Raw genomic sequence first — 61,710 nt, 5'->3', positions numbered from 1 at the left:
ACCACAAATAACAGCTTTTTTCCCCCCCACCTCCTATCCAGTGACATATTCAGTGAAAAACAGGAACACTTTTTCAACAATTACAGCTGAGGACCAGAGAAGTGCTATTTATTCAGGCCAATTCTCTACTTAATTAGACCATGAGAGCTCAGCCATTGCCTGGTAATAAGAGGCACCGCTACACAAATAAAATGATATACAGGCGACTTTTTCAACAGGGTAGAAAGAGCCCTGTCTGGCTGATAACACTGCTTCATGCATTAAAGCAAGGCTGCTGTGATTCTTGCAAAAGTTAATTTAGCAGAATGGGCTTCACTGGGGCAGCTCACGTCTGCCAGCAGTGCACTTTGTGTTCTGATAAGTGGTGTGTCCATATGCCTTGGGGATGCTGAGAGTTCCCTCTGGTTTATGGCAGGAGGGAATTGTCCCTTTGTTTTAGCCATATGAAGAAGGAATAACGATGCCTTAAGATACAGGATAAAGCTGATATTAGATAATTATAGTGCATGCTTTAATCCTCTAGCCCATGTATGCTAAGAAAACTTGAAACAGCTCAGCCTAGTGTGCTAACGTGGAGAATTTATGACCTGAAAGGTTGAATCCCTGCCTGGTTCTACCATGGCACTATTTCACCACTATAGTTTCCTCCTTCAGAGGGTGAACCCAAGTTTCTTAGCCAAAATCATAGTAGCAGAAGTCATCCAGGGTGGGCTGGCATTGCCCGTCAGTTCCAGCTGATCTGGCTCCTAATTTACCATCCGGACTAAATAAGGTACTGCGGCACCATGTGAGCAGTTCTGTCACTTGAGATGGAGCTTTCCCCACATCTCTGTAGCTGTACCAGCCATGATGATCTGGGACAAGGTGCTGATGAGCAGGCTCCAAGTATTTTGCATTCTAATACTTGGGCTGATTTGATTTTGCTTAGGAATGGAACAAAAACATATAAAACTGTACAGTTTGTGGCACATTAGACTATTTCTATTTATAAAGTAGTTCATTAGGGTGGTCCAAAAGGTATTACAGCCCTCTGTGGTTACTGTTCAGCACACTTTGATTTGCAGAAAATGACGATCCTGTTCACAGAGGCTGAAATAACTAAGAGTGTTACTGGTATCGTGGCTTTACTTTCTCCTCTGTCTATTTTGTGTTTGAGAAAACTGCCAATGAATGATATATCTGTGTGTCTCTCTAAGAAAAAAAATACTAAGATTGGCAGAAAACATTTCTTGCTTTCCATGTTCAGTAACTTTTGTCTGCTTTTTCATTTATTTATATAAGTTCAGAAAGATGTCAAAGAAAAGGACAAGAAGCAGTATTAAAGTGTGTGCATGAAGCACTTATTTTTGTACGCTTAGTACAATATTTGTATAGTTTTAACACTATGAAGTGTAGAAAAATCACATCATCCATTTACTGGAGAACAATTGTGTACGTTTAAAGAGAATGAAGTGAAAATAGCATCTCAATCATCCATTATGAGGAAATGACAACCGGGATTAAATTCTGTGAAGCAAATCTGTAATTCTAAAGTAATCAAAAGGCATTAACTGGACTTTGAAATCTCATTAAAACTTTTAAAACCAATATGAATGCCTCACTTCTTTCATACCTTAAGTTGTATCTAAAAGAGTCATCCTGTACACCGTAAATAAGAGCACACTTTGCTCTGCAGGAATGGATCTGAGGTCATGGAAGACAGAGAGCTGTTGGAGAGGGTCCAGAGGAGAGCCACAAAGATGATCAGAGGGCTGCAGCACCTCCCCTACAAAGACAGGCTGAGGGAGCTGGGCTGGATTCAGCCTGCAGAAAAGAAGGCTGCAAGGTGACCTCATTGCAGCCTTTCAGGACCTAAAGGGAGCCTACAAACAGGAGGGGAATCAACTCTTTGAAAGGGTGGATGACAGCAGGACAAGGGGAAATGGTTTGAAGCTGAAGGAGAGAAGATTTAGGTTGGATGTCAGGGGGAAGTTCTTTACAGAGAGAGTGGTGAGGTGCTGGAACAGCTGCCCAGAGAGGCTGTGGATGCCCCGTCCACCCCTGGAGGTGTTCAAGGCCAGATTGGATGGGGCCCTGGGCAGTCTGGTCTGGTATTAAATAGGCTGGTTGGGGGCCCTGCATGTGGCAGGGAGTTGGAGTTTCATGATCCTTGAGGTCCCTTCCAACTCTGGCCATTCTGTGATTCTGTCATGCAGTCAAGGTCACAAACTGCTTGGCAACGCTGAGAGTTTTCAACATGCATTTTGGTGGCACTGGCATTTGTACGCAGCAGAAAATACTGTTGTACTTCTATACGTTTACATTAAAAAAATCAAGAGTTTGGGTGTTTTTTTTCCTCCATCTCTTTGGCCAATATTTATTTCCTTGTCAGTGCAGGAAGCACTTTTGCGGTAAATGTACGACCTTTGTTCCCTACATGTCTTAGGGTGAAAAGTAAGAGGACAGACAGGGTGATACAGCATTTAGGGCTGGTCCCACCATGAGAAGAGCCTGTCATCAGTTCTCCAAGGAGAAAACTGCTACCATCATGGCCATTTTAAGAGAATGAGGACTTGATTTTTAACAGCTGAATGACTGAGTGGTAGCAATTCCTGCTTCCACACCCAACATTCAGACAGTGCAAGCCCTAAGTTCTTGTTTTGCACATTTGGGACCCTTCTCTAGAGCGATCCTGACCCCAAGAAATATGGGAAAACCTATCGCTAATTCTCCTGCTAGCGTACAACATACAACAGAAGGCATCCCTGTCAAGCCAAATAGGATTTCTCCAAAGTAGTCTAACATTGTTTTTAGACACTTACAAAGAGGTCAGCTGTATTCTGGGCTCTAGCAAGAGCAACAGCTTTGCCAGCTCTGTTATTTTACCTTATTAAATGTTCCTGATGTCCTGCTTTCATTTGTTTAAAATCAGGGCGATGGCAGGACTCACTTTTGTGCTGTAACATTTCCCCTCCTTTAGAGAACAGAGATTCCCTCTTTGCTCTACAGTTGGCTGATGAATTTTGGAGAGCATAATGCTATAACAGGATGACAATAGCAGGGTGGCAAAGTCTTAGGTTACAGCAAATGAGAACAAGCCCAAACACAACAGCCACAGATACATAAACAAAGAAAAAGAGCTGCTTACCTTTAGAATACCTGAAAAAGACAACCTCACCTCCACCACCAGCCCTTCAAAGAGGACTTTGAAAGGGATCCTGGCTCTGCCCCTTGCTGTCATTCAGGTGCACTGCTTGCACCTGAGCTCCCCTGGGTTGGCCCTGCCTTCCCACCAGCTGCTCAGTGACTGCTTCAGGCTGTGACTCAGCATTTCCACTACAGAGAGAAAGGAGGATTTTCAGGAAAACTGGAAAGCTGAAACTCGCATCCTAACTTAAAAGAAAACATTATTTCTGATTTGCAAAGATACAGGTTCCTAGTGGATAGCAACACAGATCCAAAAACTATGTACATCCTCCAACAAATAAGTCCCAGATATATTTCAGCCATGAGCAATAAGAAGATAAATGGTGAAAAATCAGCAGACTCCACTGTAGCTGGATCAACCCTGAAACATCCCACTTGGAAAGTATCTTTCACATCCCACTGAAACCTTTCTAGAAACTTATGGGATAGAGTCTTCAGGGATTCTGAATGTGATCTGCTTTATATTTGAGTTTGTGTGTCTCCCATAGCTCCTGTAGACCATCTCTTCTCATCTTCCAATAACACATATACCTGGATCTCCCCTTTTTTGGGAAAAATGCTCTCAATTATGACATTCAAGCCAGAGACTAGCAGCCTCGGGTCACTCTTATGGGATGCTTCTTTCCTTTAAGGAGTGGAAATTACTGTCCCTGTCAATACTGAGACCTGCCATAGGCTGTGTGGACGGCCCCACCTATGGCCCTCTCTCTCCTTTGGGCGTATCTGGGGCAGGTTCGTCAGCACCTTGAGCATCTCTCCAGAGCCAGATCCTTGCCATAGCTGCTGGCTGGTTGACCTGCAAAGGTCTTCTGTGAAACATGCAAACTCTCAAAAGCCCACAGGAAAACCAAGAGACTGCAGTGAGATTCTCCTCTTTCTCTCCCATGCCTTGGGTCAGATCCTAATTTATCTTCTCTACTACAGAACCAAATACTGTTGGTAATTTGGGAGGGACAATAGCAGCATGATCAAGCTTTGCAAAGCAGGTCAGCAGAGCCAGGATTAGCACATAGATGTGTGCACCTCCTGGATGAGTTTCTGAAGTTCGTATTAGTTTATGTTCTGTGATAAAAAAAGGTGGAACTTCTGCTCTCCTTTTCAGCACGTACGCAAGGCACAAATGGCTATATATCAGAGGAGAGCAGCCCTGTTGAGCAACTGTGATGAGTAAAGCTAAATTTAACAACTGGCAAGTTGCCTAAATTCTTAAAAAAATTTATATGCTTTGGCTCTGTTCAGTGGAGAGCTTGTTCTCATGTAAAACTGCACTGGCACCTAGTGGCTTCTGAATTCATCACAGCACCTCGGTGTGGTGTGAAATACTCAAGAAGGATCATTTTTGTTGTATGTGAGTAGCAGATGACAGCCACAAAACTGTTTGAGAGCAAATAATAAATGGTGCTCAGCAGCATTCCTCACTGCAGCACTTGGAGTTGTTGAGCTGTATAGAAATAAAAATTATGAAGGTCTCTGAACACTCCTCCAAAACTTAAATAAAGCTGTGCCCACTGGTGACACAGCAATAAGTCAGCTTGCCACAGGGAACACTGCAGAACTTTGGGCACAGGTGAAACTACCTATGTCACAGGAGAGACAGACACCCTAATTCTGACTTTTGACACCTCCTGTAAGAAATACCAGCTTGTTGACCCAAACACTCTTTTGGGTCAAATGTTGAAGTTTTAGAGATAAATGTGCTATATTAGTACTGCCTAAAATTCCACTGTTACTATAATGCAATAGTGCAAACAAAAACAGCTGAAGCAATGAAATAAACCATCTTAGTGATGCCTGGGCTAGGAAATGAAGCACCATTTCATTTTTCCAAATGCATTTATTTTCAAAAGCACCTCCATGCAATGTCTTCTGGTTTATAAAATGTAAAAAATAAGTTGGCAGAAAGAGAATGATAATTATGTTGGGATCTATCCAAGGCAACACAGCTTTTGGACCAGAAAACTCTTCCTCATGAAGAGGATTGTCTTCATTGTCTCATGAAAATGATCCAACTGTGTTTGTAGGGGATGCTTGGTATTTTACAGTGCATGGTACTGCAAGAAAATGTGAGCAGAGCAAAGTAGGGAAAAAAACTGCAACAAACTTTCTGATATTCCTGTGCTGCCGAACTCATTTCAGGGACTCTGCCGCACTGGGGCAGACAGAAGTGTGGTGGATGGACTAGTGGGGCAAGCTGTTTGAAAAGGACATCGAGAGCACCTCTGAGGATTTAATTCCGTGCCTTGTTCCAAAAGTCTCTCTTTTCTGACTCAAAATTGCAATTGCTTTGAGCTCCTCCGGATAGGAGTCTCCGAGACTGCAGATGGTTTAAAATGAATAATTCAGTATCTCCTACTGATTTTAAAGAGAGGCAAAATTATCTGACTGATGATTCTCTGAAGAATTAAAGAGATCACATACAAAATTAATATACATTGTTGGAGCTTATTAAACATTTACAATTGTTTAGCCATGAGACACTACAAGAATCATTGAATCAGAGAGCGGCTTGGGCTGGAAAAGACCTCAGAGTTTATCCATTTCCAATCTGCCTGCTGTGCATAGGGTTGCCATCCATCAGAACAGGCTGCCCAGGGCCTTCTCAATCACCCTGAGGGTTAAAGGTTCGTGAGGTCTGAGTGGGCAAGACCAGCTCAACTGGCAGATCCCCAAGCACTGACTAGCCAGGAGGCTTTTGCTGAACGTGTTCCAGTGTTTGAATGTTCCAGCATCCACTGCTCTCAGCATAGCCTTCAAGAGTCCATTGCATAATTCAGTGACCCTGAAGCTGGTGCACGATAGGAGATGTGATATGCTCATTCAGTGCTGTGCTCTTTGGCCCATGTGGTTATGAGATTGTTTTGGAAATGAGTCCCATCACATGATTCCATTCTTTCTGGGGTAATGTTAGCACAAGACTTACTTTCAAGACCCAGGGTAGCATTTCAGGTGGTGGCATGGGATTTGTTTCAAGCCAGCCAGTGGTTGCTTCCACCACTGTAGCACACAGCATTTGCCATGGTGTGTTTGTGGGACTGTGATCCCTAACTGCCATGCATCTTCATACTTGTATTTCAGTTGTTGTCCTCCATACCAAAGAGGTTTTACTCCCTTGCAGCCCATGTTTCACATTCACAGATACAGTGTGCCACAGCATCCATAGTCATGTCCACCCCTCATTTCCAAGCCCATCTATACGTTGCAGCTCTTCCTTGATGGCCTGGTGTGACATGGGCCCACCAAGCTAGAAATAATTCACCCTTATTTTGCCTCTCCAGTTCTACCTGAGCTGTCTCAATCCTATTGCCCAATCCACCTGCTGGCTGTTTTGATGTCCTTCAGTTGCACGACTTGGGTACGTGAGCACCTACATGACGACTTTTACAACCAGAATGCCCAGATCTCTTTTTTTCTGGCAGTTTGTTATACAACGGAGACTCTTCAGCACATCACCTTCTCTTCTGGTGATATTCCAAAATCTTTGCCTTTGGGCCAGTCCTTAAGATTCTAAGATTCCTGGACAACTATGGGATTCCCTGTTTGAGCCCACTGTGTGAGGGGTGTGACCCATTTACTCCACTTAGCATCAGCAGCATGACATGCGGAGGGCACACTTCCTTCAAACATCCAGCCCAGCACAGCCAGTCAGGGTGTCAAGAGGAGTTGTGCTTCAGTACCAGACATTTCCAAGCTGCTTGGACACTTCATATGCTGCAAAAAATATCTGCTTTTCAATTGCAGTATAGTAGGCCTCACATCCTATGTATATCTGGCTCCAAAACCACAGGGGCTTACCTCAAGTCTCCCCTGGAGTGTTCTTTTTTGTTAGTTGGTGGGGACATAGCAGTTATTTTATTGATCACATCTTTGAGGGTTTGAAAACATCCATCTTGCCATTTTGTTCCTAAGAACTGGATCTCCTGTGCAGGTTCCTTGACCTTACTTTGCCTTATGGCAAAACTGGTTTTCAGAATGATTTGAATTATTTTCTTCTCCTTGAGGATGCTGAGCTCGGTAGGCATGGGCCAGGTCCCAGCATGCTGCAGTGATTTATGTCTCTTTAGGATTGCCAGGGTGATGGCAGTCCTTTTCCAAATATTCCACTAGTTTTTCATGATTCTGCAGCTGTTCAGAGTGAAGTTTCAAACCTCTGGCTGTGTTCATTGCTCTACGCACCTGCTCATACCACCCCAGCCACTCAGATCTATCCTGTGTCAGGGCAGAGATCTCTGGGTTATTTTTAAATAATTGTTTAAACTTAAACATAACCTGAAACACATTCACAACACATTGCAATAGGAGCATGCTAATTTGAACATCCCACAGATATTCAAAATTCTCAAGAGCTATTGTAACTAATCTAGGGAAAGGAGGAAAATGAAAGAGAAAGGGATGCTGAGGAACTGCTGGAAAATGTACTTCCTTATCTCCTTATAGCTGGGCTCCCCAAGGAGACAAAGCAAAGTGTCCAATAACTAATAGCCTCCACAAAGTGGTTTCTAAAACCCAAAGATGACTGCAGTGCTGAGTACACACACGTTATACCCTGCATAATCTATGTTGAAATGGTTTTGGACCTGCTCCAAAAGCTGGACACTCACAAGTCCAGATGGGGCCAGATGTTCTGCACCCTAGAGTGCTGGGGGAGTTGGTGGATGTGGTTGCCAAGCTCTGGTTGCCAAGACTCTCCATCATCCTTCAACAGTCCTGGCTAACTGGGGATGTTCCAGTGGACTGGAAACTGGCAAATGTGATGCCCATCTTCAGAAAGGGCCAGAAAGAAGATCATGGTAGCTACAGACCTATCAGTCTCACCTCGGTGCTGAAGAAGTTTATGGAACAGATAATCTTGGGAGCCATCATGGACCAGTTAAAGGTCAACCAGGGGATCAGGCCCAGTCAGCATGGGTTTATGAATGGTAGATCCTGTCTGACAAACCCGATTTCATTCTGTGACAAGGTGACCTGTGTAGTGGATGAAGGTAAGGCTGTCAATGTGGTCTACCTGAACTTCAGTAAAGCCTTTGACACTGTCCCCCACAGCATCCTCAATGGAGAAGCTGGCTGCCCATGGTTTGGATGGGCATATGCTCCACTGGGTGAAACACTGGCTGGATGGCTAGGCCCAAAGAGTTGCAGTCAATGGAGTTAAACCCAGTTGGTGGCCAGTCACGAGTGGTGGCCCCCAGGGCTCAATACTGGGGCTGCTTCTATTCAACATCTTTATTAATGATCTTGATGAGGGGATTGGGTGCATCCTCAGTAAGTTTGCAGACAACACCAAGCTGGGAAGGAGTGTTGATCTGCCTGAGGAGAGAAAGGCAGTACAGAGGGAACTGGATAGACTGGATCAGTGGGCCAAGGTTAACTGCATGAGTTTCAATAGGGCCAAGTGTTGGGTCCTGCATTTTGATCGTAACAACCCCATGCAACCCTACAAGCTTGGGGAGAAGCAGCTGGAAAGCTGCCTGATGGAAAGGGACCTTGGTGTTCTGATGGACAGTTTGCTGAATATGAGCCAGCAATGTGCCCAGGTGGCCAAGAAGGCCAATGGCATCCTGGCTTGGATCAGGAATGGAGTCGTGAGCAGGACCAGGGAAGTCATCCTGCCCCTGTGCTCAGCACTGGTGGGGCCTCACCTCCAGTATTGTGTTCAGTTTTGGGCACCTCAGTACAGAAAGGACATGGAGGTGCTGGAGCAGGTCCAAAGAAAGGCAACAAGGCTGGGGAAGGGCTTGCAGAACATGGCCTAGGAGGAGAGAGTAAAGGAACTGGGGCTGTTTAGTCTGAGGAAAAGGAGGCTGAGGGGAGACCTTACTGCTCTCTTCCAATATCTGAAAGGGGCTTACAGCGTGAGCTGGGTTGGTCTCTTCTCATTGGTAACAGGTGACAGGACAAGGGGAAATGCCCTTAAGTTTCACCAGAGTAAGTTCAGGTTGGGTATCGGGAAAAACTTCTTTACAGAAAGGGTTGTTAAGCACTGGAATGGGCTCCTGATCCCTGAATGTGTTTAAAAACTGTTTAGATGTGGTGCTCAGGGACATGATTTAGTGGTGGGTTGTTAGAGTTGGGTAGTCTGGTTAGGTTGCGGTTGGACTTGATGATCATTAAGGTCTTTTCCAACCTGAGCAATTCTGTGATTCTCTGATGAGTTTCTCAGCAGCTATTTTTATCATGATGTAAGCCAAGACCACAGAGTGTTCCTCAATCCCATCCCCAGAGCTGACAAACGATGCAGAAGGGAAAATAAACAGCAAGCAAGGTGCTACACAATATAGTTCCATGAGAAGATTCTCAAAAAGCTCCAAATTAACACTGTGACCAGCAATTATCAAACTACCACAGCACCCTGTGTTAACATGGTCAGGTCAGATCTGCTGTTATTTCAACCCTTCAAGCTCTGTGCTGTGTGCCAAAATGACTGCAGTGGCTCAACCAGACAGATGGCTCAGCACCACACAGCCACTCGCCCACTAACCCCTTCCCAGTGGGTTGTGGAGAGAATCGGAAAACAAAGCACAGCTTGTGAGTTGAGATAAAACTATCTACTAGGGAAAAGGATAATAGTTGTGACAAATGTATGTATGCGAATGCATATAACAAGTGATGCGCAAGCAATTGCTCACCACTTGACAAACAGTGCCCAACTGGGCTCTGAGAAGCGGGAGAGAGAGAGGTGAACTCCCACCCCCTTCAAATCTCTTCCTGTATGATGTTGTAATGGTGTGGAATACCATTTATATATCCCTTTGGCCAATTTAAGTCAGTTGTCCTAATCCTGTCCCAGCTGAAACTAAGACATCTTCTTTTCTGATGTCTTATGAATTCAGCAGTTCTTCCCAGCTATATGGACTGGGCTCAATTTTATGGACTATGTTATTGTCTGGACTAGGTCTCATCATTAGTTCTCTCCGAGAGCCTATTCACGATCAATAAGCATTTATTTAGTGAGTAAAGAAAAACAGTTCATTTTTTAGTAAAATAAGAATCAGTGAGATTCATCTGGGACAGGTGCTATTTGAATGAAAATATATCAAACTAATGAGGCTGAATTGCAGGTAAAAGTCAAAACTTTGCAAAAAGCTGAGTTTTGCACAGCAAAGGACAACGAGAAGCACATAAGCGACAACAACATTTTTCCTACAGAGGAAAAATGCCACAGAAAACCTCCCAGGTGTTCATTTGAACATCACGGGTATCAAATCTACTGTTCAGAGGCAACAATTCCTTTAATGAAAACAGTTGGCTACAGGTTTGTAATTTCAAATGCTGCAGATGTGCCTTCAAAGGGATAGAACTGCTTGAGCAGCCTCCTGTAGTGCCCGAAGTACTGGATCCTGTAGATGCCAGGCTCTGTGCTGCTAGGGATGTGCCATTCAATTGTCACATTGCTCTGGCCAGACGACCCTTTGGTCCAGTAAAACCTAGAGGGCAAGACCAAACTGGAGTCAGCAAGAAAATACATTTGTTTTAACATAAGATGAATGTGTTCCAGCTAAGTATATTTTAAGAGCTACTATTACCCTTTTGCTCATATATTTAGGCTATCAGAGCAGCAACCAGCAAGCCAATCCCAAGCTCTACAGGGTTGACAAGTTTTTAGAAAATGTTTGGCTGTGTGTAATGCCGTGACCACAAAACGCTGCTGTGATGGACCTGTGCTGATGGACCTGTGCCACCACCGTCTCTCTGTCCCACTCAGCAGACTCTGAACCAGGACCAACACCCCTGGGACCCAGGAACTAGAATTCAGCCTAGATCTCACCTGGGAAGAACTTTGGGCAGATGAGCTCGTGGCGATCTGGCCACCATTTATCTCCGTTGTCTGCCTTCAAAAAAAGGCAGGGCCAGGCAAATTGCTGCCCATCCTCCTGAGCAGTGCCAGGGCAGCGATAACAGCCCACACTGCAGATGTGGGGTCTGGTCTGATGCTCCACTGTTGTGAACACCAAGACAGAGCCCAGCAAGTCCAGAACACATTGAGCATTAGAACACTCTCTCTGATGCCTGATGTTATATGCGGTGGGACGTCGCAATGCCAGAAGATCTCAACATGGATGTTTTCCACTTTCTTATTGGTTGGTGTGTGTGTTCTTACAGGTGCAGGGGAAGATTGGCAAATGCCTCGGTTTATTGTAGCAGGAGAGTAACTTCAAAATGAAAAGTTTGACCAAAGACTCCCTTGATATTTCTACTTTGTATACTGGCTTCTAGGATAGCTTTGAAAGGTGACATCAACTTTGCTGCATAATGGCTGTTTTTCCTCATGATTGACATCTCCAACCTTGATTTTCTTTTCGTATAGACTTTTAAAATTGATATCTGTTTCTGCTCTATGATGTACAACAAACCAGACAGTCTTCTCCTATAAAAGCCTTACTGTTGTCTGGGCCTCTTATTTGGTATCCTATCCATTAGCACAATACTAAAGATGGATGGATGGATGTAGGCTGTGAACAAATTGAATACTGATCCTGCTCCAATTCTTACTCTTCAGTATACCACTCTCAAACTTATAAGCTTTCATTGCAGAACATATACCAAGGGGAAGGCTGAATGTTTTGTTCTGGACACATTAACCAAACGAATGTGGACTGATGTATTCCCAAAGAGCACTGTCTGAAGGAACAAGACCAACCTAAGGTTGGATTAAACTCAAAGCCCATGCAGAGACTGTGAAGCAGTGTTAGGGACACAGACCTGGTGTCCCAGGAGGCATCGTTCTGTACCACCTGCCAGCTCCCTGTAACATTCATGTATCTCTCCACGGTCAGAAAGTTGTGTTCAGTCTGGAATAAAAACAAGAGAATTGGCCAGAGGCTGTGTGAACAGGCAAGTCCCTACACTTCTGTGTCATTTCAAGTGGAGAAGGGACTATGCTTCTGAACTTAAACTTACAAATGAAGTAGGGAATATGTAAAGTACTTGACCATTGCACAGGCAAGTTATTTGCGACCAGTTTCTGTCTTAGATGACCGATGGAGTGAATTATTTACATTTCAGATTTTCTTCAGCTAATTAAATGGATGCACTGAGCAGATAAGATGGAGACTAGAGTCCACTCTTGCTCCAGCTGGAGGGCATTTTATACTGGACTGTTGCATGGCATAAGTACCTTCAACTTCAATAGTGTGAATAGATCATGGATGATTTGTATATGACCTTGAGTGTGGGTTTCATATCTAATATGTCAAATACAAGCCAACATGGTCTCTAACAGACAAAAGTCCAAAATAAGGACTTTAATCCAAAAATATTCTGTTGGAGTGAACTCTCAAAGGAAATCCCTATAGGAAAAACTGTCTTCTGAACTTGCAGTGAAACAAAAAGCACTGGAAGCACATGATCTTACTCCTTTCGAAACAAGAACATCAGTGAGTTAAATGCATAGGGCAGATGCACTAACTAAACATTAACTAATCCTTAGCATCTCCAGCTCCAACATTTCTGTGTTATATTTACCGTGTTCTCTGCAGAGTTCCTGGGGTTTGCACCTACAAAAGTTACTGCAGCAACTTCTCCCTGAGGGGGAAATTGAAATTTATGTTAAAGTCTGAGCAGCACATTAATAACATCCTTTGAAGATGTCTTAAGAGTGTTTTGTTTGTTGTCTTAAAATAATTTCACTTGTTGCAATAGCAGTGAACAGTTTATATCGTGAACTGGTATTCCGTGCCTTCCCGTTCCTGGTTGTTGGACAAACATCACAGCATGTACAGTTTCTTTGTAAAAGACAGTAGGAAATAGGTCAGATTTTAAGAATAACTCCCTGCCTTCTTCCTATCTTACTGCTGGACACTGCATTGAAATGAAAGCTCTTGCTCTGAACTCCTTATCTACATTTTAGGTATTGAGAACTCAACCCTTTCTAACGTTTTTATTTCATTTACATTCCACCCCAGAAATATCAAAGGCGCCCTGATTTCTGCTTGTAAAGAAATCACTGTACAGTATTTGACCACTTCATTATCAACAGTTACTTTACGTAGAAGCAGAAGGGAGAATGTTCTTCATGTTGATTATCATAAGGACTTACTTTTTCCTTAATTTTAACCATATTCAGTACAATTACATTGGTATGAAAACTCTGTCTCTCCTCTGCTACTCTGATCTGAAGAATACGACTGCTTTGGAAAATTGCTAGCGTGTTTAACCATTTTGCAGAAATAAAACTTCATGGTCAAGGGGTAAGTTTGGTTCGTTACCAGAAGTAAGGAAGAAAGGAGGCATTTTGAAGGAGCTTTTAGAATTCCAGAGGGCTCTCTGACCTTGTGCACATGTGGAAGATACAAAAATGAAGTGCATGACACGTGCATGGATGGGTACAGCTAAAATCTGCTTTTTCACCCGTGCCCAAAAAGAGCAATGATGTCTTTTAGGTTTGAGATCACCACACAGTTTAGAACATTCAAACACTTTAGCAAGATAATTAAGCATTTAAAGATTATTTTCTAAACGGGTTTTAGCAGATGCTTGAAGTTCTCACCACTCGATACTGTACGTTCACTTCTTGAAGCACATCCCCAAATGTCTTATTCACTGGTGCTCTATCGGGAGTGACAGCAGGCACCAAGGTCAGGCTGGTTACGTTGAAAAGTGGGGGCTCAGGGCCACTTGGCAAGTCCTGCACTGTGTTCTGTGGGAGGGAAGATGTGTTCATTATACGTCAGTCCATATAGCCATTATAGAATCATAGAATCCCAAGCTTGGAAAGGACCTACGATACCATCCAGTCCAACAGTCCTCCTATCACCCTTGCTACTGCAAGCCACTAAACCATATCTCATAGCTCCTCATTTGAGGATTATGAATCACATCAGTGCTCTGGTTCTTTATCCAAATACATATCCAAGCATATGGCATATAGAAAATATTGATTACCGTAGCAATAGCCCTTGCAATTCCTCTGTACAACTGGATGTAAGCAGAAAGGGTGTGTGGTCCATAAATAGTCGATGCTGCCTCGTATCGTTGAACCTAGGAAAGGACAAAGTTGGAAAAGGGGGGGCTGAAAGGACTCTTGAACAGTGTGTGTGTCTCATCCAGCTGCACCAAGACAAGAACAGTACTGTACCTGCAAGGGCTTATTTAATGATTAATATTTAATTTATAATCCTTATTTAAATAGATGGTTTCCTGCATCTCAATCACCTTATTGCTAGGGGACAGTCCCACTGCTAGCCCAAGTATTTCTGCTGTGACTTCACGTTATTCTTCTTTCTCCTTTCCATCACAAACAGGGAGAACCAGCTGTTACTCTTCTGTTTTTCATAGCTCTTTCACTCTCTCAAAGGCTTATAATTTTTTGCCTCTGACTCTTTGGTTTGGACAATCCCAGTTCTCCCAACATCTCCTCCCAGGTCAGTTTCCAGAATCTTGGAAATGGTCTACACTTTGGCACTTGCACCATCTTGACTAGTCCAAAATAAACAAGGTTGTGTTGGGATTGTGGCTGCAGAATCCTCAGTTTTTCATAGCAAAGGAAAAGTACTCTATGTGTGCATAATTTCACATGAATTATTATCCCATATAGGAAAATCTGAATCAGTTACCTGGTATTCTTCATAGGTGGTAATGTAATGCGTGTAGACATTACACAGACCCGCAATTACAACATCCATTCCTACTGTACCGTGAGAGCCAAATTCCTAAGAAGGGAAATAAATAAATCACTCATCTTTTATCAACTTCTTAATGCATGGTCATGTTATTATATTGTAATGTTATTATTTACCAGGGCAGATTACAAAGTTACAGTGGGTATGAGGCTGGATGTTCATGAAAGCCATACTGCAAGTGTATTAATGATTCTTTTTCACTTTCTACACAAAGAGAGGAAAAATGACCTCATGCTCCAGTGAATACAATTAGTTTAAGGGTGTTGTGAAGTCTGATATCTGTATTCTCCTAAATACCTTGGCAATGTAACAGTGTGAGATAGCCTCAATGTGTTGTGGGAGCAGTAGGCAAAATTAAGTATTCAGACCAAAACTGAGAATGAGATGTATCCACCACGAAAAGCTACCCTAATGGATTGAAATCTAATTAGTTTGCCTCTTGGGGAGGATGTTTGTTTCTCTTGTATATCAGTAAGTGCACACAATGTGAGTGTGAAGGAACCATGAGAAGGAGAGCTCTGTAAGGCATGAGCTGGGAGGGGACGAGGGAAAGATCAGAAGGATCCAGAAATGTGAAGTTCCAGGTGCAGTGCCCCATCAGGAAGTCTCATCTTTGACAACTCACGCTTTTAACAGCTTCCCGCAGCCTGCGTCCCGACATGGTCCTAGGGATGTTAAGGGAAAAATGTCAGCCTACCGAGGGACTTAAGCAGGAGTCACTTGTTCACCACACAGCACAGCAGGACAGAGGAGAGGCCACAAGAAGCTCATTGAGCACGTTCATTTCCATCTCATTCATTTATACAATGGAGAAGAGAATGGGAATCTCCAAGGAACCAGAGAAGACAGCATACAGGCAACTCAGTGCAGTGGATATACATATGTGGAGCCTGCAGAGCTATTGCGTATATGGGGGACAATTTTTAGCCTGCTCTCCTTTTCTACAATAGCAATGCTCTCAGCTGTGATAAGTGGAGCAAGAAATACGTACGTGAACTCTCCAGGAACAGCAACAATTGCCAATGACCCAATAGTAGCAATCTGAACATCTACAATGTCAGGGTGCCAGGGGTGAGGCCAAGTCATCTGAGACAGAAAAATAAGTTGATATGACTTTTATGGAAAAGTAGCAAAAAAAAAAAAAACAATCTAGCCCTGGCTTCAAGCCACCCCATAGCACAGACAACACCATTCTTGAACACCACTGAGCAGCATTTCAGCTTGAAAAAAAAACACTTTAAAAAAAAAATGAATGTCTGCTAAAAAGAAATTGAAAACAAGAACTTGAGAGTTATGTGGCTCTGGAAAACGAAATGCAGAATCCCACCCAATATGGCAGGCTCAGAGCACATATGCTGCTCTGTTCTTACCTCCCCAGTGCTAAAGAGGACCGGCTTTGGTTGGTGGCAAGCCTTTGTTTCATTGGATGGCTCTCCCAGGAGCTGGTCCCGGATGTTGTCCCAAAACGGGTCCCCTTCTACTGAGCCTGGAGGAAAAACATCTCTTCAACACTACTGCTGCACAGCCTCTGCAGGAGCTGGCAGACAGAAGCTTCATATATTGCCCACCCCTTCTTTGTGCCAGGCCAGCTGTTTCCAACCATTTCCTTTTCTGGGGTGGTTTGAAATGCTAGCTGTGCATCAGGGCAATGAGAAAAAATGGGAAGACTGCCCTGAAGCAGATCTTCTTCCTCCCCATTCCATGTTCAGAGCTCCCATTCCTGCAGGGCAGGGCCACATCCTTCTCCAGGATCTCTCTAATGAGCACAGACAAGCTTGCATGGGCTTTAAGGCCACACCTTCCTCAAAGCATCACTTAGTGGAATTGGCTCAATGTGCTGTTGATGTTTTCTAAAGAAATAGTAGGATTTGAATCCAAATGGGACATGCCCCACCTCCTCCTCTTTTATGTGCATAAAGCCACATTGAAACCCACTCCCCAGATCACCTTGTGTGAAGTTGAAAGCCCCCACTCCATCTATGGTCCCTGCAGCAAAACTATGTCCCAAGGCTGGTTTGCATGTTTTAACCTTAATCAGAAGAGAGGGGAAAACAAAACAAAACAAAACACAAGAGAAAGATTTTAATGCCACTTCCCTCCAGTCTGTCTCATAGCACTGTGAGAGCTCAAACCTTCTTACCATGTGCGTGGCATTGAGCTGCACCTGGACATCGCTCATGTTGACCCACTGGTGAGCAGAGAGCAGCGGCCCAGTGAGCTCCTGGGTAGCACTGGTGTACAGCTCCTAGAGGACACAACAAGTCAGCACTCCAAGCAGGACACAGTGGAGGGCCTGCTGAATAGGCAGAATTCCTTGAAGAAGGATAAATCGGGCATCCAGCCCTTCTGAGCTTCATCTAGAAGAGTCGTATCTCCACTCCCTGACATATTCCAGTGATGCCAGTAAGTGGCATGTGATGGTGTCCTGGAGCTCTTCAGGAGTCTCCAACATCTCTGGTTTTCCCACCTGATCTCTCTGAGCTGCATGCACTTGGAGGGACAACAGTAAGGGAGCAACACCCGCATTGTGCAGCAGCAAGGAAGAGATTAAGATCTCAGAAAAACATTTGCAAATTGCAAGGCCTATGATCAAACATCTAAATAGATGTGTGCACTTTTTGAATAATAGGGAAATTTTCTTTAAGTATACTAACACGGATTTTGTAGAAATCTAAAAGAAAGAGCAAGTGCAAGAAATTTGCCCAGACTAATGCACATTTGTTTTTGTAATAAGAGCACTCAGGCACATTTGTAAAGCAAAACATCACTCACCTTTGCTTTCAAGAAGATATTTTGTGCAATAATTCTTGTGCTGTCGAACATGTCAGTGCCAGGTCCCATGGCCATGCACATTGATGCCTGTTAAGAAATGTGCTTAAATGATAGTGGCCTGTTAATATGGAGGGCATTTTGCTGCCAAGCGGGTGAAGGCAAAAGTGATTTTCTTCACATGGGAATTAATAGCTTCTTGTTAGCCACCTAAAACGTAGGAAATTGGGTTACAGCACTACTGCAAATTCACAGCATGACACATTTGGATCTGGGCTGCCTGGCCAGAAAACAGGGAGGACAACACATGTTATGTTTATTGAAGGGGTGCCCAGAGCAGTCTCAAAGGGGTTCTTTACATGCAGAATTGTAGGAAAACACCACATAGTGCTGTATGTGCAGTTCCAGTTCAAGCTTTCTTTTTTGTCATAATTTATGTGGATCAAGCAATCCATACATACCCCCCCAACAGGACAGGTGCTCTGTGGGTTATCACACGATTCCCCTGTGTTTATGCAGAATGGACCTTTGGTGTTGGGAGACACATCCCCCAGGTTGGAGGATGCAAAGGCAGCAACAAAAGAGCCCTGTAAAACAGAGATATTGTCAGATGGGTTTTACTGACTTGCAGTGATTGCAGACATTGCCTGCATTCTTTCTTTTGGGGCTGCAAGCGTGCAATTTACCTCTTCCTTCCATGTGGCCCTGCATCCCCAGCTCTGTGTGTTACTGATCACGCTCATTGCAGTAATCTCATCCAGGTTTTCATTCTGCTAGGCTTTCACCATGACAGATTTATAGGGTGAGAGCCAGTGGGTACGGGTGCAGGAGGTAAAACGTCGAGAGCAGCAAGGCTGGGTGCACACCAAGTGTGGCTGAACTCAGCTCTCAGCTCATCTTCTTGTTTTCCCCCTTCTGGAGATGGCATGTGTCAACAGCATCTATTTTCTTAACTTATCAGCTCTTTAGTCATTTGTGAGACTGCTAGATGAAACTGTCCAGCCAACCATACAGCTGAATGGCAAGTCCTGCAAACATGTCCACACATACAGCCTTGTATGCATGTAAGCTTGCACCAACTTGCATCCATAACCATGCACTATGTCAAGGGAAATAATACTTTCTAAAGGAGCTGTGTTTGCATCTGGACATATGAAAACCAGGAGACAGAAGCAGCTGGAAGCCACAGGAAACAAGTAACCAGAGGTTTGATCCTACGCTACATATACAGTGTACGGGATCTACTATCCCACGCTTGCCTTTCTGGTGTTTTCCAGTGTTTCCAGTAGTAAATAGATCAAAGGATGCATCTTCAGCCTCCTTTTGCTGCATTTACCCCACTGTCCTATTTCACCATTCAAAGGAGCCTGCTGTGGACCATGGTAAGTATCACCCTTCCACCCCATTGCACTATTTTTCCCCATTATTTTCAATCATCTGAAAATGCTCCCACCTCTCCAGGAAGCACACCCTTGTTCTTCTCCTGCTCAAACAGGAGAGATGCATAGCCTATGTTGTCGCTGTTGACAAGATGGTTGGTGTTGTTCATGCTGACAGGGTGCACAGCAAACCAGCTGAAGAGAAGACATACATAAGGAAATCCTTTATTTAAATGCATCTACCTAAATATTTGCAATTGACTTATGGGAATTTTCTACGGGGAAATAAAAAGCCAGACCACCAGTGCCCAGGGCTGGATTAACAAGGGCAGAGCTATTTACATCTTCTCCCATCATGAACAGGACTCACGAAGAGCCAGATCATGAGTGTGCAGATGGCAGAGTAATCACCAGGGCCACTGAGAGTTAATTGAACCCCAAATGAGCTCCAAGGTTCACCGCAGCTCGAAAGGACCCTCCCTCCATGGATAAAACTGCGTTTTCAGCAGATTGCTCAACTCTCACTGGGCAGAGGCTGTCAAACAGCACATGTTTAATGATTATGCATGACAGCCAGTGGGACAAGACCGTATCATAAAACTGCTGAGGCTTGTTTTTTTCTCACCACACTGACTGTGACACGAGTATGGGGAAAATCACAGAGGAAAATGCTCCTAATGCAGTCAGACTCCTTTCTGGTTTCTGAGTGGAGAATTCACACCATTGGCTTCAGGACTGCCTTTGACTTCATTGGCCCAGCCTTGAGCTCTGAACTTCGAGCAGCCAAGAACATGTGCTGATAGGATGGCTGTCATAAAAAGGGCACCAGGCACCCAGCACCAGGAACAGCATGCTTTGAGTGAAATATAGGGTGCTGAATGAGCCTCAAGGGCTGGCAGCTTCATCCCCTGTTCTACACTGTTGAGATGGACGAGCCTTAAATATCCAACACCCAGCAGGTAGGAGGTTTTTGCACCCCTATCAGGGCAGGCCAACTCTGGTCATCTTTTCCAGGCTCCTCTGCAAGCCACAGTGTAGGAGCCATAACCAGAGAAGTGCCCATTACAGTTCCAGAGCAGATGAGAGACACTGACCTGGTTTACGCCCTCAAGGAGTCTCACCACAACTTGTTCTTCCCTCAGAGACTCTCTACTGACCATCTGGGAAGAATGGTATATAGGAAAGTCATGTAGATCTTCCTGAAAAGCAGGAAGGCTTGTGCAAGCAGGGAACTACAGAACTACCCCTGAACCACACTCCTGATATTCTCTGGTTTATGTGAATTTGAAGAGAAGAGTGTTTCTTCAGTAGCCAGTACCTGATGAGTCCTAGGTCATGTCCATTCTCATCTACCATCTTCAGCATCACCATTTCTTTATCTGTGTTGGTTGAGTACCTGGGACAATGAAGTGGAGAAATCACATTAGCACCAGGGCCAAAGTCAGGCTCCATGTTGTTAAATCTCCACTGGACTGTGCAAGAAAACAAAGAGGATATTACAGATATTACCAGGACATGGTGAGACCTTACAGGACTATTCTAAAATAGCTGTGAATATAAAGCAAGAAGTATGGTCATTGCTGATCTCAGGCACTGCTTCCTTTAGTGATGGAGAGAGGAGCTCTCTTCAAATACAGCCTCATGCATTTTAATGCCGTCTGACATACAGTGTCTACTAAGGACATTCTTTTTCTGTTGTTGTTAATAATGCAGAAGGTCACATCTTTAGCCTCACATGCTTGGAAGGAACCACAACTTCCAAGCCTGCACGTACAACTCCTTTTTGGGAATGTAGATGCCGGACAACCCAGGATAGTGACAGTGTCATTCTGCTGAGGACTTGCCTCCACTTTTGAACCATCCTATAAATGACCAGGAAAAGCTGGCTGTAAAGACAACTGGCTCCCAACACAGTGTCTCTCTCATTTTTGAGGTGAGTTTACCTGCTACGTTCAGATGCTGGATTCTGGAGATATGAGTAAGGGCTGCGGTTGATTTGACTGTTTTCTACCATGCCTCTGTTTAAAAAAAGCCTTCCTCTCTTCATGTTCTGATGTGCTATATCAATGCTCTGAAAATCAGAAGGATATTAGACCACAAATGTGAAAAATACATGAGATTATTTGGAGAACTCCTCCCCTGCCTATTCTAACACTTTCTTGGGATTTTGGGGGTTTTGTTTGCTTTGCTTTTCTTAAATACCTGAAAATCTTAGAAAATTAGAAGCTAATTATAAGCAACATTTCAAAATCAGCCATAACCACCTCCTTCTAAAAAAAGTCTTTTGTTTTCTGACCTGATCTCACTGGCAAGCAGAAAACCACTTCTGAGTGTATTTTAAGGCAGTGGTTGGAACTGGAGGATTTTTAAGGCCCCCTCCACCCAAAACTGTTCTGTGATTTAGAGGTTCCTTTGATTTAGAGGTGCTGCATCCTCAGCATTCTTGTGAGGTGCTACCATGAACATCACAGCGAGTTGGTCACAAAAGCATCTCCCCCACCTTTTCTGTGTTCACAGACTTTTATGTCACCAGTTCTGTGACCCCTACCTTTACAATGCCATTCACTATAGCATTGAGGTTTGGTTTGATCAACCCTCTGCTAGTGATCCAGAAGAGTGTGTACTGGAAGTAACCACCAGGCCCTGAGTGCGTGTGGGTGCCACTCAGGATGACGTTGTCCCTTCTGTACAGCTCGCCATACTTGATCTTCAGTTCCTTCAACACCTAAAGGAAAAGAAATGGTCCTAAAACCCCTTTTTCATGTTCAAGGGCTGTGGGGATTTGTATCAAGCCCTGCAGTAAACCCAGCCTCTCTACCAGCTCTTCACTCCTCACTTTCCACCTGATACTCCTATACCAGTGGCCAAACAAGTAGGTTGTAGTTGTTGACTTGACAACTGTCTTAAAATAATAATATATTAAACAATAATATATCTAAAAGTGAAGACCTCTATGGCCAACTTGCAGCCCACACTAAGTCATTCATGGAGTCTCCATGTCTCAAGGATCTCCTTTCGTCTTCTGTGGCGCTAGAAACTCAGATTTACTCAGGCACCAAGGTCACATATGTTTTTTGATAATTTTTCTGCTGAGAAAAGCCTCAGGAATCAGCAGCTCTTCTTCAGAAGAGACAGGACATCTCTCAAGATCGTGCTGCAAAGAGATTCCCAAGCAAACAGTCACAGAGCTGCTAGATTCATTATCATTTTGTAATGTCTGCAGCATTAACACTAACACCTGCCACCACTCAGACCTTGCAGACTTCCAGCCACATACCTCCAGCCTCAGCCTCTGGGACATCATCCCTATGTCAGTGCTGACAAACACCACTCTCCTGGAGTCATTGGGCTCAGCCACGATGAAGGCTCGGCTGTAGAGGCGTGTGAGAAGTCCACCACCCACCTGGTCTGGATTGGCATAGCCCATCTGGAAGGGAAGAGCTCCGCCAGACAAAATACGGGATGTGTCCATTTCCATATGTTTTTCTAAGCATATTTTCCAGAAGATCAGAGAAATCTTTTAACTCAGAGATGCAACTGTCTTGCCTTTTGATTACACAACAATTCACATAATGATTAATGAAGACAACTGTTTGCGAACACAGAGATTGTAAGGCAGAAGTTCTGGGAAAAAACAAAAAACAAAAAACAAAACAAAAAAAGCCCATACAAACAAACAAGCAAACAAACAAACAACAACAACAAAAAAGCCCACTGCAACACTGAGGGATGATGAAAAATCAGTATTTAACTGAACTTCTGAGCAATTCCCCATACATACCAGAGGAATTTCTGCTACGGGCCCTGTGCAGTCTGCCCGACCTACACCCAGTAAGTAGTTTCCAGAGCCATCAGTTGTTGGTGGTTTCTGGGTTGGCGATGGTTTATCATAATCTATAATAAGATAGATAGGGAATTTATTTTAATGAATGGGAGATAGTGAATTTCAACCACTCAGAAATCTACTGGGGAAATGGCACAGTAAGCTGCAAGCAATCCAGAGTCCCATGGGATCCATTGACAACAACTTCAGGTGTTGGACAAACCCACTAGAGGTAAAGCATTGCTGGACCTGGCACTCACCAATGCAGAGGAGATCATTAAAGAAATTAAGATTGGAGGCATCTTGGACTGCAGCGACCATGCCCTGGTCAAATTCATGAACTTGAGGAATGTGGGCCTGGCAAAGGGGGGATTGAGGACCCAGAACTTTGGGAGAACAAACTTTAGCTTGTTTAAGGAATTGTTGGATGGGATCACCCTTAAAGACAAAGGAGTGGTGCAAAACTGGCTCGCCTTTAAGGATGCATTTCTGAGACAAGCAAGAGTTCCCGAGCCCTCAGAATAAGAAAGCAGCCAGGGGAGGCAGGAAACTGGGTTGGCTAGGCAAGGAGCTGCTGGTCAAACTGAGGGAAAAGAAGAGCAAGTACAGGCAGTGAGAGCAAGGATATGTCACCTGGGAAGAATATAGGGATGCTGTGCAGACACGCAGAGATGGGATCAGGAAAGCCAAGGCACAAATGGAACTGAACTTGGTGAGGGATGGTAAAAACAACAAGAAGGGATTCTATAGGTACAGAATTCAGAAGAGACAGGCCAAGGAAAGCGTAGCTCCTTTGGTAAATGAGAAAGGACTACTGGCTACAATAGATATGGAGAAGGTTGAGATAATGAGTTCTCTGCCCCAGCCTTCACTGTCAGCCAGGCTTCTTTCTTGTGTCTCTCATATCCCACTGAGAGGGGTGCCTAGGGGAGCAAATAATAATAGGGACCCTATTTTGCTCCCCTAGGCAACCCTCTCAGTGGGGCCTGAGGGAGCAAAATTCCCTCCACTGTTAGGGTAGAACAGACATGAGAAGGCCTCATGAGGCTGAACATTTACAGGGCTATGGGGCCGGATTACACGCATCCCAGAATACTGAAGAAACTGGCTAATGTAGCTGCCAAGCCACTATCCATCATATTTGAAAAGTTGTGCCTGTCAGGTGAAGTCCCTGGTGACTGGAAAAAAGGAAACATCACTCCCATTTTTAAGAAGGGGAGAAAGGAAGACCTGAGGAACTACAGTTGAGGAGTCTCACCTCTGCCTGGGAGGATCATGCAATGGATCCTCCTGGAAGCTATGCTTAAAGCACATGTGGGATGAGCAGCTGATCTGAGACAGCCAGCATGGATTCACCAAGAGCAGATCGTGTCTGGTCAATCTGGTGGCCTTCTTCTTCTGGAGTGACAACATCAGTGGACAAAGGGAAGAGCAACTGATGTCATCTGCCTGGACTTCTGCAAGGCTTTTGGCATAGTCCCCCACCACATCCTCATCTCTAAGTTGGAGAGATTTGAAGGGTGGACAATTCAGTGGATAAAGAATTAGATGGAAGGTCACAACCAGAGGATGGTGGTCAATGGCTCTATATCTAGGTTGAGACCAGTAATAAACGGTGTCTCCCTGGGGGCTGTCTTCAGACCAGTACTCTTTGACATCTTTATCAATTATGTAGATGATGGGATTGAGTGTTTCTTCAGCAAGTTTGTCAATGAAACCAAGCTGAATGGTTCAGTTATTACAGCAGAAGGAATGAATGCTATCAGAGGGACCTTAATAAATTCAAAAGGTGGGCCCTTGAGAAACTCATGAGGTTCAACAAAGCGAAGTGCAACGTTTTGCACTTGGTTTCAGGGGGAATCCCAGATATGTACAGAGACTGGGAGAAGAACTCCTTAAGAGCAGCCTTGCGGAGAAGGACTTAGGGGTTCTGGTTGATGACAAATTGAGCGTGAGCCAGCAGTGTGCTCCTGCAGCTCAGAAGGCCAATGGTACCCTGGGCTCCATCAGAAGAGGGGGGACCAGCAGGGACAGGGAGGTGATTCTCTTTCTACCCTGCTCTCATGAGGCTTCACCGGGAGTATTTTGTCCAGGCCTTGGGCCCCCAACATAGAAAAAACGTGGAGCTGTTGGAGAGGGTCAAGAAGAAGGCTATGAAGATGCTCAGAAAGCTAGTGCACCTCTTATATGAAGACAGGATGAAGGAGCTGGGCTTGTTCAGCCTGAAAAAGAGAAGGCTGCAGGAAGACCTCATTACAGTCTTCCAATATTTAAAGGGAGATTACAGACAAGAGGGAAATCAACTTCTTCCCACAGGTAGGTAGTGATGGGGCAGGGGGGAATGGTTTTAAACTAAAGAAGGGAAGATTTAGATTAGATGTCAGGCAGAAGTTTTTTTACTGAGAGAGTGGTGAGGTGCTGGAACAGCTGCCCAGAGAGGTTGTGGATGCCCCGTCACCAGAGGTGTTTTAGGCCAGGTTGGATGGCGCCCTGGGCAGCCTGATCCAGCACTTGATCTGGTGGCTGGAACCCTGTCTATGTCAGTGGGGTTGGAAGAGACCTCAGGGATCACCAAGTTCCAACCCCACTGACAAGCCATTCTGTGAATCTGTGAGATAAGTGGCCACAAGAACAAGCAGAATTAAGATCATAAGAGTTAATGTAGCCTTTGTAAAGCGTGTCTGAAACCTGCTAAACATTTCTGGGAGCTTAGGAAGCCTATGGACCAGGGATCTGCCTGATGCTCAAAGTGTCTGGACAGCGTCACAGGAGAAAAAACAGTGAGAGTTAATAAGTAAGTAAGTAAATTCTCTGTGCTTCAGGAAATCCCACAGCCACAAATCACTGGAGGCCGAGATAACACCATGGGAAAATATTTGTGTGTGCTTAATCTGCTCTTCCTGCCCTGCTGGAGTTGGTCTTCCCACCATGCCCTTTCGTTGGCTGTCATGTAAAACAGAGGAGAAAAGATATGCTCTCATTGGCCACAGACTGCCCACAGGAGCAGCAGACAGATATTGCTCGTGCTTAAAGCAGCATAAAGGAAGAAGATTCCCATTAAACCATTAAAACCTCCCCTACCAATATTTTATCTCTTCAGAGGATAAGAATGGGGCATATGAGAAGTGATCTAAAGGTTCCTTTGAGCAGGTCCTGCCACCCAATGCCCCATGTCTGGTGGTGGGCTTGGAGGCATAAAATGGTTGGTAATGGTATTGCAAACACTGTGGTGCATCCCATCAATTTAAATTGCAGGTCCAGGCACACAGCTCACAGACAACATGCTCTGTGCAACTGGAAATGGCCCAGGAGTGCAGACTTGCTCCCTAGATTTCTCCTTCTCTGGGTTTCAATAAAGTGCTTCATCGCTTGACTATTTTTTTTTAGTGCTGTTTTAGGCTTTCCAAAAAAGCAAACTGCTTCATGGAGGAATGGACTGATGGGATCTGAATGCATGGCCACAGCACATGTCATGCACATGAAATGACACACCACTGCAGAACTGGGGAGAACTGGGGCTGGTATTCAGATTCAAGCAAAAATCATTGACCAGTGCAAATAAGGGGCGCACTTGTAAAGGCTCGAGGCTGCGAATGATTTGGAAATGAGACACCACCATGTCACTGTTTCATTGTGGTGTGGATATCACTGTTTCTGCTTTAAAAAGAAATCTGATAACTGTGCATCTCCACTCCCTCCTGCATCCTCCCTCCTTCCCAGCAAACCCTCTTGAGCTGTACCAAAAGAGCTCAACTTGCCATTGCTGCTCTCCCCAGTGACAAAGTGGAGGACGAGGAGTGCCACGGTCACCGCTGTCATCAGCACCAGGAGAGTGATGAGGACAATCTCCAGGCTGGAGTAGGGGTGTCTATTCCTCTGTCTGCACATGGCCCTGTGTGAGCAGAGAGGAGCTGGTGGGATGGCAGACAGGACACTGCAGTGAGCCACTGATGGTTTGTGCGCTGCACATCCCCTCGCTGAACAGGGATGCTTGGCATTCTCTCTTGAACAAGTCTTTCAAATAAACCCCAGACATTTTGCCAGGCTGTATATTCGCCAAGCAGCCGAAGGAAATGCCTGAAGCCTCACTGCATTTTTGCAGCTTGTGCTCAGAGCGCACAATATTTTCATCACAACAATGTTTAATTTAGGAAACTTGAGGCAAGACAAACATCTCCATGGCATGTGCAAATGCATTTCTCTCCAGGATAGAAAAAGTAGTACTTGTGACAGTGCTCCTAGATAGGACCCTACTGTAGAGATGCCAGCCCTTCTCCTGCTATGCTATTTCATACATACTTAGGTGCACAAAATGGCCACAAATCCTGTTCCTTTATATGCTTCTGCCCTTGTCTGATGCACATACCTGCCCAAAGGGGCAGATTTCTGAGGGTCTTTGGGAATCTCCATTCTTGGTGGTGGTCCCAAATTTCCTGGAGATGGCCCCATGCAATGTGGGAACCGCCAGCCTGAGTGACAATGTTTTGCCCCTACAGCTGTGTCTCAGCATGGAGGATGGACCCACAATTGGAGAGGAAATTTATGGTCTTGGAAGCATGGCAATGAGCCAGTCACCCAAATCTGCTATAGATGACCTCTCTATAAGTTTCTTTTGCCACAGAGAGATAAAGCAGCTGTGATCACTGCTGAATTTCACCTACCAAACCTTTTAGTGGTAAGAAACATAGTATTATGTGTTCCCTTCCTTCCCCTTTCTTAGCTTTGCATTTTAGTACAGAAACTAGGAGCTGGCATCCTATCACATATCGCAACCTATCTGGGTAATTGTTATCGCCGTGCCATCCCAAAACACATCCACACAATAGGATTACATTCATTTCTCCAAGTGATTAAATAGCTGGAGTAATAGTAAAAAGTGAAAAATAGTACCACAGAATCTCAACAACACCTCATGCAAACTCACCTTGCAGCACAGCCTCCAAGGGTTTTGGTGTTCTGGGTGCTGTGAGGCTTTGGTACGCTCAATTCTGTCTCTGTACCTGTGGTCTCTCACGTGTCCCAGGGGTTGGAGGAACATCTTCCTGCTTGAAACCTGCTGAAAAGTCCAGCTTGAAAATTATTGCTGTTATAGCCCTGTGAGTCAGGCTCCATGCAAGATAAGGGGAAACAGATCAATAACTTTTACTGCAAAAGCAGGCAGAGTTTTTCCATTCATTTAAGTTATGAACAGTGTCTGTCTCTTCAACACAACCTTTTTAGGATTGCATAGATCACCTCTGGTGCACCAGGAACTTAGCAGCAGGCCTGTTCCCTCCTCTTTGTCTCATCACTGTCTGAGCTGCCTGCAGGATCCTGCTGTGATCCCTAGTCCCTGTGGAAGATTGCTCCCCATGTTTGACAGATTTCACTGGATGAGCTCAAATACAGGGATATACTCTTCTAAGGCCTTCTAGGGTCCTACAACTAACTGGGGAATTTAAGGATGGAACCACATACCTTTTCCATCCCACTCAGCTTCCAAACATCAAAGCAGATGCTGTTTTCCACTTTTATCCCTGTTTCTATCATACTCCTAATCCAAAGGGTTAATATCCCCGTGAGCAACCTGAGTCATGGATTCAAGGTTCCCTCCAGTATTTTGCTAAGTCTCAGCAGATTTCAGGCTGGCTGGTGGGGAGAAGTAAGATTTCTTGATACGTTATCTCCTTGCTGTGATACCAATGGAACGTGCTGGCCCTGCTGTTGGTGGCAAACAGCCTGCAAGGCAGGATGCCATGGGAATAGGCGGGGCATTGGCAGAACATGAACTCTTTCCAAAGGTGAAGTGTTGGCTCTTCATTGTGAGACTGACTTTTCAAGAGCTGGTATAGTGATGGTGTGCTTGTCTTATAGAACCATAGAATTGCTTGGGTTGCAAGGGACCTTAAAGCCCACCCAGTGACAATCCCCTGTGGTGGGCATCCTCACTGCATGAGGATGGGCCTTAAGCACATTCAGGGATGGGGAAACCACAGCTTCTTTAGGCAGCCTGTGACAGAGACTTCCAGCTCTTCTCTTACAAATCCACAGGAGCCACAATCTTCTTCATGAACCACCTGAACCTGAATCCTTCCATCCTTATCTTCCAGTGTCGGTGCTCAGGAAAGTTGATGGAGGAGACACAAGCAAAGGTACCGGTGGGACACCGAGGACTTCCATCTGTCCTTGCTTTCTAGATGCTCCTCCAATGCGAATACAAATTTGAGCAGACCACAAAAGAGAGAGATTAACTAAATAGAGTGCTTATTTGTCTGTTCTTCCCCTTTGTTTTCCTTCTCTCAATTCTCATTCTGACTCATCTCATTGGCATGTGGTAGACATTCATCCAAACCCCTCCTTGCAACAACTCATTTTGGTAACCCATAGGTGCGCAGTGTCTGAGGCCAGCCAGGAAGCCATTTATCCCCACCGAGAATTTACCACAACATTCCCAAGCCTAACGGACAGAAAATGCTCCATCTGTTAAAAATTCCAATTAAAAATCTCTCTTTGAGGTAATGTTGCAAGTGCTGGGCAGAGAAAAGAAACCCCTAAAGGGTATCTGCTTTTCTGTCCAACATCATCATCAGGACAGCAACCTGGCTGCCTTGTTTTTGCACAGCCAGCTGAGTTTCGGCCAAGAGACTCAGCATGAGAGCCAAAAGGCAGCTCATTTGCATTGCAATTAAAACCTCAATTTGTATGGAAAGCGGCCTCACATTTGGGGTGAAAGCCCACTGATTTGTTCTTGCAAAATACTGCTGGCTGGTGTCTCTCTGTCTGCTGGATGAGGCTTGGGCTTTCAGTATCCTCAAAAGGCTGTCTCAGAACTTGCCCTAATTTTGATGAATTTAAACAACAGGAAGGCAGCAAAATGAGCCCAGAAGATACCGACTGACTGGAGCTGCATGCACATAGCAGGGGACAGGTCAGACCTGCTGCACAATTCCGTGAGTTTCTGCTTGCCTCCGCAGGGCACTGTCAGAAGGATGGACAGGGAATGAATAGAGTGACATTTCCTTTCCCCCCCAAAATGCACGGCGTTGCCCAGGCTTCTCTTCCTTAGGCTGGAATGCGTTGTGCCAATCTGAAACCTGGCTGGATTTCTGCAGACACTGAAAGCAGCAGCATCAACACTGCATTATTTGGGGGCTGGGGAAGCCACAGCAGGTACCCCAAAGCAGTGACACACCACAGACTTTGGCATTCAGAGAATGGAAACTTCCTTTCAAACCTGTTTGTGCTGTGTTTTGCACAGCTGGTGTCTATAGCAGGGGCCTGGAACAAGGATCAGCTCTCAGTGGGAGTTTGCTGTTTGTCCAGACTCAAGATGTTCACCAAAGCTTGGGATCCCAACTGTGAGAAGGGAACGCAGGTCTGAAGCCTTTTGCATAATGCTGCTTATTTAATACAGAATGTCCAAAGTCCCTTTTATATGGATCCTGATGACAGCAGATAAGGTTTCCGAGCAAAGCCATCAGCAAAATCCTTCAGGGTTCTGGCAGAGACATGCAGGGTGAATCAGGCAGCACCACGCAGATCTCCCCTCCTGATTTCCCAGCCAAAAGCACCCCAACAGCAGCAGGTAACTCCATCAGGTGAAGGGCTGGGCTGTGGGAGAAACCGTGGAAATGGTGATATGTAGAATCAGATGCCACCTCAGTGACTGCCTCTGAGCTTCTTCTCGTTCTGTTTTCCTTGAAGCCTATAAGACTAGGTGGAAATGAAAAAATAAGTGATAGCAGAGGCTCAACCACCTCAACTACATGGGCAGGCAAAAAGATCTGTCCATGCCCAGATTTACAGCCCTGGCTGCTGGACCCACATGCAAGAAGCTGAGATAAGCCAAAATTAACTTAAACCAACTGCTGCTCATTGCCCATTTCTGTGTACACAAAGATTTGAAACAGCACCTCAAAGGTCCACAGAAGTAACCCAAAGCATCACAAAGAGCTGCAAGGGAGAGACCCTTGGGCTCCAGAATTGTGTCGCAATGTTCGGGGATGGAGATGCACCCTTGCAGCTGCAGGACTGGTGGAGGTTGGGACCCTCAGGCCAGCCAGCAGTGCTTTCTGTGCTTAGGAGACATCAGAAGAAACCATGCAGCAAATTTAGGCTTCAGCCCACGCTGCCCCAGGCTGACCCCCTCCCCCTGGAGGCCTTCAACAACTTGGTGTCTGGTCAGGTTTGGATACCAAAGAGCTCCAGTACAAGACCAGGAAACTCTTCTTGGGAATCTCTTCCTGCTCACTGGGCCCAGAGATGGGAAAATGACAAAACAGAACTGGGGAGGACCTTCCCAAGCTAACGCCAGCTGACATTTTATGGACAATAATTGAGTAGAAAGTGACTAAGATGGGCTGCTCTACATGCATCCATATCTACACTTGCCAATGATGGCAACCAGCAGGGCTGGGGATGCTGCTGGAAACCCTCTGCAAGCAAATTTCACAAAGTGGCAGCAAAAAGCACCTCCTGCTGCAGAACATCGTGATTTCAGCCCTGTGCTCACCAGCAGACACTCAGAGCACAGATGAGCTCAGGTTTGGAGAAAAACAAAGGTGCAGCCAAAACACTGGGCTAGTGCAAGAGTCCATTTTCTGCAGTGTGTGTTCCTGCTGGGTTACACAGGCAACACCAGGAAGCACCATGCAAATGTTTCACCACCTCTGTGCTCTTTGCAGAGAGTACCAAAAAGCAAAGCTTTCGTTGCCTTTGCTTGGCTTGTGCTCAAGAACCTTCCCTCCTTGTACTTTAGGAATCCTGAAACCTTCCCCACCTGAAAGAGCCAAAAACAAAGCCACAGCGGTGTGCAGCAACGTGGGGACTCACCCAGGTCCACTCCCAGAGAAAGACCTCAGCTACTTCTCCCAGACACCAACAACTGCAGGGTCCTTCTCGGTTCTGAGCCCTTTTTTCTTTTTTTTCCAACTTGTACATCTGGAGATGTCTCCTTCAAATTCCGGTCTGCCCTGGACATGCTATGTTTTACCCCAGAAAAACAGCTGTGCTTCAAAACCTTACTTCTCACTATTTTTAAGTGCCCTTACAGATGCCCATCACAGGAAGCAAATGCAGAAGAAGTGGGTACACATATCATACCTGAGCATCCTGGGGGAAATGCAGAACTCGGTGTGGCACTGCTGGGCTCGGCATCCCTGCCTGCCCCATTATTTCTCATGACAGCACAGCACGCTTTACCAAAGCACAGCTCTGCCGTGAACAAACAAAACGAAGCCATGTTCAGCAAGACCCATGCAGTAAGTCAGACACTACAATGCAGAATTCAGCAGATTCCATTTAATGTCATGTGCATATATCCATACATTACTTATGTCAATGGTTTTGATGTGCGTGATGCCAGGTCTTGAAAAATCTACTTATTCTTTTACATCTGGGAGCGTGAATTCTCTCAAGCAATTGCCTTGGGATGGATTTGCTGTTTTAAAATCAGCTTTCAACCGCACACTTGCAAAGACAATTACTGTGAACTGAAGGCAAAGCATGCAGAGCTAATCCCTAAAACTTGCAGATGGCTCTGCAAATACTGCTGCAAAGGGCTTTTGCCAAGAAATGTGGAATAGGAAGAAATCCTCTCCCTTCCAGGGAGAGCTTCTAAGGAACGGGCTCATCTTGCTCAGCATCCCAGGCAACGGCGAGGCAAAGCAGCAGAAGTAACACAGGAATGATTCCTCAAGGAGGTTGAAAAGAGGGCGGAAAAGTAAAGATAAAACGCTTCCATCACCACCACCACCAAAAACCCTAACCTAAACCAGAAGAAGCAAAAAGTGATACTGTCACCATCAAGAACTCACAACAGTGGGACATTTTGGGCAGCTCCTGGGCTGCCGGCTGCCTGCCCTGCCACGCGCTCCGCCACTGCACTTTTGGGGTAGATTTTTCAAGCCCTGGGGATGGTTCCAAGGAGGGCTTCTCAGATCCGCTCCCAGCTCCCACATGGTCAGAATGTATTGCATAGTATTTATTTCAGATAAGGCACTGGTTTGCCAAAGGTGAACAGCAATTCAACAGCAATGCAGTTTCCATACAATTTGATGGCCTACAGTGCAATTACATGTAAAATCAAAGGCAAGGTCGGGAAGATTAAACCTAGCTTAAAATTTAAGATTAATACTAGAAACATAAAGGAAACTACATTTTTCAAAAGCCTTTTTATTTTCCTTCACCATTGTTGTTTTACAATACAAATATCACCTTGTGAATACACAAAAACCCTACAGAAGATAACTCTGCTTCACGTAAAATACAGAATGTATATATATATATATATATTCATATATTTTTTTTCTCTTCTTCATTCTTTAAAAAAAACTATTTTGTTCTGCACATTGGCAAGTTTAGGATAGAATACTTCCCCAGACATACAGTATGTATGGTAGGAGTGAAACTTATAGTTACATGCAGTTTCTGCACAAATATTTTAAAGAAATAGATTATCTTTGTTGTTTTTCCAACAACAGCTCAATATGGGATGGAGAAACCATTTGTAGTTCACTCAGTGATCATTGGTAAAATTCTTAAAAAACAGGAATTCATGGCTGTTTTCTTATTAAAACACAGCTACCAAGTAGACAATAAAGTGATTTCTTTTAGTACGATCTGCTCACAATGTGTGAACAAGATCTGACCCTTCTTTTTTGGTTTATCCCTACCCATGGCAATTTCAACATTATAAGCAAATTTCCAGTTTAATTTAGCTATAAATGCAAAAATTAGTAATTATACAGTATATATATTTCTGCTTTCATGGAATACTTTATTTTAAATAAAAACATTTAAGACTGCCTACTGACCATACAATCAAGACAAGAAAGGCACTAGAAACATAGACAAATCTCTCTCTCCCAAGAAGTATTTTCTTTAAATTTTAACTCTCTATTCTCTGACATGTAAAAATCTTTTCAAATTTAATTTTCATACACATTTTGAAAAATAAAGTTAGGAAATACTTAGAAAATCACTTTACAACTTTTTTTTTTCTTTTTTCTTTTTTCTTTTTTTTTGCACTTTTTGACACAGTCACTGCAGAGTCTACAAAACCAAGATTACCAAACCTTCCTGTGTCTATCATCTCGCTTGTATCGCGGTGCAACAGGTAGAAAGATTTCTCGATTTACCCAAGGCAGGTATCAGAAACCTTCATAGAGTCATTAGCTAGAAAATGGCTTACAGCCCAATCTTTGGGGCAAGAGATATGAAAAGTATGTTTTCCCAAGAAAATAATACGCATTATTCCCAGACGTGACTGGAAAGACCAGAACTTATGGTATAAAAGCTTTCATTTATGCTGTCGCATCATATACAAAGGAACACGGTGATGGGTAATGGAAATCCCAAATCTATTAACAAGAAATGTATAACAGTGCGTGATAAGTTAAATTCTCTTTATTGTTGTCCAACGCAGATCCTTTGGAGAGAAAAAAAAGATCACAGTGCTTACCAGGTAACTGAATAGGTTAAGTCAAGGGAGCTGTTAAAAGAAAGGGTTAGGGAGGGGTTGGGGTTGCTTTGTTGTTTTTTTATGGCATCTTCTTGCATGGAGTTCTTAGCACTTGGGACGGGCCCTTTCCCCCTCTGTCCACCAACACGCTGCTATGTGTCATTCACCAGCCGGCTGTATTTCACCTGCCTGCCCCGATGCAGCACCGGCCAGGGGAAGGGCCAGTGGTAGGAGCGAGGTACAATTCCTTGGACATTCTTTTCAAAGTACTGGAAAGGCTTGTACCACCAGACCCTTGCAAGGAGGTTGGTTTGGGAAGCTTCTTTTAGCACCTGCAGATGGACAGTCAGAAAACAGAATTATAAGAGAGCGCACCTTCTGCATGACTTCACTGTTTGACAATCACTCCCATGTATCAGCGCTGGCCTTTGCTTACAGCTGTTTCCAAAAACCTCTTGGCATCTTGAGGTATCTGCTGAACAAATCTGTACAAAGATCTGCCAAACAGCCAAGCTGCCTTTCCACAGCCTCCCTGCACACAGAACCTGCTGCACCTCAGTGACACTTGCCATCATTTCCAAGCCCTCAGCTGCTCAACAACAGCACCAAGCAGAAAAACTGCATGTCAAAAAAGGTCAATCTCACCTTTCTACCACGAGCCCAGCTGTGTGCATGCCTTGGCCCATCTGGAAGAGGCAAAAAACCTGCCCTGGCCTTGGTGTGCACTCACACCACAGCCACCACCCTTTTTACTGCTCTCAGCTATGAGCAAGCCACAGCTGAAATAAAAGGAGTGGGCAGGTGCTGAGGGAGTCAAGCGAGCACCTTGCTGCACATTCACTGTGCCACAGCAGGGAAGCCAGGCATCAGCCCACTGGGAAGTGCAAGCACAGGGCCTGCACATCAAGCTTTCTTTCTATCCCATAAACTCACATGTAAAAAAATCCACTTTCTGAAAGGAGCTTTTTAAGGTCACAAACAAGCCACGGCACAGGGAGCAGCACCAGGGACAGACAATAGGACACAAACACATGCTCAGGAAAGGATCCAGCAATCAATATTCCCCAGCATCTTAGCAGATGAGGGTAACAGTGCTGAGCCATCTCCTCTGAGCCTCAGCACGCCGCAAAAGAGATACATGTCCATACAGTAAGGCAAAGAGCTCTTCTGAAGCATGTTCTCATCAGAACTCAAAGCTTCAGTAGCTTCTCAGCTGGAAACATGACCACTCAGCGCTGCATTTTGATAGACTTTGGGAAATCTGAGGCATGGAAGCCAACCGAGTGCTGTGTGACAACAGGAAGTTCAGGCACAGACTTTAATGAACACAGTAGCTTCCAAAGTGAATGAACATGAAACTGCATGATATGCATCAGGCATTTGGAAGCAGAAATATGCAACAAGGTTGGGGGTGCTGCTGCAAGTAGCACAAAAAAGGAGGAATAGCATACGACACAGTAGCTATATAGACCTTGGTATGAACTGAAAATCAGCACCACAGTATTAACTCATTTCCTACTATCATACTGGGTCTTTGTCAAACATAATTAACCGCTACTGAATGCAACAGTTATGTAAAATGCCTTCTCCATGTTGCACAGAAAATATCTGGACACTGATTAGTTGTTACAGGCCTAAGAGAAGTCTAGGATAACTTCTCTTAATTCACTGTGTGCAAAAAAGCGTTACCTCTATAAGCTATGTTTGAACACAACAAAAACTGACCAAATTCAGAGGGATTTCAAAACCTCAGGTTACACAGCCTATGGCAAGCCTTCAAATATTTTCTGCAGTCGAGACACAAGATGAAACCAAACAACAATGCCTCTTCTCCTGTAAGCCCATCATGAAAAGGAAGAGCAAGATGCTCCAGAGGGACAGACGCCTGCAGAAAGGCTCAGGACAACGTGTGGATATTCACCCCCACCACAATATAGCAAACAGAGTTATAAGGATCCAAAGACTGGGAGAAACTTACTTGCTGGTTGGCCATTGTGTGATACCACCAGAAAAGTCTTGTAGTGATGTAGTAAGCCACCACCACGTCCACAGTGTAGTGGTCATGAGCAAGGAGGATGCAGAACATCCCAGCCATGCTGAGCGTCCAGCAAAGCCAGTGATACCACCAGAGTCGCCGTGGGGAATCTGCAAAGAACCACAAGCAGGCTGTTAGGAAGCATGCAGAGGAGGGCCATCAAAATGACCCAAGGGATGGAACACCTCTCCTACCAGGACAAGCTGACAGAGCTGGGGCTGTTCAGTCTGGATGAGAGAAGACTCCGGGGGGACCTGAGAGCAGCCTGTCAGTGTCTAAAGGGGAGGTGTAAGAAAGAAGGGGACAGACTCTTTAGCAGGATCTGTGCAATAGGACAAGGAGAAAGGGTTTCAAACTAACAGAGGGAAGATTTAGATTGGATACATGGAAGAAGTTTTTTACAATAAGGGTGATGAGGCACTGGCACAGGTTGCCTGGAGAGGCAGTGGCTGCCCCGTCCCTGGGGACAAGAAGGGTCAGGCTGGATGGGATCTGAGCTGTACGCATCTCTGTTCACAGCAGAGAGATTGAACTAAATGACTTGAAGGGTTTTTTCCAACTGAGATGATTCCATGATTTCAAAACATTATCAGCACTCAGGACCATTGCTGTAATTAGAAGAGGATGCACACTGCAATCCTGGGTGGGTAGAAGAGTTGAGATTAAGAGCAGGAATGCTGAGATGACAAAAGCACCACCATTCTGTCAGGGTGCAGCTTTCTAGTGTACTTAGAAGTGATTAAACACTTGATAGAAAGGTTATGAAACCTTAGAGAAACAAGCCAGATACATAAAAATCTGATATATCCTGGTCTGTAAAATTAACTGCTGTATACCTCAACATTAATTCTACATAGCTGACAATCCATTCCTCTTGCTTTTCATAAAAGGCAAAATGAGTGACCCTGGCATCCATCTCTCTAGACAAGGAGATGCAGTTAAAATACCATCCACGGGGCACGGTTCAATGAAGGTGTAAACTATATTCTAGTCAAAACACTGGAATTCAGATATATACTTCAGACATGCACATGGGAAGGTGTTGTATTTTGTCTCCAAAGTTTTCTTTTTCAGTAAAATCTATGTCCTCGAAGTTGTATTTCTTTTACTTCATGGGAACAGGTGCACTTCCACTGAAGCAGTATTTACCAATCCGCACAGCAGCCATTCTTTGATGAGCTGGGAATGTATACAACAAGAGATTCCTGATGAACATACTTACACTCCTTGATAAATAAGTATGTGAGAGTTAATATGACGGTGTGCCCGCTGTACAGATAGTCGCCGCACATGTTGTGGGATCCTGTGATGGACAATCCTCCGCCAGCTATCAGCTTCATTATCCTTCGCAGGTGAGATTCCCAGTCTCCAAAAAGCTGGTGGAAGAGCAAACCGCAAATGAATGATCATATCAGTATCATATTAGCAGTCATATCACTGCTAACCTTTCCAAATTTAAAGCACGCCATCAGTCAGCTGTTTGTCTTTCACTTGTTCTCTCTTTTTGCCTTGATATGAAAGAATTTATTCAGTAATGTGTGCATTAGGGAAGTCTGCATGTGAGCACAGGCTGCACATGCCTGCATTCGTTTGTTATCTGAAGTATTCTCAAGAGAGAGAACCAAGAAAATTATTGCAACTTTCCTACAAATACAATATCCCAAAGGATTACGTTTTTTCTCCTGCACCCACAAGACAGACAGAAGAGGCAGTATTATTTATCCATACAGATATTCATAAATGTATGTATATGTGCAAAAAAGCCCTATACCATGTCACATCTGGTTGCAATGAGAAACATGGCACCTTTCAGTCTGATACCAAATCAAAGAAAGGTCCAAGAAGTGTCAACTTCCTGTCAGTGGCCACAATGAGTAAGGAACTAAGGGTAAAACAGGTAAGTGAGCAGAAACTGCTGCTATTTATAAGTACTTATTGCTGCTACCATGAAAAGGCATTATCTTTCTCCAAGGCCTTGCTGGCAGTGTTGTCAATGTTTGAGGCTGTGCGGGAAACTACTGTAATGGGAATCTTCAAGACCACGTAAGGGGTTCAGATTTTTCACTCATTATGTTCTTTTATAAGCCCCACAGGTACAGTGAGGAGCAGAATAAGGACTACTGCAAAACATGTGAATTCTGTAATAGTCTCAAAAAATCCAGCTTCGCAAAAAAAAAAGGAAATAAAAATATTTCCAGTTATAGTTAGAAATTTCTCATGATTACTAAACATCTGTTTCCCCTTCTGTTCAAGAGGCAACACAATTTAAATAAATCAAGCTTAATTTAATTCATCTTGTTCGTAACAGTGCAAGCCCTGCAGATGATAATCCAACTGAAAATGAGACCAACTGCCCAAGTTGGACATCCAAGCTGCCTAAAGATTTGACACACATTTTGAGTTTCTCACTAGAAACACTAAAGGATCCCCCTGCCCTGCCTTGGGAAGTTTTAAAACTATTTCTTCCCACTTCACATCAGAAAAGAAATATAAATGGGATTTGTCATAGCACAAACCATAGCACAAGCCAAAACTCTGCAGGGGCTCCAGTTCACAACACCCACACTACCAATAGGGATGGTCCTCCACACCTGAATGATCTGCTCTGCATGACCTGCAACTCATACTGTTGGCTCAGAAGGCATTCCTGAAAATCTTCCATTTGCCTTTGAAAAGCCAAAGTGAATCAAGTCCTTCTCTTGGATTTGTTGCCCAACAGGTTACTGGCCGTGTCCCTAGACCTTGCATTTGCTGCTCACAGCCCCTAACATCAATCCAGCCATTAAAGAAATTCTCAAAGATAATGTGGGGAAAGCACAACTTGGAGGTACTGAGCACCACCAGGACCCAACGGACACAGGAACCAACTGAGTTTGGAGGAGGCCAATGGGTCAGCACACTCAACTGCACATCTGCTGGATCCTTACCTCATTTCACTAAGTTTTACAATCCATTTAATGGTCAGAAGGAACAAAGAATGCCCTGGTTAGCCATCACAGGCAACTTGTTCCTTTGCTTTAAACTTCCTTCTTGCTTTAACAAGTGGAAACTGTACTTTCTGGACAGATCTATGCAGAGTCTTTGTAGCAATCAAATATTTCCTACTAGCAATTCCTTATGAAACATTAAGATGTTCCCAAAGCCCACCCCGTGATTGTTAAGAGTAAGGTAATGAGATGTTATTTTTTCCCACCAGGGTATCTAAAGCTTTCAAGAAAGCTCAGCTAAGCTTTTAAGCAGAGCAATGAAAGAACACAACATAGGCTTGTCTTTACTTGAGCAACGAGCCCTACTTGCTGTAAATTTCTAAAGATGACAGATGTACTCAGGTTAGCCCATAAATATCTGTGTGGGTTTTTTTTTATTTCATAATGGCTGACTGATCAAATACATTGTTGACTCTATAGCCTCTACTTCTCTTTACAAAAGACTGACGTCCCTCAAGAAGCCACACGTGGCTTGGCAAAGCTCTGCGCTGCCAAACAAACAATAAAGCACGTTTGTTAGCTTTACCTCCCCAAGGAACTCAAGTGTTTTGGCCCTGTTTGCACCACAGGTTTGTTTCAGCAAACCTCATAAAAACAGTGACAGCACATGCCTCGAGTTGAATCACAGGTTTGATTTATGGCTTTACTGCCTGTCATCTGCCTCATGGCTGTGCACACAACCCTGAACCCTGCACGCCACAGAATTTCTGTTTCACAGAAATTACATTTCTGCCTTTTCTCTTACAGTAGAGGCAAGGAGAGGCAAGGAGATGAACGCTATGAAGAAAAATCTCGCGTATGAAGCTTATGAAGACATGAAGCTTATGTGACAGAGGTGGACTGAACACCAACACCTCAGTAACTCGGCTTCACCACAGCTTTTGTAAGCCCATGTGGCACAATAAACAGTCAGGGATAGCTCAGGGAGGGTCAAGCCCTTGCACTAACACAACTGCAATATATCCAGGAACTAATAGCAGCAAAGACTTTCATGTGAAACTGACTTTTAAAAGTCTCCTTGGATCATTTTCAACTAGAAATCATGAATGGGTTTAACAACAGGTTGCAACCCTGAACTGCTTTAGCAAAGAGGAAAAATGCTGAACATTAAGAATCAGTTATAACTGCTACAGAAACTATGTAGATGTGCAGAAGGAAGCTGCCATCCCACTCCCACCTTCCCAGCACCCCCTCATGCCAAATTGTTTTCAAATTAGTAACGATCACTGCGAAACATTGTCCACAGTTCTGTCAACGGTGGGACAAGGGGAATCATTAAAATACAGAAAGTTAGTGATAAGTTTACCTTTGGAGAACACTTGAAATGCATTCCAGGTACTGGGAGTGTAGTTACATACATTGTAATACACCGATACAGGTATAGTGTGCCAACTATACAAAAAAACCTTCTGCCAATTATAGACCTAGAAGAAGAAAAAAAAGAAGAAAATACAATAAGGAAAGGTAAACATAACACACAAGCTAGTAACTTTGGTCTTCCTGACGCTTTTGAAACTTGGAACTTTGTTCATCTATGTCAGCTTTCACCTAGGAATACTAACTTCCTTTACAAATATTCCCACGCTTTGCAGGTCAGAAATACACAAACGGCTCAACTAACTGGGTTAGTTAACTAACTAACGTTACCCAGGAAGTTGGCTACAGGAAATTTAAGGATTAAAATACAAATGCCTAAGCAGATTTAATGCTGAAAACATTCCAAGGGATTTCATGCCCACACCCTTCCATTAGCTTAGAATGGTCACTAATTTTCTATTCAAGAAGGGGGATAAAACTTACAATATTTTCATTAAAAGATGAAAAGGACTAAGTTAATTTCTGCTGACACACACCTCTTAGTAATTAGAAAGGAATGCTGTAGAAGGAATAGCTTGTATGACCCAAATGAATGAGAACATTTATTTCTCGAGCAGCTTTAGGGAGAAAGCAGCTCACATCAGCAACAGAATGTCCAAAATACCGATTGAGAGCTGCAGCAGCTGCAGAATGGGGTGTTTTCATAGGATGGCACTCTCCAGGCAAGCAGTCACAGTTGCAAACAAGATTCATTCATTGAGGCCTGCCAATAAATTGCTCAATTTTGGGGTAACATAGGGAAGTTTTGTAAACACAATGAGAGCAGAGTTTTAAGTCTGACTCAAAAGCAATAGCCAGCTCCAAACCAGGCCTACTGAGTTTAACTGCTACATACCAGGCAACACCACAAGAAAAAAGCTTCCAGCACATCCATGAGCTTGCACAGCTTTTCATGAAAAAAAATCACCAATAGCTTTATATAACGGAGGCCAGACCCAGCTACAACAGCTCAAGACTTTAACCACTGCTGTATCCTGCTGGCTACAGACCCTTTGGTTTTGGTTGATTCTAAACCACTGCTATCTAGAGTTAAGGTTATTTGGGGAATACAAAGGTTACAATACAAGATGCGAGTCCTCACATTCATTCGTTCCTATTCTGAAGCTTTCACTTTGAAAGATGCAATAATAATTTTTTTTACGAAGTTGAAGTTGTTTCATAGCTCAACATTGGTCGTATTTTCCTTTTAATAGCTTTCGGCAGAGTTATTAAACTGATTGCTCTGCTCTCAGAGGAGTTCAACTTTGCAGTGCCAGATCAATAAGAATGTGAGCGTCCTAATTTATCAGAAAAGCTTCAAATCCTCCAGTGCAAGTGCATTTTGCACTTGAGTGCTCACTGAGTGCTCTCAGCTACTGAAGCACTGTACTTTGAGACTTTTCCCCCTCCCAGTGCAGCCAAGGACGCAGCAGGGAGCTAAGCAGCACACTGTATTAGTGTAGCTGCATGGACCGAGTAGTAGAATCAGATTCACCAAAGTGAGGAAAGTCCTTGTGCTGAAGACACCACGCCACCAGGGCAGTGGTTTTCCTCTGTGGCTCCTATGAGAAAATTCTCTCTTGGAAAGGTGATCTATTCTCACACATGCTCAGCTTTTTAACCACACTCAAGCTTGTTTCTCTTTATACCCCTGTATAAAGACAAAGAGTAGGGTTGGGGAATTAAAAGCAGCAGCACATTTGAAAGGCCAAAGAAGTGGCAGTGTTTTACTGAGCAATGAACGTTTTTGTTAACGTTACCCATGAATCTACTTAGTTTAAAGTAGATTTAGTGTGCTTTGGCTTAGGAAAGTCTGCATCAAAGTGCTCTGCTATGTAGCATTAAAGAAAAAAAAAATCCAAAAGGCCCCATATTTTCCCCTTTCAGCAAGGTTTGGCATATGTGCGTGTGAGCCAGTTAACAAGTATGCTGTAAGCTTATTACTGGCAAAGATTATTACAGTTATCCAGACCTTACCCAACATGGGTAGCAAGTACACTAACTAATCACATATGTGCTGCTTGAGTGGGCTCCTCACACTCTACAGAAAAACACTCGGGGCAACCAGCCAAGCCCCATGCATCCTCCACACTCCTGCTCTCTGGTGAAACCAACCTAATTCCCTTGCCAAAAATACCAGCGGCAGGATTCTGTGAGGATATGCAAGGAAAGAAGGCGCTTATCTCCCTCTAATACACCTAATGCCTGCTCCAGAACCCTCGCTGCTGAGCAAGCTGAGCAGACAGAAAACTCCAGTATCTACCTGACTTTAACATTATTTTCCGGAGAAGAAAGAACTAGCAGGAGCCAATCTGCAAGTCTGCACCATGGTTAGCTGGATGGATACAACCAGCATCCAATTCCACTTCATGTCTGGTTTTGTAGCACATCAAAAGACATGTAGGTCCTATTCACCTTCATCATGCAATGCCTGGACAAAACAAGGAAGAGATTGGTATCATGAATGACACGTCTCTATCAGCCTTCATCGCCTGGAAGAAAAACATGGGATGAAATCAGGCTATTGGTAAATAATGGATATGGTGTGAGAAGCAATAAGAATTTCCCTGCTTGACAATGACAACCTCATGCTTCTGGCTCATCAGTGATCCCAAACTTTCCCTCAGAGATATTGACGGGTGGTAGCTCTGTCAACTAAGTAGGAGAAGAAATGGGTCTCCTGCCCAGCAACCACCAGGCTTCACAGCTCACCTTCCCGTCTGCAACAATGGCTATCCCTGACATTGCTGATGCTCAAGAAAGTGAGAAAAGTCCATCTGGCTTCATTTCCTCCCTTCATTCTTGAATTAAGTTTCAAAGAGAGGTGATAATGCTCTCCACCAAGTGATTCAGTTCTTTTATAGCACTTGGTGGTTCACCAACCAAAGCCATTAGAATGAGGTCTTCTAGACAAAGCCGTATCACCAGACCCTGTTCCTTTCTGCTCCTCACTCATAGCCCAGGCCTCTCAGACCATGACAACTCTGCTTCTATACACACAAGAAAGGTCTCTAATGTGTTACGCAACCAGTACTCATACTGACTTGGCACAGAATAGCTGTTCCAGGACTGATACTGCAAATGGAAAGACCTATGACTCCATAACATCGTCACCTTACAGCCAAAGCAGAAGCAAATAGAAGGAAAACTCTCCACATTTACCAAGGATGCCAAAATACTTCGCTATTACTTTAACCCATCTCTCATTGCTTTGAAATCTCCAAACACTTCACAGACTCTGCTGTTCTTAATCCATCACAGTGTGCTTGAACCCTTGTACTGCCCAACACACGTTTGAAAGCAATTTCCCATGGTCTTCTCTGGGTTCTTCCCTTGGTTTTGAACATTTCTGCTCTGGGACACCAGTTATGGTTCCCCTTTTCATCACAGGACCACAGCAGCAAAGAGAGCTCAGTATTGCAGCTACCACCATGGGAGCCTGACACAGAAGCTTATACAGCAAGAGACCATGTCAGGTTAGATTCTTCTTCCTGTACATACATGAACACACACACAAAAAAGCAATTTCACAGTTTCTAAGCATTTTATAATAAGAATGGACTACATTAACCATTCTAGAAACTTTCCTTTAAGAAACTCCGTGGAAATGCACAATGGTCTTAAAATTTCAGCAGAGAAAACCCAATAACTTTTATAAAGCAACAATAAAGATGAATAAACAACAGCAATTTTTCCAATTTCTTTAATGACCTTTGTATTTCATAAAATAAGGTGTGAGGTTGTTTTTTTTTTTTCGATAGGAGGTGCTTGTCCACAGTTAATTAGTGAAAAGATACACAGCAAAAGCTGGGATGTCTGGGATAGGTCCACAGGATGAGAAACTGATAGCATCAGATTGCTTAAACATTTGTCAGATAGCTGTGGAAATCTACAGCTCTGTTACGTAAAGGTATCCTGCCCCAGCACAGCAGTTCTCTCCAGCTGCCTGTACCTTAGCAAGCTGGTGAACAACCTGAATACATTTAAGTTTTAATAATTTTCTCCATTATAAGGGTGAGTGAGCTGCCACCTCAGGTTTTACTGTTTTGAAAAAGAGAAACTGAAAACTTAAAGGTCATTACAAAGTCCTGCAAACCAAAGGATCTTGTATTTAACATGGTGCTGCATAAACTAGATGCCTTCCAGCTGTTGTTTGTTGGTTTTGTTGTTGTTTTTTGGTTTTTGTTTTTGTTTTTTAATATAGGAACCACATAAAAAAAAAAAGAGACCTTGTGTTAGAGGAGGAAAACCCCTTTGGGCGAGACAGCTCTAGAGCACACGTCTGCCTGGTTTTAGAAAGGAAAGGCGACATGCCACTTGATATTGCTTACAGCCACCTAACTTTGAACACTCCAACGCAGTCCAAGGTATGGATTTATGGCATTTAAAAGAAACTGAATTAAACATCCACTTGCACAGTCACCGTGTAGAGGACAAGAGGTAGGTGAACTGCACTGGCAAGCAAATTCTCTGTTGCAATTCTGAGCAGGTATAAGCAAGTACCCAAATAGCTTTGCAAATTCACTGTGTATCCGCACTTCTGCATATTTTATGATAAGCTTTCAACATACTCTGTTCCTGACATTACCTGTACTACTGAATGTCAAGCAGAAAATGTCCTTTAGAAGTTTTAATGCAGCATTGCTTCGGTTCACAGCACTGCCTGCTGTTTAGTGCCTGTCGATGCAGCCTGCTGATGAGGCCTGCTACCTCCAGCAAGTGCTTGTCCTGCTGGGGGACTTCAACCACTCGGACATCTGCTGGAAATGCACCATGGCAAGCTGCAGGCAATCCAGGAGGCTCCTGAAATGCACCGAGGATAACTTTCTGAGTCAAGTAATGCGTGGCCCCACCAGGGAGGGATGCAATACTGGACTTGCTGCTCACCAACCCAAATGACCTGATTGATGACATCAGGATTGGAGGCTGCCTGGGCTGTAGTGACTGTGATGAGGTGGAGTTCATGGTCCTGAGGGATATGACACAGGTAAAGAGTAAAATCAGGATGCTAAGTTTTATGAAAGTTAACTTGCAGCTCTTCAGAGAGTCAGTCAACAAAACACCCTTGGAAACTGTCCCATGGGCAAGGGTGTGGAGCAGAGCTGGCAGATCTTTAAGGAAGCTTTTCTCAGTGCACAGGAGCTCTCCATCCTCAGGTGTAGCAAGTCAGGAAGGCATCATGGGAGGAGTATAAGGAAGCTGCTGGGATGCGTAGGGATGGGATCAGGCCCAGTTTGAACTGAACTTGGCTAGGGATGCCAAGAATACAAAAGGATGCCAAGAATACAAAAGGATACAGGTACCTCAACCAGAAAAGAATAGTCCAGGAGGGTGTACTCCTCCTAGTGAGTGACACAAACAGGCTGGTAACAACAGACAAGGAGAAAGCTGAAGTACTTCACAACTTTTTTGCCTCAGTCTTCTCCAACAACTGCTCACCACACAGACCTCATATGTTTGGTTTGATAGGATGACATTGGGAAAGCAGTGTCCCTTCCACTGTAAGTGAAGAACAGGTCCATGACCACCTGAGGAACCTGAGCCATCCATAAGTCTATGAGCCCTGATGAGATGCATCCCAGAGTTCTGAAAGAATTAGCTGATGTAGTCGCCAAGCCACTCTCAATGGTATTTGAAAAGTCGTGGCAATCAGGTGAAGTCCCTACTGACTTGAAAAAAGGCAACATTGTGCCCATTTTCAAGAAGGGTAAAAAGGGTGATCCTGAGAACTACCATCCTGTCAGTCCCATCTCTGTGCTGGGAAAGATCATGATGCAGATCACCCTGGAAGCTATGCTAAGGCAGGGAGCTGATAGAAGAGAACCAGCATGGCTTCAGTGAGGGCAAATCCTGCCTGGCCAACCTAGTGGCTTTTTATGATGGTGTCATTGTGTCAGTGTGCAAGGGAAGAACCACCAACGTCATCTATCTGGACTTCAGTAAGGCCTCTGACACAGTAACCCACAACATCCTTCTCTCCAAATTGGAAAATACGGATTTTATGGGTAGACTGTTCAATGGATGAAGAACTGGCTGCAAATAGTAGTGGTCAATGGCTCAACATCTGGATGGAGATCAGTGACAAGTGGTGTACCACAAGGGCCAGTGCAGGACCAATACTCTTTAATATCTTCACCAATTACACTGACAGTGGGGTCGAGTGCACCCTCAGCAAGTTTGCCAATGACACCAAGCTGTGGAGCGCGGTGACAGCCAGCCAGAGGGATCTAGACAGGCTGAGCAGTAGGCCCAGGTTCAACAAATCCAAATGCAAGATCTTGCACCTGGGTCAAGGCAACCCTCACTACCAATACAAGCTGGGGATTAAAGGATTGAGAGGAGCCCTGCCAAAAAAGACCTGAGGGTAAGGATGGATGAGAAGCTGGATACAAGACAGCAGTGTGCCCTCACAACCCAGAAAGCCAACCATACCCTGAGCTGCATCTAAAGAAGCGTGATAAGCAGGGCAAGGGAGATGATCCTGCCCCTCTGCACTATGCTGGTGAGGCCTCACCTGGAGCACTGCATCCAGATGTGGAGTCCTCAGTGCAGGAGAGACATGGATCTGTTGGAGTGTAACCAGACAAGAGCCACAAAAATGATCCACAGAATGGAACCTCCCCAGTCAGGACAAGCTGAGAGAGCTGTGGCTGTGCTGGAGAAGAGAAGGGTCCATGGTGACCTGATAGAGGCCTTTCAGTATCTAAAGAGGAGCTACAGCAAAGACTCTTCAACAGAATCTGTGGTGACAGAACAGAGAGAAATGGCTTCAAGAGCCTTAGAGAGGGTAGATTTAGGCTAGATATAAGGAAAAAGATACTTCCAAGGTAAAGCAGGATCAGGCCCTGTGTAAGCTGATCTAGCTGTGCATGTTCCTGTTTGCTGCAGGGGAGTTGGACTAGATGACCTTTAAAGGTCCCTTCCAACTCTATGGATTCTATGGAAAATACTGTGATCTTAGGGTAGGACCTTAACATCAAGTAAACTACAGTGAGAATTCCCAAATCAGTTCACAGATGATGACTTATATGTTCACTCACCTACAGATAGGACAGTCAAATGAGTTAAGAACATAGTTACACTCAATTCAAGGCTTTTCACATTTTAAAAGGGTTAACATTAACTCTGCAGGCAATCGAGATCATAGTTTCTTATGTAGCAGAACTCCCTGCTTTTGTACAAGCAGCCCATACAAACTGCAGAACCCGTGGTGTGGCATCTATTTCAGTCTGGGATACCAAAACCAGAAAGACCACAAGAAACATCACTTTACTTGGACTGTACCTGACCTCCAAATCCATCACAAGTACACCCTAGAACACCAAGTTTCCAAAAGGTTTTACTTACTTGTATTTTAACAGCAGCCACTGAACAAACCACAGTCCTACAAGGATCATGCCGTTAATTTCACAAATAGAAAAGGCCCATTGCACCCGATCAAAACGATCAAAAAATGCATCTGGTAGGGGAGGCTGCACCTCCTTGGGAGGCACTCGTTCGTGAACAACTGAGATAGTCACTGTGGTAAAGATGAAACAAAAAAGTGCATAAATAAAAGCCAGGAGAGTTTTGCCCCATTCCATGGGATACTGCAAGCGCTCTGGCTCTGGCATGGGGATCTTTATCATCTCCTTCTTATAACCATTTGGCACTCCGTTCAGCTTTGTTTTAGTGCTCAAGCCATTTTCATGTGCGGTGCTGTTAACACTGACACGGATGTGCCCGTTGACATGCCCATTTTTGTGAGCCTCTATGTGATGAGCCATTTTTAAAGCCTCGATCATGTGCAAGAGCTGCTGGCCGCTGTCGGATGACACTCGGGAGAGAGGCGTCTTCTTGAAATCCTCCTCCGTCAGGTTGATCAAATCCTGCCCGGTGAAGCTTTTCAATGGCTCACAGTACTCCGGCACAGCATTTTCCATGAGCCAATTTGTCACCTCCTCAGGTGACCACAACACCACTTCTTTCATCCTGCCAGGCAGCCGGAGCACAGTCTTACATCGATTTTAAAGTGGGCAGCAGTCACTGCGGCTCCAGCACATCAGAAGGCTCCTCCTTGGCTTCATCTTGTCCGAGGAAGCAGTTTGGCAGGAGACAAGTCCCTGTCTCTGACCATTTGATGTGAGCACCCAGGTGCTGTGGCGAGCGCAGCAAACAGTTCACTTCATATTCATGTTGGCATTCTTCTTCCTGGGGAGGGAAAAAAAAAAAAAACAGGCACTTAACATTTACTGAAAGTTTGCAATTCAGGTTTAAAGACAAAATGACTGCTAAAGAATAGGCAGACTCTGGCTTGGAAAAGAGAGACTGATTTGAGTGCCAGCCTTGCACGCACAAGCTTTGTCCCCTCTGAGCTTGTTGCCAATTATTCCAGAGCCTTAACAATTTTTATTAAAAACAATGCTTCATAGCTGAGTTGAAGACTTCTTTTGCTCTGGATTGAACTGGACACGTGAGATACAGCTTTTAATCTCTTTCTCTGCGGAATCACCTAGGTCTGATGCTCAATAAAAGACGAAGCTTTGGAAGAAGGGCTCACAGCACTCCAGGTACACCACCTCTAACTTGGTGCACGTGCCAAGCACGTGCGTGCACTAAAATACACAAAGCTAACAGAGATAACAATAAATGCTCTCCCTTGCAACTACCTTCACTATTTAAATTCACGGGAAGAAAGGATACAGCTCTATTTTCTTTCTTCCTTTTGGCAGTGGGATCACATGTACTAAGAAAAGCTGTCAGACACAGATCACTTCATTATTCAAGTGGTGTTTAGCAAATCGGTGTTTAGTTACAGAGCTCCGAACATGGAAAAACAGGACTGATTGAATTATGCATGTTAACCCACATTACACACCCCAAGCAGACTCTCACCAGAGGACAGCTTGGCTTGATATCACACCATGCTGTGCTGACACCACGCTGTGCTGCATTGCCACAGGGCACCTGAACTCCTGGGTCCCATACTGGCTGCAGCACAAAGCCTGGACGCGATCTACGCCACACTACCATCCATTCTGATGCCCACAATATTCCCATCTCAGGTGATGTGCGACCAAAGAGCTCCATCAGCTGCCTCTGCGAGCTTTGCTTTACAAATTCACCACAGATGTGGGGCTGTCAGAGCACTTGGCACACATCATGAGGTGGGGTAGTATTAAGGCTTTTAACTTTTATAAGTTGGAGAGCAAATGCCAGTTTCCCAAACACACAGAAAGCTGGAAAGGACGAGAGAACATCTTTAGCCATTATCTTCCTAGCACATCAGTCTTTCTGTCCAGCCCCTGACAAAACACTGCAGCTTCCTGCTTGCTTAAGGAGTCAGGATCCCCAAGACACAGAACTGCTTTTATCATGGTGCAAAAAACTGCAGCCAACCCCAACATTACATCTCATTGCTCACAATGTGTACACCTTCTCTTGCCTGGGCTAAGCTAGTAAATTTTAAGATGAATTCTACACGCAGTGTGAAAGAACAAAAAACTGTTGCCAATTGTAAATGCTATTCTCATACTAGCACAAAAGTCATAATATGCTCCTGTAACCTTATGAGACGGGCCTGGCAGCTCTGCGAGAAGTAACAAATGTGTGCTTCTGGCAGCAAAACTGTGGGAGCCTGCAACATTGCTTAAAGAAAATACAGTCAATTCTGAATCATGTACGTGCTTTATTCCTTAAACTCACCATCAATAATGCCTTTAAGAGACATGATGCAGAAAAATAGATGGCTCAAGTCCTGCATTTTTGTCCCTTTAGAGTATAAAAGCATTTTTTCCAAGAAACTGTATTGGTTTTAAAAAATGAGGAATCCTATCTCACGTATACATGGGCACACACCTTCATACCTGTTAGAAATCCAGTTCTCACCCTCTGCAGAGGAACAGCAAATGGCAGCACTGGGACCAAAGAGGAGCTGAAGTGCACAAAGTCCCAGAGTCCCAGTCTTTGCTGCTCTGGCAGCGTGAGCTCAGCGCCTGCTGGGTGAAATCCCACCCTCTGCCACCATGCCACCAGCACATAAATTCCTTGGAGCACCTTTCACAAAGGCAGAGTAACTGATACACACAGAAGAAGGCTGAAAGTCTCAGCTTGAAAGTTAAAATGAAGAATAACATCTAACATTTCTAACACAAACATCCATTTCATAGCTTGTCTGAAACAGAGGGCAAATAGGCAAAACAAGTTTCTTTACCACGAGGTTTCTTTCCCAGCTTGTCACACGGAAAATATCTCCTTTTTTCAACATGCATTGCTAAAAGCTCGACCAGGTAAGGTCTGCAGAAGCAATCTGAGTGCCTCATGGTGCCACCACTGCCCTAAGTAAGGTTTGCTCTTGTCCACAGAAGCCAAAGACATCAGCCACTGCTGATGTGCACTGGGGCTCTGTGCACTGGGTTGGGAGCTCAGGCAGGCAACAAAAATGCTCCCTCCATCTGCATCAGATCTGCTTCATTAAGGAGCCAGTATCTGGTAATGAACTATAAATACGAATGTGATTAGCATAATGATACCAATTGCACCATCACAGTGACAACACAGGACAAAAACCGGTATCTCAAAACACCCGTCACGAGACTGAAAGAGATGAAGCAACTTTGGCAAGTTTCCCAGCTCCCACCTTCTCATGTTTACACAACCTTTTCTCTACATTCACTGCAAATATTAAAGGAACTTACAGATCCTCTTCCAATTTCAAAACAGGGAGTGCTGGTAACGAAGCTCTTCCCTCTACCACTTCAATCGGTTAGATTGAAGTTAGAAGAGGTTGGAATATGAATATAATGAAGTTAGAGAGGTTGGAATACCAAAATAACACCAGGAGGTTCTACAAGCACTAGGAAACCTTACAGAACAAGATCTCTTTTGCATCATTTCTGGGAGATGCAGTTGAGCACAACAAGCAAATCAGAGAGCAACCAGCTCTTTGATTAAAGGACACGATCTGCCTGTAATAACACCAGCCATGCCTACAACTCTGCTCTCAGCCTGCTGGCGGAGGTGCAGGAGCCTGCAATTTTCCACCCACAGGTCTGCTTGGAGGATAACCAAGGACCCAGGCTACGTGTCATGACCTTGGCTTTCATTTCAAAGTCCACCTGCTCACTGCTGAGCAAGTGCTAGACAACCCCAGAAGTACAGAACTGGGATGGCTGTGTGGGCCACAGAGCTCTCATCCTCCTCCCAAAGCTGGCTTGCAATTTAATATAGCACTCCTTATTACTTCTAAACTTGCAGCAAAAAGCATTGCTTCTCATCATTAACACTGACAAGATAGAAACAGCAGAAAAAGACCCTTTGGTGTCCGTTTGGCATCTGAATGAGGAAAGGCCTAAGTAGAAGTAGGTGGGGAAAAGGGAACAGAAGTATTTACAGAAGGGAAGGAATACTGTTGTGAAAGCAAAATCTAGACCAGTGATCCCTAATGCCTTCCTCATGCTTGCACAGTGCTTTTATTCTCTAAGCAAGGACCTTTGCTGCCAAGGCAACAGTCACTATAGAAATCAGCTAAATAACAAGTCATCTCAGAAACCTCAACCAGCTCCACACAGCTAAGGAGATTTGCAAATCCTTTCCCATGAAGTAGGTGCATTTTAGTTGCAAACTGTGTGTCATTCATCAGCACCCCCAAAAAGCTGACATGATAAAGCCATTAGCAGAAGTATTGCTAAAACAAGCAATGCCTACAGATAGGTAAGCATGGTTTAAAGATAAAGTGACACCGCTTTCTCTCTTGAAAATTAACATACACTGCCATACACACTGATGATGATTGCACACACAAGCAGGAGAAAAGTGAGTGCTGTAACGACTGAAGTTTTAATGCTTTAGTAAGCAACTCCTCAGCCAATTCCAAAAACTCACCAGCAAGCAGAAGTTACATGGACACTAAATACAGTCTGGAGGAAGCTCTTGCCCTGCAGTTTTACGGCACAAAACAAACTGCTTGTAACAGCAGCATGTGAGTCACAGTAGTAGTCACCTTCTCCACAGGAATTTTGTCATCACTCACAATAATGCTCCCACATCTCCCCAACTGGGTGTCCTGCACCTACAAAGCTCCTCTGCATGCCAATCTCACTAACATGAGCTCACAAGCAATGCACTGAACCATCTCCCTCTCTGCAGGACATCATTGCCTCTAAACCAGAAATTCCCCTTTGCACAATACTGCACTGCCAGCAAGCAAGAGACTGCTGGCATTTTAAAACACTACGTGATACTGGCTTTGTGCTGTAAAGACAACTATTTGCAAATTGAAGCTATCTGTACATATGAAATAGAGGCAGGGATGAGTGTACAAGTTTCACAGAGCTCTGAGATAAGTTTCCAAGGTCAGCCCCAGATAGAAAATGCTGTCCCACAGATGTGAAGCTGAAGCAAGCAGAATTACTACTAAGACAAGACAGGCTGCAGTCAATCTGCAAAGCAACTCCCACGTCTCCTCAATAGCTGCTCATACCGTTTCAGAGAGAAGAAATTGCCTGCATGCTACATAAATCCCCAAGCAGCCCGTTTTTGCCTAAATTATTCTACAAAATGAAACAAGCCTACCCCAGTTTATAGGAGCAAAGCAAAATCCACTCGCAGACAGGGATCTCAGAAGAACAGCTCTGACTCAGTGCCAGAGTTCAGCAGCAAGGATTTCAAACTGAAAGTATTTGCACTGAGCCTGAATCAACAAACAAGTTTCAGAGAGGAAACACTGCTAAATCTGTTACACAAACACATAACTATACATGTGTGTATTATACGCACACACCCTGTATTAATTCACAGAGACAATTTTTTCCTCCAACTCTGATGAGATGGAAAGCCTTGCTCTTGGCTTCTTTGTAGGCCTAAATCTCTCTGTTCAACTTTTCTCCTCACCCTTCTTTCTGCAGCTCTGAAGTAGTTATGGAAACCAGCAAACACTTGGAGAAGGCTTCAACTGACCAGCAAGCTCATTATCTGGCCAGTTGCTAAGCAGGGCTTTTGTTCTGACACTACGGAAATCCTGCTTCTAGTGATCCAAGGTTGGACAGGATGGGGTGGGGAAGGTAGCTGCTGGCTTTGCTTTAAGTTTTGAAGAATTACTTCAGCCCCAGAAGTCTCATCACGAAACACAGGACCAGAAGAGCAGCCAGCACCTGTAGAAACAGCTAAGAGCTTTCCACCTACTGCAAGGATGGTCCAAGCGTGTATGCCATTTTGTAATGCATGCCACAGCACAGAAATTCAAGTTCTTAAGAACTGCAACACCTGCAGCAGAAATGGGATAAATATTAGCCTTTTCCGAATGACCGCAACTGGAAACCATTCTTCTAATCCCCCCACACATATGCTTTTAATTCTGTACAAAAAAGATGCAAACAACAACCCACCTTCCCCCAGAGCTCATTTTCACTGGTAAAAAAAAAAAAAAAATCTAAATTCAACTTCTGAGAACTCTGTTTTGCAATTCTAACAGCTTACCTCACACATGGGTACACCTACTTCGACACTGGGATCTTTAATTCTTCAGCAAAGACTTCTATAGCAGTACCAAAGCCGTCCACAGCACCTGTCACTTCTGCACTACCTCAGAAGAAAGCCCCCACGGACCCCACTCAAACCTGGCTCATGTGCTCTCTGGACAGAGTGCAGCTTGGAGGCAGCTCCAAGTGCTGGCCGTTGTCTCCACCAGAGCTGAACCACATCCGTGCTGCATGTTGGGATCTGGGTCAGGCAGAGGTAGGGCAGAGCTAGAAATAGAGTCCATGTCCTCACGCAACCTTGGAGCTAACACCAGTACTAAAATGCACACAGTGATACTTCCCTGCCTCTTGAAACTGTACAAACCTTCTTGTGTCTGCATAGAGACAACAGGAGACCTCAAAGGGAAAACAGACGAAACATCGAAAAAGGCAGAAAAAGCATCATTTTACCCCAAGGCACAGAAATAGGGAGAGCACGACACAGAGCAAAAGGATGGAAATAAGAAGGTAAGAAGGAAAAGAGACAAAACGTTTGTCAAGTGTTCCATGTTTTGGCTTGGTTAACCAAGCTGAGGTGATTTTGGCTGCCTCTTTTTGGCCTGCTTTGAATACCTAGAAGTCAGTTATTGTCAGGAAGCCAGATCTGTGGTGAGGCTCTGGGAATCCAAGTAGTGTAGCGGCAAGAATTAAAAACAGAAAAAAGAAAAAGAAGAAACAAAACAAAAACCACCACATATTTATCAAAACAGAAAGGAAGTTTTGCCTGGGGAAGCCAAGAGCAGTCTTGTGACCAATGGTAACGGAGCTCTAAATGCCTACACCAGCACATTTGTAAAAACAGTCATGCAGACCAGGGAAATGAAAATCAGCAGAAAGTACAGCAAAACTAAAGCCCACATTGAAGGCTTAATCAGTTAATTGTCATATTTATTAATATTTGGTCTTGGTCCTGGACATATACTAGATAGCATCCACACCACAACAGCTGCTTCCTCCTGACTGCCCTTCTCTGAGCTCCAGCCTATGCAAAAGAAAACTGGGTTTGTGTGCTTAGAAAGCAAACCTAAAATATGTTTTCATATCTCATTAGAGAAATAAATATTTTATTTAAAATACACTATTTTTGAAGTCCAGCCTAGAAGAACCAGATCAAAAAGCCTCCAAGCCCCAAGAGTCAAAATTTCAGAAAAAGAGAACAAAAAGATTTAGCATCATTTCTGGTATAGCTTTCCTTAGCCTGATTTCTGAGCCCACATTCCCTCTTTATCCAGTAGTAAACTGTTCAGGGTTGTACACATCAAACTCAGATACAGAAAACATATCTGTAGGCAGAAGGAGATTAAGACTGCTCTCGTGTAGCTGGCCCGGATCAACCAGAAGCCTGGAAAGCCTAGAAAAAAAAAATAGCATTTTAGACTGCCAACAAGTTAATGATATACAATTCTAACAATGGGAACTTGCCTTACCAGAGCCAGATCTACTGAAAATTCAGACAAACTGCCCTGGCACCTTTCTTTTGTGGCTAACGCTGGAGACAAGAAAACTATCTTGCAGCTCGCTCACCTGCCAAACTTCAGCTACATTCCTTCTCCTCCTCACTGCCAGCCACGCTAATGCCAAATCTCCTGTCTGCAGTGGAGATCTGTCACTATCTGCCTCCAGCTTAATGGCAAAAACACATTCCCGTCCATTCAGCAGCATCCAGCACTGCTGGAAATGCATCCTTTCTCCACCCCAGCTGGGCCATGCACCACCTCCTTCTTCAAAAGCAAGGAGTGCCAGAGAGGGAGAGCAGTTCAGAGCAGCTCTGTTTCCCACTCTATGGGTCCCTATTTTTTTTCTTTCCTCTTGCCTTTATATAGACGATTTCAGAACTGTTGTAATCCCTCCCACTGACTCTAATACTGAGACATGGACAACGCTACTCCAATCTTCCTTCCAATATCAATTCAGCACGGAATTCAGCATGTTCATTCAAAGAACAGATACACATGACAGTACTCCCAAAAATGTCATGCATTCCTAACACTTTTCATTGTAGGATATTAGTAGAGCACAAACAGCACTTACAAACACACCTGCTTCCACACAACCAGTGACGGTAACTCTGTGTTACCAGGGGTCAGTGGCCATTGGCACAGTTACCTGAAAGCTCTTAGAAGAATTCAAAGTCTGCAAAATACTCAACCTTTCCAATATTCATCTCATCTTATTTTCAAAGTTATGACCAACTCTGCTCACTGATAAGAAACAGATAAGAGATAACAACCATGCATCTTGTTATCTGACTGCTCTGGAAATTATGAATATTTCAGTAACAGACTGAAAGCCTCAGAAGTTTCTCCTGCAGACATCCTACTACCTCTTCATTTTCCCACCCTGTAGTTTCCTGTACACTAAGGGTATAGGAAACAACTGTTGCTTTTTGCTAACAGCTCCACGGCAATGCCCATGAGCTGCTCAGCAGTTCCCACTGCCATCCCATGGAGCACCCGGGCAGGGTGGTTCTCAGCACTCCCCTTCTGTCAGTTTGTAATTCCAGCCCAGCACAAGAACTTCAGCTGCAAGCACTAGCTAAGAACTAGCAGCCTGTATTCATTTCATGGGAATTAAGCTACACTAAAAAAACACTGTTAATGACAATAATCTTTCACTCACACCTGCTGTCCCCAAGCACATCAACACCCATGACCCACCTGCAGCCCATGGAGCCCTCACAGAATGCCTCAAAAAAAATGCAAAGTGTGCTCAGCAGGCACTCCACACTTCTCAAGCAGCACTAATAACACATCGTAAGGCAGGTACCTCTCTGGAGATGGTCGGTGGCACGATGCCTCTGACCTGCACATCCTGCACAGAAGGGTTGGAAACGTGGGCCCAGACTGCCAAGATCAGGGCACGATTCCACAGCCATGAGAGCGGGCGTGCAGCCTCCAGCAAACCTTGCTAACCACTCCAAGCATTTTCGCTAACTGAAGGCACACTGAGCTGTTTGCTACAGAGCGTACGATAAAACCCTTAAGAATCCATCCCCTCATTGAACTACACATGCAGAGGGCAGAGCTGATGGCTCACTGCAGAGCAGTGGGCCGCCATGAGCGGCCACATAACAGGCTGTGTCACTGTGCACGTGCTGCGCCGAGCCGGCAGCAGCAGCTCCAGGGGCTGAGCCGCACTGGGCTCCCCATCTGTGCTCTGTGTGCTGCGAGCAAATCTAATTGCTCAGATAATTTCAGCTGGTTTAGAAATTGAAAAGCATTCCTCGTGAGAGTAGGCACGTGGATTAACTATTTAATTATGGGATGCTGTCACTCCAAGAGGATTGCTGAGCTGCTCATCTGCACAAATAAATCTCGCCCTCACAGGCCACAAGGGACCCCTGTCACAAATTAACAGGAAGCACATAATGAGACCTGCATATCCACAGCAGCATGAGAAGTGCAGAAACCCAGGAAGATAAACCCAAATAAACTGCAGCAGAGGAGATGAGGAAGAACTTAAATCTGCGGTCATGCGGATGGCGGAGCTTTCCTCAAGCAGACGGGTGACACTCAGATTAGCAAGGCATTAAGAAAAGCAAGGCATTAACACCAGTGAGGTCCTGCTCAAAAATAGCGAAAGTCTGACCTACCTGTCCCAGCCACATTGGTGCTGACCAGCTACGCTGGCTTCTGGGAAAGGAAGGGAGCTGGCAAGGAAAGCAGAGCACAGTTGGAAACAGCCTCAGCAGTTCAAGCCAAAAAATGAACAGCAGAGCAGATAACGAAGCAGCAGCCATGTCAGAGAGAGCACTGCTCCTCCAGCAGCGAGACGCAGAAGGCTCGGTGGGAATATGCCCTTCCCTTAGGTTAACATCAGGGTGGAATACCTCTGCTGTATGCCCAAGTAAGCAAGCAATACAAGGGAATATTGACTATGTTGCTGTTCCTGACACACAGGATCCAGCAGTGGGAACACTCACATGGGGGGATCATCCCTTGTGGGGCATCTCTGGTGAGATGGAACTGAAAGCACCACCAGGAGGGAGCAGTTACCAGTTCAGCAGACACTGCCCCAGTCATGTCCTGAGCCTCCACATGCCATCCAGCACTGTGCTGCTGGCAGGGACACCTCCCACAGTGCCCTCCTCACTGCAAAACATGCTCACTAATCCCTGTGGTCCCAAGGAGCACACACACATGAGTATTTTAGCCTCCTGAACAGACTATTTTAAGAGCACAGACCGAACAAGGGCCAACCTGACAATGCTGTTGCTCTTTCAGTCAGTCCTGCTCTGCGGGACTGCTCCTTGATCTGTGCTCTGGCAAGCATCCCATAGCTAGATCTAGCAAGTGAAAAGAACATTTTTAAGGTCCTGCAACGCTGATAAAATATGACATTTTAAAAGGAGGTCATAAAAAATAATCTTCCATGTAGAAAGATTGTGAAAATTGACAAGCAGTCCCCTGGCACAGGCAGTGCTTCTCATGCAAGCCATACAGACCTTTCAAAGTGCCACTTGGACTGCTAAGGAAAAAAACTGAACTATTTTAGAAGAGATAAAATCAGGTACTATCAAATCTTCAAACCAAAAGATATTAAACAGTCACTGTAATGTGCATCTGGGGTTTGCTTGGGCTTTTTTTTTGTTTTGGTGGTTTCTGTGGCGGTGAGGGTGGGGTTGCACATGCAAAGACTGCAAAGAACAGAAACGCATATGAAAGTTGCTTTTAAAAGCAAGTGTGTTGTTATCTGTCCTCAGGCACTCCAAAGCCTCCACTGGCTCTGAATATCCTTGTTCACAAATATTTCATGTGGGCAAGGGGATGAAAGTACCACAGCGTAAATCCCAATGAAATATGCAGCTCACCCCAAGTTGCAGTACCACAGCAGCACTAAAAAAAAACAACTGAGCCTATTATAGGTTTTACTTCATGTCATCAGTGAAATAACGCAGGGACTTGATTTGATTCTGAGAGCCAACCGGTGCTGGTCTGACTCATTCTTGATCAGCTGAATTACCAAAGCCTGGCAGCATCAGAGGGGCAGCATTTAGGATAACCCTGACCACAGCAGGAAGGCGGCACCCCTGAGCTCACTGTTCAACACACTGCTCGCTGCAGGCACCTCTCAGCATGGCCCAATAATAAAACAGCATCTTCCATCAAGCACAGTGAAACCAAGAGGATTTTGCATTCTCATCTGCCTCACGGATTTCTCATCCTGCCCAGTGGGCACAATGGATCTGCAGGAGATGGGCCGTGCAGAGCAGCACCGGAGGCTCTCCTCATTTTCTGCATGAGTAACAAGGAAGGCTGAATGTTTACAAAGTGTCAGGAGATCCTGGGAAAGAGCAGCATGAGCAGCAGGAAGGACAGCATATATAAACAGCACCAGAACAAAATCAGGAAACTTATTTCACAACTTCACTGAAAGCCATTTTTTGCTAAGTAACCAATTTCCTTGCACTCTTTGTTAAATAAAATATGAAGGGCAGGCAGGGACGTAAAATATACATGCATGCACTTACATAAGCAGTAGGCCCTGTTATTGTAGGTGCTGCACCAATTGTTGACGACAGGGAGATGTATGTACCCTGACGGAGGGCACAAACCTCAGGGTCAGTCCACAAGAAAGGAAGTTTCATACCAGCAACTGGTGCACCCTGATTCCTCTTGGTGATCCACATTGAAATGGACACTACAATTAACAGAAATCAATCTGTTCTGTGTGTTACCTAGTCAGGCCAAACTGCTGAAAGGCAGAACCAAGCCTCAAGACAAACATCAAGTGATGGAGGATTTGTCTCAGATCACTGACATTACTTTTTTTTTTAAAAGCAGAAGACTGAGAAATAATACAGTGCTCATGTTTACAGTGCACATTTTCTTTCCCTTCTTGCTCTTCCAAAATTTGATTCAAATTCTGCTGACACCTCCAAGTTCAGTCATGAAAATTAACTGCATTCCTACTTGCAACCAACCTTTCACCTACAAAATTATAACATGGGGTAAAGTATTTTCACATTATCCTCTCACCCCCCCATATTTGTGAAGGGGACTTTGCGGTGGCCTTTAACTTGCAGCCAGACAAGCAAGTTCTGGATGAAGGCTGTGCTATAGTGTCCCGGCAGCTTCTCTACAGCAGGACATCCAAAGGTCCAAGACAGCAGTTTGTAGGTCTTTAGGGAACCTCACACTACTCCTTTTCCCCATACAGGACTACAAAGCATAATAGGTCCCTTCTGCAGCTCCAAAACTAGCAGCTCTGCCCCAAGCCACGTGTCAGCTTGCAGCTGCCTCCTCCCTAATTACTCAGAGGCTCAACAGAACCAAAGTCGTCTTCATACCCTGAGTGGCTTCTGAGTATAAGCTTTCATATGGAATGGAAAAAAATAATCCTTCTGTTTATCTGAATTAAAAGGGACTTGTAGACAGGAGTCCGTTCTTATTTCAAAACACTTTTCAAAGCTCTACGTAAAGCCACATTTATTGATACAGACCCATGATGCATACTTGACAGCTGGACTAGATGATCTTTAGAGGTCTTTTCCAACCTTAACAATTCCGTGATTCATCAGAAGAGCAAGCTGAACTGCATTACACCAGAATCTAACAAAAATACAAAGAAAGGCAGTGTTCATCCCAAACCAAGACCTAGACAAAAACAGCGGGTGCTCATGCTCTCTGGAGCTTCTTATTCCCTAATTTTTCCTCTAACCAGCAGCAGCACTCACTCTCCCACCCCTCCTTCACCCACTCTCCCGCAGTTCTCAGTAAGACCCGCCTACCTCCTCTTTCCCTCTTTTCAGGTTTTCAAAGGAAGGAGAACCAACCTGAGAGGATCAGGAGGACCATAAACAAACGATGGCCGCCGCTGAAAGGAAAGACACAGCAGGCTCTGTAATCAGTCAAAATAAACTCCTCTGATGGCAGCTCCTGTGCTGACCGCTCGGTTATGCCTCTGCAGACTGTTACAGAACATTAAGCACTAACAAAACTTTTTCCCCATATAAATCTCATTTGGTAACAGCGCTTTCAGTCTGACTAACTGAATTATTGGATCCATTCTTTTCCCACCCTTCTCTCACAAGCTGCAAAAACCAGGCCGCCACACAGTGTGACAAAAGCTTGCAAATAGTCCCTTTGCTAAATAGCTGTAATTTGATTACATGGGAAGATAATCCTACCACTGAAAAATATTTATGGTTTAGGAGAGGGTTGTTTACATAAGTTTAGTAGCTCAGAAATCAAAACAGGCACAAAGTTTTCTCCTGGCTGAGGGATTACTCCAGCCTCCTGGAACAGCTCTTTCGTTCATCCAAAACGCAGCCCCATGCAAACAGCTGTAGCTTCAGAACACATAAGTTGTGTAAGGAGATCCCTGAAAACAAAGAAACCTTAATGCAGCTGCAAGTTGCTTTGAGTTCTCGATTTGAATTTGCAATAGAGTATTTGCACCTCCTAGCTTCAGTGCTTCCCAGAAGCAGATGCCCTCCTCTTCTGAAGCAACTCCCCACTATCTCTCAGCAGCTGTACTAACACAAAATACAGTTCCTAGAGGTTTGCTCAAATCAGATCTTTGCTATTCTACCTGATGTACTGCAAGGGACCCACATGCAGAAGGCTGAACAATGCCAGGGCCTTGCCACGGATTCAGGTATGGTGTGACAAGCTTAGAACAG

General features: G+C 44.4%; 2 protein-coding genes across 2 annotated transcripts; both read right to left on the bottom strand.

Annotated features, from left to right (window-relative positions):
- Positions 1–10,429: 10,429 nt before the first annotated feature.
- Positions 10,430–26,660, bottom strand: LOC306946914 (putative neutral ceramidase C; the record flags this gene model as incomplete). The annotated part of the gene is made up of 20 exons (XM_079536036.1): positions 10,430–10,607; positions 11,884–11,972; positions 12,646–12,705; positions 13,670–13,819; positions 14,065–14,160; positions 14,736–14,831; positions 15,427–15,466; positions 15,793–15,887; positions 16,172–16,287; positions 16,749–16,830; positions 16,942–17,046; positions 17,574–17,660; positions 18,032–18,157; positions 19,024–19,144; positions 20,268–20,345; positions 20,893–21,020; positions 21,498–21,674; positions 22,227–22,376; positions 22,731–22,843; positions 26,513–26,660. The coding sequence occupies 20 exons, from the start codon at positions 26,658–26,660 to the stop codon at positions 10,430–10,432; spliced, it is 2,235 nt and encodes a 744-aa protein (XP_079392162.1).
- A 7,704-nt stretch (positions 26,661–34,364) lies between these two features.
- On the bottom strand, positions 34,365–48,560 carry SGMS1 (sphingomyelin synthase 1; the record flags this gene model as incomplete). The annotated part of the gene is made up of 5 exons (XM_079536564.1): positions 34,365–34,544; positions 36,191–36,357; positions 37,470–37,623; positions 40,541–40,658; positions 47,938–48,560. 5 exons carry the CDS (start codon positions 48,558–48,560, stop codon positions 34,365–34,367), a joined length of 1,242 nt encoding a protein of 413 aa, XP_079392690.1.
- Between the last annotated feature and the right edge of the window lie 13,150 nt (positions 48,561–61,710).

This window comes from Tetrao urogallus, assembly GCF_951394365.1.
Source record: "Tetrao urogallus genome assembly, chromosome: 5".
Classification (NCBI taxonomy): Eukaryota; Metazoa; Chordata; class Aves; order Galliformes; family Phasianidae; genus Tetrao; species Tetrao urogallus.
The sequence above is the reverse complement of the archived record's forward strand: the minus strand, read 5'-3'. Positions and strand labels throughout refer to the sequence as shown.